We start from the raw sequence: 72,089 nt of genomic DNA, 5'->3' as shown, positions 1-72,089 counted from the left end.
TGCTCATGGGAATATTCACTTCAAATATTCTAGTTTGAGACCCCCAAAGTAATGGCATTCCCTCGTCTTGCTTATTTTAAGCATACACACTTTTGTTAATAAAATTTATGGTTTTTTTCTTGTGGAAATAAAAAGCTAATTTTAGGATTATTCATAAACATTATCTTTAATAGATTACATATCATAAATTATAACAAACCAAAATATAAAATTTTGACCACTTGTACTGTGATATTTCTCCTCAATCTCCATAAATTTTCACTATATGAAATGTTCTAGAAAAAGTAATAGGAAAAATAAAAAAAATATGACTCATTTGATAATAATTTCAAGATTAATTACAAACCTTAAATTTCATAGGCTATATATTTGAATGTGTAGTGAACTAAAACTTAAATTTTTTACTGCATCTACTTCACTATTTCTCCTCAAAATTCCATTCTTTAAAGCTTCCCAGAAAGAAACTTAAAGCTTCCCGGCTACTTGACAGATAGTGCACCATAAGGGTACTCTCGTGCTTAATCCAATGATGTTTTCTGGTTTTATAGGTACAGGACCTCCCCTAATGAGGTAGCTCTGATAAACAGGACAATGGTCCTTGTCATGACCCTGACCTTTACACTTTAGGCACAAAACTTCTACGCGCACCTCGGGCTATGCCTCCTTTCCCTTCTTCAAGCTCTGCAATTCCATGTGCAAGCTTGCCAGCTACGATTGAATTTGTTGTACCCCTATATTCGTATCTTGCACTGGCGAAGCTTCTAATCTCATAGCAATCTCCACTTCTTCTTCTTGCATACCTATTTTCTACTGTGGCAATGGCACTCTTATATGCGATAAGAGCAAAGCAATATACCAGTCTCTATGATAAGCATCTATAATTTTCATATTATCCTGTAGAATCAAACATTTTAATCTTTGATCAAGGCCCCAAGCAGACTCATTTACCTTTTGTTGAATCTCCTTGAACTCGGTTACAGACTGAGCCTGGGATTTGGGTTTCTTGAATTCACTATTCAACGCTTGTTGGATCTATAGCATAGTCACAACGGGATTATCTATGCAGAACTTGATGTACCAACTTAGTGCTTTGTTTTGCAACGTTGTGACTAGTTGTGCTTTCTTCCTATTTTCGTCAATGATTTGTTGTGCCATCCATACAACATCTGTGACAAATTAGAATTATTTGAGGTCATCATTTCCCACACCCTTAAACACTGTCAACTTCATTATATTAGCCATATTAAATGATGGAGGTTGGGGTGGAGTCGAAGGTGGGGATGGAGTTGAAGATGGAGGTGTAGGCGTAGGTGTGTGAGGCGGAGGTGGATGTAGAGGTAGGGTGGATGGATGAGGTATTCCTGTGATACCCTAACTTACAAGCTGTAGCGCACTTCGTGGTGTTCTCAGAATATTACCTTCTTTTTCGCTATTGGGATATCCTAATAGCAGACTCTATTCAGAGCCTGATTCTTCATTTCTTCTGAATTCTCTTCCACTTTGCATATTCCCAAACATCAATTTAAAGGAAAAACCCACTTTTCACATAGTAGCATCTTAATCCAAGTCTTCAGAGATTTCAGGTACTTACCTCTTGGTCCTTTGAAGAACCTACTCTCTGCTTCGTTGTAGCTTACCAATGTATCTATCGTTAATTCAGTGATGAATCCTCCTATAATACGATCGATCAAGTGGTCGAAGACCCACACAATTTTATTTTCTCAAGTCTCCAAGCGCTTCACTAGTTTAGGGTTCCACATAATAGGTTGGTTGATCTTCCATGTACTCTAACTATCCCCTAATTTGGACAGCCACTCATGCAATTCACAAGGGAAAGAGAAGAAAATATTTCGTGTTCGTCTATATATAGGTATCTATCCATCCACTCTTCTTTCAATAAGCGTTGACTTTGTTTTCTTGAGCTTCAAATGCATGCAGTTTGTGATCAATCCACTTCTCAATTTCTTTCTTAGTGGGGAACCACTTATAAAACATCCCTTTAGCAAGATCCTAGTCCCGACAACAAAACCACGTGTTGGATTGATGGGGCATGAACCAGGTTCAATGTTAGTTGCGCCAACCAACAAAACCCTAATTGTTGGCCCTTTTGGCAACAACCCATGTAGCGCATGCTATGGTCTCACTCGAAGTAGTATTGGGGGATGACAAAACCAGGTTTCTGCAGCCAAAGGTCAATGTGATAGGTTCTTGTGGCTCCTAGGGATTAGTTCTATCTTCTTGCACCCTAACCCTTCAAGAATAGATTATGGCAGTAAATTCACTTTAACAACTTCCAAATCTTAACGAAGGACTTTAATCATTCATAACACGTATAAACAGTACCGATCTACCACTTTTGCACACCAGATAAGCATTAATTTAGATAAATTGCATTACAAAGAAAACATACACAAACTTTTAGAAGTAATAAATATTACACAAATATGCAAGACTTGGCTCAAAATTGTCTTCTATTTATATCCTTGCTTTTATGATACCATGGTTTGCAAACCATGGGCAGGTCTCAAAACCTTTCTATCACCTACCCATTAAGGGAATAAAGCCCCTTTGAATCTGAATAGCTTCACACTTTGCTTCCACATTTCGCAGAGACTTTACATCTTTACAAAAAGAAATTACAAAATTTATCAAAATTTACTTGAGGGACCCCTTCCCAAAAAATACATCAAGGAGGTCAAAACAAGTGTTTATTGTAAATCCAAGAAACAAAAGGAAATTGGTCACCAACTATTATAGGATTCTTTGTTCCTTTATACAAGACAATCCATCGAGTTTGTAAACCAGTTAGAACTTAAATCTTTGATGATGAAAAGAGGTGGTAATGCTAGGAAATGATCTCATCCAACTATTCAAAGCTCAATGAAACTTGATTCAAGATTAATCATTATGAAACCAATTCTTGTTTGTCTCTTGTAGATAAGAAACCAATTGTACAACAAAACTATAAACTATGTAATTTATAACAACAGGGAAAATGGACTAGAGAAAACTTGAAATTGCATCAGTAACTGCTACAATTGATAACAATTTTCTTAAATAACTTACAATGAATAATTTTTCAAAAACCCTCCTAATTAACCATGCAAGAAACCATTAATATCTAGCTTCTAGAATTGTTAATGTTAGAAACTAATCAAATGCAAAGCATAATACCAATAGAAATACAGGAGGGCACTAAAGCTCCAAGGTTGGGCCCAAACCAAGGATTCTCAAAGTTCTCAAAGGAGAATCAAGATAAGAATTGGAATAAATAATTTCTTCCATTAACTGAAAATATGTTCTTACATTACAAGACCGCAAAACTTGCTTGAGAATACAAAAGCCTAACGTTTTGATTTCTACATCTTCTTTTCTTCTCTATCCCCTCTACAATAACTTGAGCCTCTTATCTATAAATAATGTGGGGAACATCCTCCTTGAGAGAATGGTTGCATTTCCCTCCTAAATTTCCTAAAAAATGGGATCTTATTCTTGGTCCAACTCACAACAATAGGAGGGGCATTAAATGCCCTGAGCCAACCAAGTTTGTGTCTTCTTGTTGCAAGAAACAAGTCCCTAAATCTCTCCAGTGGCTAGATCTCTTGGAACCTTCTCAATATATTTGAAAATCCTACACAATAAACATGTTAAGGCACATAAAATATGAAAACCACACTAAAATGTTATAGAAACCCATTAAGATAGTAAAATATGCCATTAAGTGCAAAATGTGGGTTCAAACATAGTTTATGTGCTTAGGAGTGGATTTACAGGCCTTATAATTTACCTATTTTGGAGACCCATCATAGGGTTTTATCTCCAAGTTTAAAGTTGCTATGTGAATCCTTTGCTTATCATCCATCATATTATGCAATTCAAAGTTTCACTTTATTTGGCTTACCCAAGTAAAGACTTATGCTCCATCAAGCATATTTAAATCAACCTTGGGAAAGTTCACTCCCTTTGGAAATCATCCATAAGTAACTTCATTATTGGAGTTAAATCCTCCTAAAAAATTCTTGTTATTAGAAATTTGTTCAACGTGAAAACTGCCTTTATTTTCATGAGTGCCTTCAATCACATTATCAATTTTAGGGAGCCTCTCATCTAGGGATTCTATGATCAAGTTTAAGGAGCCTTCCAATTATTCCCTATTTTCATCCATGTTCTATTCCAATTGATTCAACTTTTCATCCATTTTTTTCCATATCCCTTTTAGTTGATCCTTGCATATGTGATCATTCTACCTTTTTTAGCATAATATCAACTATTTCCTTAACTTGAAACTCTAACTTGGATACTTGGTATTGTGTGTCTTCTATTTGTTTATGAGTCATGTTTTAGCTCTTTAGAGGTTTAGATTGTGAAGTAATCATTGGATCTTTCTTTGGAGCCATGTGATAAAATAATAATGCTACTCTTCTTTGTAAAAATTTATGGTGAACCCACTAGAAAAGGTTACTAGGTATTATCTATATTCTATATACAAGTACTATTTGATGTGGTACCACTTGAAGGGGTACTAATAGCGACTATGTTATGCTCTTAACCTGCAAAATGATACCCAAATACAGAATATGGCGGAGAAAAGATACCCAGAACACAGAATAGCAATGATTTTATTATTCAGAGAGTAATGTTCACTTGCCTCTTCGATGGGGCAACCTCCAATAGAGCAAAGCTCGATTAGAAAATAAGACATGATGCTCCTCGCAGGGAGTCTCTATCCTTTATATATGACTCATACATGCAATACCACTGACCAATATCGTGGTTTTATTAATACCATCTATCTAATACTACGGCCCATTTGCAACTAACTGTGGTTACGTCATTAATTGCGGATTAACCACTTACAATTATTAATATGGGCTTTATTGACTCTTGACTATGGCGTGATCCCATTACATAAATAAGGGGGTTAGGGTGGGACCCTAACATGCCCTCCCCCTTAAGACTAGCCTTGTCCTCAAGGCTGAAGCTGTGGAAACTGCTGAAGAATAGTGGTTGGTTCCCAAGTTGCATCTTCCGGAGAGGTGTCTTTCCATTTGACGAGGACTTCCTTAATCATGTGGCCGCGCAGATGCTTGTCTCGTGTGTCTAGGACCTGTTCAGGTTGAAGCCAGATGGACCCTTCTTCGTCCAATTCAGGTAGACTGGTCTGAATTCTGCAATTCTTCCCAATCACTTTCTTGAGGCATGAGACATGGAAAACTGGATGGATTTTTGCAGTAGGTGGCAAGGCCAACTTGTAAGCCACTTCTCCAATGCGCTGAAGTACTTGATATGGTCCGTAGAATTTGGGAGATAGTTTCTGACACCCCTTGTCTTTGAGTGATGTTTGCTTATATGGTTGTAGCTGTAAAAAGACCTGATCCCCTTCTTGAAATTGGCGCTCGGAGCGATGCTGGTCTACTTGTTGCTTCATGCGGTTCTGAGCTTGATGAAGATTCTCTTGAAGATGGGCGAGCATGGTTGTGCGGTGTTGTAGGAGTTGATCCACTGCTTGTACTTTTGAGCACCCCTTGAGATACAAAGTAGGTGAAGGTAGGAGTTGACCATATACTGCTTCATAGGGAGTCATTTTGGTGGTGGCATGATAGTTGGTGTTATACCACCATTCAGCCAGAGGTAACCATTGTACCCAAAGGTGTTGCTTTTCTAAAGTGAAACACCTAAGGTAGGTTTCTAGACATTTGTTGATGGCTTCGGTTTGACCATCTGTTTGCGGATGATAGGAAGTACTGAGTTTTAGTTGAGTGCCTTGTATCCTGAAGAGTTCCTGCCAAAAATTACTGGTGAAGATCGCGTCGCGGTCGGACACAATAGAAGCGGGCATGCCATGCAATTTGAAGATCTGATCCATGAAGGATTGAGTGACCAAAGTTGGTGTAAATGGGTGGGGTAGGGCACAAAAATGAGCATACTTCGACAGTCGGTCCACAACCACCATGATGACTGACTTTTTCCCTGACTTTGGAAGACCTGTAATGAAATCCATAGAAACCTCCGTCCAAATTGATGCCGGAATGGGCAATGGTTGTAATGTGCTTGGTGTGTTGACGGTTTCCCCTTTGTGGCGTTGACAGACATCGCATTCTGCTACGAAAGTAAGGATGTCCTTTTTCATGCCTGTCCAAAAAAATGATCTTCTGGTGCGAGCATACATCTTCTGAAAGCTCGAATGTCCTGCAATGGGAGATGACTGCAATTCTGCCAAAATGCGACTTTTGAGGGTGGATGTTGGTGATATTACGACTCGGTCCTTGTAGTTAAGAATATCATCCTGCCACGAGTAGCCCTTGGCGGAATTTGGATCTATCTGTAATTGAGAAATGAGTTGGGAGAGCCCGGGGTGTGAAAACCATTCCCTGCGAGCCTCTTCAATCCATTCTGGAATGGGGAGGGAAATTGCTAGCAGAGTACTTTCCTCCTCAAATTGGCGAGATAATGCATCTGCTACACTATTGTCTTTCCCTTTCTTGTAAATGATCTCATAATCATATCCCAGCATTTTGGCGAGCCATTTATTTTGTTGTGGGGAGGATAGGCGTTGCTCCAAAAAATATTTAAGACTGTGATGATCTGTGCGGATTTCGAAACGTCGCCCTAATAAGTAAGGTCGCCAGGTCTCGACTGCATGTAAGATGGCCATCATTTCCTTCTCATAGGTAGATTGGCCTAGATTCCTCCCACTTAGTTGTTGGCTTGTGAAGACCAACGGTCGCCCTTCCTGCATTAAGACCGCCCCAATACCTGTACCCGAAGCATCACATTCAATGACAAAAGATTTGGTGAAGTCAGGTCGTGCTAAGACTGGAGTGGAACACATGGCATTTTTTAGAGCTGTAAAGGCTTGTTGTGCTTCCTCATTCCAGAAGAATGAATTTTTCTTTAGGAGTTGGGTGAGGGGCTTTGCTATGCGACCATAGTTGCGGACAAATTTACGATAATAGCCTGTGAGACCCAAAAATCCTCTCAAGCTCTTCAAGGTCTTAGGTTGAGGCCATTCCCGCCTTTCCTGGATCTTTTTGGGGTCCACCTTGACACCATCACGCCCCACAATGTGGCCCAAATACTCTACTTCTGCCATGCCAAATGAACACTTGGACATCTTGACAAATAATTTATGCTTGCGAAGCAGTTGCAAGAGTAGATCTACATGTTGAAGATGTGTGGCCCAAGTGCAACCATAGATGAGGATGTCATCGAAGAAGACAAGGACAAATTTCCTGAGATATGGTTTGAGAAGTGGTTCATAAGGCTCTGAAAAGTAGAGGGGGCATTACAAAGACCAAATGGCATGACCAGGAATTCATAATGGCTTTCATGAGTTCTGAAAGCAGTCTTGGGAATGTCGACTTCCTTCATGCGAATTTGGTGGTATCCTGAGCGAAGATCCAGCTTAGTGAAGAATTGAGCCCCATTGAGTTCATCCAGCAAATCATCAACCACCAGGATGGGAAATTTATCTTTGACTGTCAACTTATTGAGGGCCCTGAAGTCGAGACACATCCGCCACTCCCCATCTTTCTTGAGCACCATGACCATTGGGGATGAATAAGGACTAATGCTGGGACGAATGACACCTGCTTCCAAAAGTTCCTTGATTATTTTTTCTATTTCATTCTTTTGGGTGAACGGATATCTGTATGGGCGAACATTTGGGGGTTGGGCCCCTGGAACCAAGGTGATGCTATGATCATGTTCCCCTCGCGAGGGTGGAAGCTCATGAGGCTTGTCAAAGACCGACAGATGGTTATTTAAAATCTGTTGCATCTCAGGATGAATTGGCAGAGGCTTGGTTTCGACTGCATGGATGGCATTAAATTGAGCTACAACTCCATGATTGCCCTTTTTTAACAATTTTTCCATCCTATGCGAGCTGATGATAGAGGGGGCTCCCGCCTGGAGTCCACGGAGGGTATGTGTGTAGTTTTTCTACTTAAAACTCATATATAACTCCTGGAAATACATTGTGATTGGCCCAAGAGTGCGGAGCCATTCAGCGCCGAGGATAATGTCGCAACCCCCCCATGTGTATTGCAAACATGTGGGTTTCCAACTGATAATCCCCCATTTGAAGTTTGACATTTTCACAGTGGCCTTCACATTTTATTGTGCCTCCATCCGCAATTTGAACTCGGAAGTTAGAAACTGCTCGTACAAAACAATGCACTGCTTCTGTGACTTTTTGATGGATGAAATTATGTGTACTTCCACTATCAATCAAGACTACTACTGGGCGATGTTTAATAAAACCTCTGATTTTGAGAGTTTGAGGGGAAGAAATCCCTGCCAAAGCATGCAACGAAATAACTGGTTCGTCAGAGAAATTGTCCTATTGGTTGTCTTCTTCTAGCGGCTCATGTTCCTCAAGTGGTGGATCTTCCTCTGTTGAGTTGTAGTCAGTGGCATCAATTTGAAAAAATTTGGGCTTGAATTTATGACCTGGGGAGTATTTTTCATCACAGTAGTAACATAGTCCTTGCTTTCTTCTATCGGCCATTTCCGCAGGGGACACCTTTTGGACCTTAAGTCTTTGAGTCGTGTTGTGAGCCTGTGGGGGGCGACCTTTAGCAGAGAAATTTGGGCAACTGTATTGGCTTGCTAATGCATGTTCCACGTTATGAGCTACCTTGCAAGCCTCCGTCCATGTGGGAGGGTGGTGCAGTAGGACTTGAGCTTTGATGGCTTCTTTAAGACCGCTGATAAAACATTCTGTGTATAACACATCTGAGAGACCCCAAGTGCGGAAGGCTAAGGCTTCAAAAGCTGTAATATATTCATCCACTGTACCAGTTTGTCGGAGCTTAGTAAGACGACCCAAAAAAGATGATTCCTAGTCAAAGCGGTCTTGAAGGGCTTTGGTGAATTTGGTCCAAGTCCTAAAAGGCCCAGTGCAACGTTGATGCCATTCCCACCATTGCCACCTTTCATTGTCCAAGTACATGCTCCCCAACATAAGCTGAGTCCCATCATCTAAGATGTGATTCAGTTTGAAATACTGCTCCATTTGTGCTATCCATGCCGACGGGTGAGAACTGTCAAATTTATGCATATCCAACTTGGGAGGTCACTGACTGGGTTGTTGGTGGGTGTGCCAGACGTGAGGAGAGTGGCTAGACTCACCCTCATTATGTCCATTGCCATTATACTCATCCTCGTGGGCTTGCTCCTTGCCCTTCAGGATTATTTTCTTGACCATGCTACATAGTCCGCTAAGCTGAATGTGGAGGGTTTGCACTGATTCTTCAAGTTTGTCCATCCTTTCATTGGCCATCGCTTGAGCTCTAGTTTCTACCATACACCAACCTGATTTTTTGAACATTGGGACTGCCTAAAAAAAATTCCACTAAGAAGTGAATGGTACCACCATGCTCAGCTCGTCGTCCTGATTCTGATGGTGGATCTGAGAGATCTGAATGGTGGATCTGATAGCTCTGGGCGGTGGAACAGACTGCTTCTGCGGATCTAATGGATCTAATAGATCGGAATGGCTGATCTGTGAACTCGAGACTGAAGGACTGATGTCTGCTGCTGCTGCACCCCTTTGCACAAGCGGATCTGGAAGAGATGATGTGATCCCCCGATAGAAAAGGGAAATATGGTCTTGAGGAGTGTCAGGTGCTACAGATCGCAATATACATAAGGATCTAGCAGTAGTACTCAACCCAATGTTTCAGGGCTCTAACTAAGGAGGATCGACCATACCCTTAGCCGTACAACCCGACTACCCTATCGTATGGGCGAGTAATCTCTCCGAGTGCTGTTCTCGGTGTATTGTAGCACAAGAGGGCTGATGGTTTATCTATGGCGAGGTTTCAAGGGAGACTAGGGGGCTTCCGATATACCCAGAGGGTACGTGGAAGACAGTCCGTGCGCGGTTCTGTCTAATGCGCTACTACTCGAAGGGAAACCCATAGGGGTTAGAAGGGAGTCCAACAGACGTGACCACCTCTTGTATTTCCTACGTGCATGCCTCCCCAAATCTGTAGGTTTATGCTTTCAATGATAGATCCCGTGGTTTAAAGACACCGGAACACGTCTCTAGCCAAAAAAAAAATTTGCTAAGAAATGGAGATCCCACCGGCCCTGGAAAGTGCTCTGATACCATTTGTTATGCTCTTAACCTGCAAAATGATACCCAAATACAGAATATGCGAAGAAAAGATACCAAGAACACAGAATAGCAATGATTTTATTATTAAGAGAGTAATGTTCACTTGCCTCTTCGAGGGGGCAACCTCCAATAGAGCAGAGCTCGATTACAAAATAAGACACGATGCTCCTCGCAGGGAGTCTCTATCCTTTATATATGACTCATACATGTAATACCACGGACCAATACCACGGGTTTTATTAATACCATCTATCTAATACTACGGCCCATTTGCAACTAACTGTGGTTCCGTCATTAATTGTGGATTAACCACTTACAATTATTACTATGGGCTTTATTGACTCTTGACTATGACGTGATCCCATTACATAAATAAGGGGGTTAGGGTGGGACCCTAACAGACTATATGGATTTACAACAAGATGAAACAATGTGTATTTCCTATGTATTCTACCTCTATCATAAATTTCACATTGAACGACAAATCATTGTGTTATTTTAAGATGCCAAAACATGTATTTTATTTTTATTATATTTTAAATGATCTTGTCAACCCTAGAAAAATATCTCAAAATCACCTCAACTTCCATAAATATATCTCATAAATCATAGTAAGTCAAAAACTAAAAAAAAAATCCACATGTAATTTTCTATGTCTCTTTAGGTTATTGCAAATTTTTGAGACTGGAACTTCACCAATACGATTCTATATCAAAAATTCCAAGATGGCCATTTTAAAATTAATTTTAGGATGATGCCCTCATGAAGAACAAACTGCAAACTCTATAGGATTTTACAGGAAGAAACAAAAAGTGGAGAATAGGGTTATGCATCTTTCGTGTTCACATATATTGGCCACTATATTCATTTTCCATACCACAAATTATGGGCTCTAGCCAAAGCTTAGTAGTTTGTGCTTGGCCTGTGAGGAAAGCGTCACGTTTTTCTCTCAAACATTGGAGCATTTAGATATTGTTGTTTATGACAATGGGGATTGCACACCATTTGAGAACATGTGATGGTTGGGATATGGTCGACACAAACCCAGTGTGGAAAACAACATCATCGCACAGTCTTTGGCTCACTTGTGGGCCATGACTGGAGGGGTCTCGTTCTTGTATTAACGTTTTCACTCAAAATTCATAGTTGCAGAGTCAATGGAGATCAAAAATTAATGTTACATTTAATAGGTATTCTGAGCCCCCTATATACTGACAATTTTTTGCATAACATATGTCTCTGCCCATTAGGGGGTCACCTAAGCTAACAACCGCCATCTTTGTGGGGTCTTCATGCTTACAGTGGTCAGCATATAAGAGTATTTTTCCCTCTAACAAGGCTTATTTTTCTCTGCTTTTTGAATTTTCATTGAATAAACCTTTTCATAATTTTATTAAAAATATCATTAGGGCTTCTTCTCCTTTCTATATCCAAAGATTAGAAAAGGTCATTTCTTTAAAATAGAAAATGGAGCAAAAATGGGGACTTCCTATTCTACTTCAATGTTTGCAATTTATAGGGAAAATATTTCAAGATACAAACTTGATACAAGATTACAATGTCACAAAAAACTCATTTATCATCCTTTTCACTATGTTGCAGAGCCCTTGGTTTATGGACATTTATGATTGGGGTTGCATTTCCCAAAAATGTCTATAACAGTCATGGACTAGGTGTGTCTCCCCCCCCGCCCCCTAGTGTTGTTCCAACCTCTAAAAGAACAAGGTCAACTGATTACATCTTCTCCCAGAAGTTCTCCATGAAAAACTACTCAGAACTGGTCAAAACTGGACCATCTCACCTACTCCATGGTCAAAGTGCGCTGCATCCCACCTAAATACACACGAGAGATGTGATGCATACTGAAAATCCCTTCTATGGGGTGCGATGGGCGAGAGTGGACAAATGGCAAGGTCAGTCTGCAAGGTGGAGGATCATGGAATCTTCCAGAAACTTCTCTTGTGACACTTGCCTCTCTGCATTCACCCAGGGATGAGTAAGAGATCATCAATCTTCAAGTGGAATCAAGAACTATCAGAGAGAGGACACTAATCAAATCTCAAAAGCTGACTCACCCCCCTTACAAACATCTATATATGGATCCCTAATCCCAGAGATCCAGAGGCTGGAATTTTGTATCTTGTAAGGAAGTGTTGCTGGTTTCTTGCTGTAACATCATAGTGTTGGGTGATCTAAGCTTTTCATGAGGTGAAGAAGGGCTTTCTTGCTGAGAGGATGATGTTGGGTCAGAACAATTGGTTGTAATCCTCTTTTCTATTCTTGATTATTAATAAAGCTATTCAAGTTTTCATCCACATTCTTGTATGATTGATGATATATGCATTTGTGTGGTCAATATATATCTGGTCCTATATTGTTTATGATAGTAGATCTATGTTCTTGGATAGTGTTATGTTGCTTCGATTCTACAGGTGCTCTTCGAAGCTGGGTAGACGAGGAAGCGAGTGGCAAAGATCTATCAGAAGGGAGAGGAATCAAGCAAGGAACCAAGAGCAAGACAGAGGTTGGTCTCCTTCTTTCCCCTCTTATCTACTTCTCATAAAGGAAAACGAAAGTGGTTTTAGTTTGTTTGTTTCTAAGGTAGCTACGAGCCTTAGTGGGACTAGCAGCTCTGCATAGACACTACTTTTCCTGATAACAAAATGGCAACTCCATTGGGGAGCGAATAGATTGTTTGTTTGTCTACATTTTTTTGCTTTATAAACTTACAGACGGAGCCTGAAGTCAAGCTAGCTAGCCTTCGAACTACATTCGCTATGCAAGTGCAAAGTAGATCAATGCTGCTTCAGTCTATCTCCGAGTTTTGTTTATGAATTGAACAATCGATTTACAAGCTCTCTAATTGCCCTTGTGGTGGCTCTAGTAACCTCCTTAGATCTACCCCTGTGATTTATTTACTGATTACCACTTGCTCAGCCTAAATCCCTAAACTGAGCTGCAAATTGTGACTCGGAACCCAGTTGAAGTCTCGTCCCTAGACCATCGCACTGTCTCTTATTTGGAATCTAGATGCATCGCACTTCCCGAGTGTAGTAGGTGCGTTGCATCTCACTTTCCCTGTGTTATAGGTGCGCTGATCAGACAAGACCTCTTCTTCTCTTGGATTTTTGTTTCTGTGTTCACTCTTTTCAGCTCTATTCAGGAGTTTTTCTGTCTGTAGTCAGTATACCTCTGTTGAAACCCCCTTCCTTGCCATTATTCCGCCTCCATTGTGCAATGAACTGTAAATGTTTTTATGTATTGTGATCCATTTTCAGTTCTCTTTTACAAAGAAGTAGCGTAGTTGATCTGTCGTTTCTTGATTTGGAAGTGTTGCAAGTGTCGTTTTTAGTCATAGAAGAGAATCTAATTGTTCTTGATAGTCGATTACATTGTTACTCTTGTATTTGTTTTGAATTAGTAGTTTCTCAAGTGTTAAAAGCAAGTTTTCAATTCCGAATCGCAAAGTGTCGTCATTGTCTTCATTTGTCTCGAAAAGAAACTTGTTAGTAATGTCGCTTTGAAAAATAATTCAGATTTGCGCTTAGCTTTCTTTTTATCATTCACACATTAAGAAGGCTAAAAACAAATGCATGCATGTGCATTTGCATTTAGACTGTTTGCTGGCTTGATTTAGGACAGTGCATATAGTGTGTGCTCTCTGCTCTATGTTGAAATAATATTGTTTCTCTTTCCTTAGTAGCTAGGATTTTCATTGCAAAAAAGAAGATTAAACGATTGTTTATCATCTTAGATTGCATTTTAGGAATTTTACATCTACATCACGCGATGAACCTGAAAGGAAAATTTCTTAAGCCAGATCAACTGTAAAATAAATTTAATGAATCTAAAAATGCTTTGGAACCTAACGCACAACATTTAGAAGTCTAGGCTAGAGATGTATTCCGACGTCGTAAAGCCTGGTAACTATGTTTTCATTGTTGGTTGGGTGATTCCTCCACTTTGAGATGATAAGTGCCAGTACGGACTTGTGCTCCCACGTACTGTCGAGTATATATTGGGAGACCACAATAGGATTTATCCTGTATCCATAGGAAGTCATGTTTGCCACCTTATCGATCGCAATGCACTGAACACAACATTCAGGAAGATTGACTGTCGTACCGTAAGAAGTATTCTGCAGTTTTGCGATTGGTTTGGTAATCCCTCTGTCTAGATTTACAGAGTAGTCTCTTTCATTCCTTTTGAGACACCTTAAAGGAAAAGGTCCATCTGAGCACTTGTCACTTCAGGCTCATTAAAAATCGAAGGCGACTTGAGTCATCTTTTGTTCTTTCTCGACTCTTAAAAATTGAAAAAAAAGTTGTGTCAAAGCGTCTAAAATTCATTTAATTCGGAAACATATTTCCCCTTGATTTTTAGTTTATCAAGTAATCCGCAATCGTGGAAAAAAGTCAATTGAAACCCCGTCGTTCGCGGAGGCTTACGAGTCAACTGTCTTTGTCTCCAGAATCAAAACTGTTACGGACAAAGCGAACTCGTTTAACCGGTTCCAAATCCGTTGGTAAAGTTAGAACAAGTGTTCCAACACCATCGGAGACCCCGATTACTCCAAACATTTCTGGTATCCCTGCATTTACAAAAGAAGTTCCGCAACCACCAAAGGACAGTAGAACTGATCCTAGTGTGAAGGTAAACACTTGTATTACTAAACCAACTCCATCTACAACTGATTCGGAAGGTGTTATTCTCCAAACATCTGTCACTGCAGATTCTATACCTTCTTTGGCACCAGAAATATTTTACGGACTTGACGGTCTACCTCTTCCACCTGGTCTGATTGCTATAGAAGAGATTGTGGAGGATCCTCCATCTATTACTCCATCGTAATTTGGAGTCGGGATCACTCTATATCCTTCTTCGTCAGAAATTAGTCTACAGTTATCGAAAGCTCCTGTAGAATTGCTAGGGAATCTTCTGGATAGACTAGAAATGTCTGAACAACCATCGACATCTAGGACTATGTCATCTGAGAAAGTAACAGCAGAACTTCTTGCTGTCACTCCAACAATGTTCACCGGCATACCATCTATCCCAACTAGCTCTCAATTTCTAGATGGAGCCCACTCAAGGGCTATTTCGACAGTATGGTTGTTATAGACATTTTTGTGCCTTACAACTCCAAGCATGAAATGTCCATAAACTAAGGGCTCCTAAGTCCCTAAAAGTGTTGTTCTAACCCCTAAAGGAACAAGGTCAACAGATTACAGCTTCTCCCAGAAGTTCTCCACCTGAAACTGCTCAGAATAAGTCAAAACAGGATCATTTCAACTGCTCTACTGGCTAGGTGCGTTGCATTGCACCTAAATACACTAGCTAGGTGCGTTGCAATGCACCTAAATACACTGTGAGGGTGCGTTGGGTGAGAAATGACAAATGGCAGTGTCATTCCGCAAGGTGGAAAGGCAATGGAAGCTTTCAGAATCTTCTCCTATGACACTTGCCTCACTGAATTCGACCAAGGATGAGTAAGAGGCCTTCAGTCTCCAAGTGGAAGCAAGAAGTGACAGAGAGAAGACACTATTCAAATCACAAGCTGACTCATCCTCCTTACACATATCTATATATGGATCCCTCAACCCAGAGATCCAGAGGCTGGAATTTTGCACATTGTAAGGAATTGCTGTTGGTTTTGAGACAAACATCAGAGTATTGGGTGATCTATGCTTTGTTGGAGGTGAAGAGGGGCTTCTTTGCTGGGAGGTTGATGCTGGGTCAGGAACCATCGGTTGTAACTCCTCCTGGATCTATTCTTGTTTATCAATAAAAACTATTTGAGTTTTTCCTCCATGCTTTTGTATCATTGATGCTTGTTACATTTGTATGGTTAACTTAAATCTGATCCTAAGTTGTTTATGAATATAGATCCATGTCTTTATATAGTGTTCCTCTTCTGTGATATTACAGGTACTTGGTGAAGTTGGGCAAGTAAGGGAGCAGGTAGCTGGAGGCTGTCAAAGAAGAGAGGGATTGGATCAAAGGATTAGCGCAAGACACAGGTTGGTTCTTTCTATTCCTCTCTATCTATAGTTCATAAAGGAAATACAAAAGTAGTTTTTCTCTGTTTGTTTCTAAGGCAGCTGTCACACCTTAGTGGGATAGAGCAGTTCTAAATAGACACTTTTCCCGGTAACAAAATGGCGACTCCACTGTGGATGTCTAATTAGTTTGTTTGTGTATCATTCTTTGTTGTTTGTTTCATAAACTTATAAGTAGCATTCGAACTGCATTTGCCATAACAAATGCAATGTAGACATCTGCTGCTTCAATCCATTAATTGGATCTGTTTATGATTTGAACAGCTGATTCACAAACTATCTGATTGCCCTTATGATAGCTCTTAGACCCTCCTTAGATCTACCCCTGATCGTGCATTACTGATTGCTTTTACTCGGCCGAAAACCAAAGACTGAACTGCAAACTGTGACCCAGAACCCGGACAGATTCTCGTTTCTGGCCCAGCGCAGGTACTGTTAAGAGATCCTGAATTTCAGCGCACTTCCCGAAAGGGAAACCTGCGCTGCAGTGCAGTTTCTCTGTGTTACAGGTGCGCTGATCAGACTAGCCCTGTGCAGCTGTGGTTCTTGTGCTTCATTTTCTCCAGTTCTATCTCTGAATTTTGCTGCCTGTGATCAGTATATGTGTCTGTTTAAAACCCCTTTTCCTTGTTGTTATTCCGCCTCCTTTGTACAAAAGAACTGTAGATGTTTTTGTGTGTTTGTTGAGTCGTTTACAGTTTTCCATTGCAAAAGTAGAATAGTCGTACTGTCGTCCTTTGATTTGGATCTGTCGCAAGTGTCGATTTCGATCATAGGAGAAAGTTTGATTGCTGTTGATGGTCAATTATACTGTTACTATTGCTTTGGTTTGAATTTTTGATTTTCTAGTGTCAAATACAAGTGTTCATTTCAAAATCGCAAGGTGTCGTAATCGTCTCTATCTTTTGATTTCGAAAAGAAGCTTGTTTGTATTTGTCGCTTGAAAAAATTCAGATTTGTACATCAACTTTCTTTTTAGCATCAATACTAAGAAAGTCGAAAACAAATACATGCATGTGCATTTGCATATTGACAGTCTGTTTGGCTTAATTTAGGAAAGTGCATTTACAGTGTGCTCTTTGCTCTTTGTGAAAAGATTGTGTCTTTCTTTTCCTCTAGTAGCTAGGATTTTCATTGCACAAAAGAGATAAAAGTTTGTTTATCATCTTTAGATTGCATTTTAGGAATTACATCTACATCTCGTGGTGAACCCAAAAAGAAAACTTCATAAGCAAGATCAACTTAAAATAAATTCAATGAATCTAATAATGCTTTGGAACTTAACGCACAACATTTAGAGGTCTAGGCTAGAGACGTATTCCGGCGTCGTAAAGCCTGGTAACTGTTGTCCTCACTGATGGTTGGGTGATTCCTCCACTTTGAGATGATAAGTGCCAGTACGGACTTGTGCTCCCACGTATCGTCGAGTATATTTTGGGAGACCCCTATAGGCTTAAATCCTTTATCCATAGGAAGCCGTGTCTGCCGCCCTATCGATCGCAATGCACTGAACACAGCATTCGGGAAGATTGACTTCCGTACTATACAAAGTATTCTACAGTTTTGCGATTGGTTTGGTACTCCCTCTACCTAGATCTCCAGAGCAGTCCCTTTCGTTCCTTTTCAGACTCCTTAACGGAAAAGGTCCATTTGAGCACTTGTCACTTCAGGCTTATTAAAAATCGAAGGAGACTAGAGTCATCTTTTTTTTTTTCTCGACTCTTAAAAACTGAAAAAACAAGTTGTGTCAAAGCGTATAAAAATTTATTTTAAACGGAATATTCATTACCCTTTCCTACGTTCATCTTGGGTTGAGAAAATGAAGTCTACCAACCAAGGAATTCCCCTTGGAGGAAATCCTAGTCCCTTCTCCTCTTGGGGAGATGTTGGTGCGCCCCATATGGCCACATTGTCGCTTCCAGGACTGACAATTGGTTTGCCTGTATGGCTCTTCTCAACCTCTGTCGTTCAGAACACCACTATTCCTGAACAATCGAATCAGCAATTAGACGAGTCCAGAGTTGCCCACAAACCTTCTACTTCCTCTAATTCTTCCTCTGCTCCTTCCTCTTCGCTTGATGGGGCTAGTAAAGAAAAAAGTCAAGTTCCTAAGGAGAAGAAGGAAAAGAAGAAGAAAGAGAAGAAGAAGAAGGAGCCAAAGGCGAATGGGGGAAAACGAGTGTCGTCTAACGAAAATCCACACACTGCACCAACCAGGCCTAAATCGCCATGTGTCATTTGCAAAGGAGACCACTTTCACAGAGATTGTCCTTGCATCCCTCGGATCTTAAGGGACTGGTCTCCTCGTTTGCACAACCCAGTGTTGTCAACCTCTGATGATCATGTTGAAAGCACACCATCAACTAGTGAAAGTGAAGCCCCAGGACAAAAAAGGAAATGTAGATTTCCTTGTAAACTGTGCGAAGGCGATCATGCCGTCCACCGTTGTCCCTTCTTAGACGAAGCTAAAAGAGTTTTGGATGATCGTCTGGTTTCACCATTACGACTTCCTCCTGGATATAAAAAACTCTTGCCGAGTCCGTCACTAGTTGAAAATCTGGCTGGCCCGCTCAGGTGGTCGGCTGAAGCACCTATCATTGAAGATAAACCATCTGGATCCATACCAGACGAAATTCAAAAGGTCGAGGCCGCAGTTGACCCGGTCTTGCCTTCAAAGGTTTCATCTTCAGATGATACAGTCACTGAAGAGAACAAGGATGACACCGTCCAAATTCTCTTCATAAACACAGACTCCGACGAACAAGGGGGCAATTTACCCGTTCCTTTACCGCAGGAAGGAAGTTCGTCAGAGCCGTACCCGGCCGTCTATTTGGTCCCACCTCCAAGCAACCTAGTTGTCTCCTTCGACTGGAATCAACTAGGCAGACCCCGTTTACCATCAAGCGTGCCATTCCGAATTATCGTTCAAATATATAGAATGGTTATGGCTGGTACCATCATAGATGAGGGGGCTTCTGTGAGTATCCTTTCCTCAACTGCTTGGAAAGCGCTTGGTTCACCATTGCTTTTGCCTGAGATGAGAAATCTGACAGGCTTTGATAAAGGAACCAGTCGACCGTTAGGGATCCTTTCCGATGTGCCCATAACATTGAGAAGGAAAACAGTTCACATGAACGTAATGGTAGTTCAAGGACCCTTGGATTACAATCTACTCCTTGGATGAGACTATATTATTGCATGGGAGCAATTGTCTCCTCACTCTTTAGAGTAATGTGTTTTCTGCACGAAGGAAGAGTGGTCAAGCTCGTGGACCAGCTTTCATTTCCCGGATCATACAGAGAAAATAGTCATATACCATCTCTGAATGGTCTTTTCAAGCAAGAAATGTCTCAATATCCAGTCCGTCCTCCCGATGAGCGCGAGTAATTCAGAGGGATATGACTGAAACCCAGGGGGCATGCACCCTGGTCTGCTTCGGCAGGAAAACTTCGGGTATAGGGTAGGTTTCCGCGGGAGAATATGACTAGTCTGTACCCCGTCCGTGAGTGGAAAAGAGGGTTATTCTAGAAAAAGATTCTCTTGTCAAAGTTATGTGAGTGGAGTAGCCTCCTTCACTCACCTTTGTCTATTTCGGTAAACATCGCCGAAGAAGTGTTTTGTTTGCGCTGTGTATAAAGCAATCTTTGGGTAACCTGTAAGAGGTAGGCCTCTCTCGGTAAAACAATGTTTTATCGGAAAGAAGTAGGGATAACCTTGAAACTCTATTTTATACCTGGGGGCATGCAAACCTTTTGGAGTGCAAGCAAAGAGTGATCATTTATCTGTTTTTTGGATTGGTCGTTTCCTAACTTACATAAAGAAAGGATGTGGGGCAAAACTCTAAAAGTTGTCGTTTTATATGAGACATTCTTATCACACGACTGGATTAATCGAGCAGTTTTAGCACATAGTTCAAGCTCGTTAAAAAATAAACATAAGACATGAGCAAATGTTTCCACCAACGTTTAAGCTCATTAAAAAATGAATTGTTCCCCGATAAATAACCACCATGAATGTAGTACTTCAGCCATTAAAGCCTTGGTCGTGTTTGCACTGTCACCTCCACTTTTTCATTGGCCGATCATTCACCTCCACTTGATTGTTTACCCATTTTGAGGAACAGCTGCGAAGAGTGATTTCACTAGCCATCCTTGTGACACTGTCGTGATTGAAAATTCCAAACTTTACCTAGAATCAGCTGCTACCCGTTTTATCACTCGTTCCTCAAAAGACGAGTCTTCTTTAAGCTCTTTTCAACTGACTCGTAAAATATGAAAAGATTGCCGAGTCCTTGGCCTTCCAGCTCATTAAAGGGACAGGAAGTGCTATCCCTCCTCTAGATTTTAATCTTTTTGGACCTGAGGGATTATTGCACAAAAAGATCGAGCGCTTGTCTGGTTCGGCTCGTTAAAACTATCGAAAATTCATCCCTTCTGTATTGTTTTATACTTTTTCGGACTTAAGGGATTAGATGACGAAAAATGAATTTTGGAGTTACCTTTACGTACCTTTTCAGACTCTCTAAAATTGAAAAGGACCGAGTTATCTTTTTTGTTAAACTCGTTAAAAAGATTAATAGCGACAAACTTGTCTTTAGACGAGAACGAGTTTCACTATCGCTAGGCTCGTTAAAACATAGCGATGGGTTTGCCCGAAGGGAAAATTATAGAACAATCATATGTTATCCTCCTCAAGCTTGACAAAAATAAAGAGGTACTGATCAGCAATGACTGGGGAAAAATTGGGAAGAAAACTCAAAGAATCTTTATTGGTAGCAAGTCGCTCTTGAACATGACACTTCCACTCCGTGTCCGATTCGGGTTGGGTTGTTTCATTCACCGGTCACATCGCCATGGTCACACTATACCATCCACATTTGGGGTTAATGCTACCAATCCATCACATCAGTGTCGCCGACATGTTCAAGAGAAGTCATCCAGAGAAGCCACCTGTGTCTCACCCACTACCATACATTATACTCCATTCTTTCATGACCGCCACCCTGAACCGTATATCATCAGATCGTTTTCACCTCCATCAAAATCATTTGCTCCATTCCGTGTCATTGATGCGGGATTCATTAAGGCCCTCCTTTTACGGATCACTTCTTGTCGACATCAGCTCATTATCCAAGAACTTGGTCTAGGAACACCCCATTTAGTACTTTGAAGCTTGCATGCCTTAATGGCAAGTTTCTCACTTCCGGCGACAGGTTTACATCAATGGCCTTCTACCGAAAGATTTTGCGTGGTGTTCGACGCCAAGTCCTTTATTCACACCACGTGAATTGTACTGTAGTACCTTGAGGGTCATTATCATTATCAGTGATTCCTCTCGCGCTTGTTAGCAGTTTACATCATTGACTGGTAATCAAGCGATGTCTTTCCATGTTCGACTTCAAAACATTTCTCACATGGATCGACTTGTACTTCGAGTGAAGATCGGACGAGATTGAAGACCCTGGATCTAGTTTCATCCATCCGGGCTGCGATATATATTCAGGGAAATAAAGACATTAAATGTACAAGCACTGCAGCACAGATAATCATCCTACCAAAAGGATGATGGCTCTATCAGAATCATCAGTCTACACTCAGACGATTGTTTGTCCTATGTACATGAAAATGAATTTATAAAGTTGAGCATGGGAATGCCCGCCTCAGCTAGATCATGAAAAACAGTATGAAGATAATGTATTGTATTGTATCTTATTACAGGTCTCCTCCCAGCATTGAAAGAACTTCGGATCCTCATAATAAAGCATTTCACCTGACACCAAAAGGTTAACAGCCTCATACTTTAGGGGCAACTGCTATAGACATTTTTGTGCCTTACAACTCCAAGCATGAAATGTCCATAAACCAAGGGCTCCTAAGTCCCTAAAAGTGTTGTTCTAACCCCTAAAGGAACAAGGTCAACAGATTACAACTTCTCTTAGAAGTTCTCCACCTGAAACTGCTCAGAATAATTCAAAACAGGATCATTTCAGCTGCTCCACTGGCTAGGTGCGTTGCATTGCACCTAAATACACTGGCTAGGTGCGTTGTAATGCACCTAAATACACTTTGAGGGTGCGTTGGGCGAGAAATGACAAATGGCAATGTCATTCCGCAAGGTGGAAAGACAATGGAAGCTTCCAGAATCTTCTCCTATGACACTTGCCTCACTGAATTCGACCAAGGATGAGTAAGAGGCCTTCAGTCTCCAAGTGGAAGCAAGAACTGACAGAGAGAAGACACTAATCAAATCACAAGCTAACTCATCCTCCTTACACATATCTATATATGGATCCCTCATCCCAGAGATCCAGAGGCTGGAATTTTGCACATTGTAAGGAATTGCTGTTGGTTTTGAGACAAACATCAGAGTATTGGGTGATCTATGCTTTGTTGGAGGTGAAGAGGGGCTTCTTTGCTGGGAGGTTGATGCTGGGTTAGGAACCATCAGTTGTAACTCCTCCTGGATCTATTCTTGTTTATCAATAAAAACTATTTGAGTTTTTCCTCCATGCTTTTGTATCATTGATGCTTGTTACATTTGTATGGTTAACTTAAATATGATCCTAAGTTGTTTATGAATATAGATCCATGTCTTTGTATAGTGTTCCTCTTCTGTGATCTTACAGGTACTTGGTGAAGCTGGGCAAGTAAGGGAGCAGGTAGCTGGAGGCTGTCAAAGAAGAGAGGGATTGGATCAAAGGATTAGCGCAAGACACAGGTTGGTTCTTTTTATTCCTCTCTATCTATAGTTCATAAAGGAAATACAAAAGTAGTTTTTCTCTGTTTGTTTCTAAGGCAGGTTTCACACCTTAGTGGGATAGAGCAGTTCTAAATAGACACTTTTCCTGGTAACAATGGTCCGTTCCCGTTTGTTCATCCAGAATAATATCCGGGAACTCTTATGTTGAGCCTCAGCAAATTGATCCTTCACGGTGTCAATTTGGGCAGTCCAGTCCTCAAGGACAAACAATTCCTTTGAGTACCGGATTACCGTCGTATGGGGGGCAATATACCCTTTCATTGTCTGCTCCGGGAGGACAACCATACGAGAGTTCACAACAAAATTCAGGTTATGCTGGAATTACATCTAGCGGTTGGGTGCCAATACTGCCTCAACAACCAAGAGTTGTATATTCGATGCAACAATGTTTACCTATGTCAAATATACCAACTACGCTGGCTATTGTGATGGCGTCGCAAGTACAAGCATTTCCTGTTGTATGCCAACCTCAGGTTTCTCAGGTTGTAATGCAACAGCCTCTTGTCCCTGTGACTCAACCACAATCGCCAACTAGTGGAATGACACAGGCCCAAACGGGTACAATTACCCCTCATCTTGGTCAAATGGCCAGTATTGGACAACAACACATGGCTTCACAAACATGGATGGTGCAATACCAACAACCGCAATTCCAACAAGCATACCAAGGATCTGAGCAACAAATCTTTGCGAATAATGGGCAACCGTATATTAAAAACGGTCAAAATCAACCATTCTACAATGGTTATGCCCATCAATCTTACCAAAGTTACCAACATCAAATGCATTATGCTGGTATGCAAAGACCAACTGCTTAGGAAATTCCATCCTATCCTGGGTATGCTTCGCCAAACCTAAATCAACAGTTACCCTTCGTGGCAACTTTAGAGTTACCAGATCTAAATCGGCTAACGAACGATCCAATTGCTTACACCCCTTGGTGGCCAGCAATTCCGCATAAACTTCCGTCAGATATTCCTAAATTTAATGGAAATTTGGGTGAAGACCTGTCGAATCATGTGATGACATTTCATCTATGGTGTTCATCAAACACCCTAAATGATGATTCGATTAGGCTTCGCCTTTTTCAGAGGATGTTAACTGGTCCGACAGCAAAATGGTATATTGAATTACCTAGAGCTTCGTTTGACAACTTCAGTGCCCTAGCCACAACCTTTTTAACCCATTTTCAGTTACCCATAAGTTATGAAACGGGAACAGAACTTCTTACCAATTTCAAGCAAACAACGACCACTCACATATCCGACCATATTCATGAGTGGCGACGTCATCGTAGAATGGTAAAAACGTATGTTCCTAATCAGCTTTTAGCTGAATGGTTTATTAAGTCATTATTACCTTCCATTACAGAAGATGTGGCAAAAGGAGGAGTCGTCACTGAAGATCAATTTATTGCTCGTGCGCAATATTTAGACTTGATTTATACTCAGTCTGGCAAGCTCTACGATAAAATCCCTGACGCTCCCAGACCGGAATTTTCCGTTCCTCCTCCTCCTAAATCGAACAATGAGTCTCATGTCGCTGATGGCATGATTGGTATGACAGACACGAAATCAACAAAGGCTACATCTAAAAAGGCCCGTAAGATTTTTAGTCAAAATGCAAAAGAAGAATTTCTCGCCTCGGAAGTAAATGTCGTCTCAACTAATAAAGGCAAAGAAACCAAGCAACCAGGAGGCAAGAAGAAAAATAAAGGGAAGAAGAAGAAATAGGAGGAATCATCACCAGAAAAATCTTCTGTAAACCCTTCTGGAAATAGGAAACCAAATCATCCATGCTTTATATGCGATGAGGATCATTTGACATCAGATTGTCCATATAAAGCTGAGCTTAGAAAATTCTTCATGAATACAAAAACCTCGGCAGTATTAACTGATCCGATTCCGAATCCAGGAACAAATATGGTTGCTAGTGATAATGCTTCTTGATCCCAAGTACTTATGCTGTCCATTTCGAAGCACCAAAATGATGCTTTGATATCGACAAGGAATAAAGACTACGAGAATCCATAGTTGTCAAACAACAAGGCTAATGATCAACCTAGTAGTTCGACAACGACTTCGACCGAAGTTGTGCCACCCATCATTCCTGAGCTAACGATAAAGCCGCCAAAGGGAGTAGTACACAAATTGACATTTAATCCTCGTGCCAGAGCAGCACAACATTATAATATAGTAGGGGACTTGGCCCAATCGCCGTCCGCTATGTCGACACTTGAGGTACCGCAAAATTGCCTCTCCCAAAAGCAAGCTTTATTATCAGCAATAGGTGGGATTGACCCAATGGATTCCAATCTTGTGGCCTTTGATCATAAAGGATATGACCCTCAGTTACCAACTCAACTAGCTTTCCTTATTCAGGTGAAATCCCTCAACAAAACTATTCATCGAATAATTATTGATGAGGGGGCATCTACATGTATTATGTCGATGAGTTGCTGGAAAAATTTAGGCTCACCACCCTTGTCACGATCGTCAATGATGTTAAAAGCATTTGATGGACCCAATGGATTCCAATCTTGTGGCCTTTGATCATAAAGGATATGACCCTCAGTTACCATCTCAACTAGCTTTCCTTATTCAGGTGAAATCCCTCAACAAAACTATTCATCGAACAATTATTGATGAGGGGGAATCTACATGTATTATGTCGATGAGTTGCTGGAAAAATTTAGGCTCACCACCCTTGTCACAATTGTCAACGATGTTAAAAGCATTTGATGGATGATCATACACTCCATACGGGATTTTAAGTAGCTTGCAAGTTGAACTAGGGGGAAAAACAGTAGAAATTGATCTTGAAGTAATCGACGGAAACCTCGATTACAACATCCTACTGGGAAGGCCCTGGATATATGCATGGCCGCAGTTGTGTTGACCTACTTCAGGAAAATTGCATTCCCCTTCCAAGGAGGAATTACAATCGTCGACCAACAAACATTTCTCCCCAACAGTTCACAAGTTACGGAAAGAATTCCAATGATCCATGGAAGCAATCATTCGCTTCAAAATATTGGAGTAGGCCTCCTAAAATACCCTACCTTAATGGGTACTTTTTCCCTACCGCCTCCGATTAATCTGGTGGAAGTGGCCACAATGGAAACCTACAATATGAAATCTTCTATATCTATTGGATTTGGAAGATTCCTAAACATTTTGACAGCATGGATCATCGCCATTTTAGAAATATTGTAGCAATCAATTTTCCTGGCCTCAGGAGCAGACCCAAATCAACGCTCATTGAGTGTTTGGATAAATAGGTCTAAGGAATATGGTACCTCTTCAGATCCTTGGTCGCATGTACATTCTACAGACAAAGGAATCATTCAGTCAATGATGATAGGAGAGGCACCATGGGAAAATCACCGCATCATTTCCGTATTTTGGATTACCACGAAGATTATTCCAGCAACCTTAATCATCCTTCAGTTTTTTATTTTATATCAAATAATGTAAATATGGTGGATATCGAGGATGGTTCTTATCTCGTGTCGACCTCATTAAAAAATGAAACAAGCAGTCATGAGGATAGTTCTTTTAATGTGTCAACCTCATTAAAAAATGAAACGACTCCCTTTCCAAATCCAGTCTTCGATTACGATCTCGTAAAATCAAAGTCGAGTCTTTCGAAGATCTCGAAGGTAAACCTTCATTCCAACCACCGAGATGAATGTAATGACGCTTGGGGGGCATGCACCTCGATTTGCATTATTATGCTGGGGGCATGCAAACTTATCACGAGCAGTGTTACCGCAGGGTTCAAGCTCGTTAAAAAATAAACCCGCATCGAGCAGTTTTAACGTGAAATTCAAGATCGTTAAAAAATAAACATAAGCAATGAGCAAATGTTCCCCCAAAGTTTAAGCTCATTAAAAAATGAACCAATTTCCGGTAAATAACCATCGTGAATGTATTATCATCGGCCTTTGAAGCCTTGGTCGTGTTCTCATCATCACCTCCACTCTGTATTGGCCGATCATTCACCTCCATTTGATTGTTTACCCTTTTTGAGGAATAGCTGCGAAGAGTGATCCTGTTAGCCATCCTTGTGACACTAACATGATTGGAAAATTCCAAACCTTACCTGGAATCAGCTGCTACCTGAATTTATCACCCGTTCCTCGAAAAACGAGTCTCCTTTAAGCTCTTTTCATCTGACTCGTAAAATATGAAAATATTGCCGAGCAATTGGCCTCTCCAGCTCGTTAAAGTGACCGGAAGTGCTATCCCTCCTTTAGATTTTAATCTTTTTGGACTTGAGGGATTATTACACAAAAAGATCGAGCGCTTGTTTTTTTCGGCTTGTTAAAAGTACCGAAAATTCATCCCTTTTGTATTGTTTTACACTTTTTCAGACTCAAGGGATTATATAACGAAAAAGGATTATTGGAGTTTTCTTTACGTCCCTTTTTCAGACTCTCTAAAATTGAAAAGGACTGAGTTATCTTTGTCGTTAAACTCGTTAAAACCGAATAGCGACAAACTTGTCCATACAGACAAGAACGAGTTTCACTATCGCTAGGCTCGTTAAAACATAGCGATGGGTTTGCTCGAAGGGAAAGTTATAGAACAAGCATATGTTATCCTCCTCAAGCTTGAAAAAAATAAAGAGGTACTGATTAGCATTGACTGGGGAAAAATTGGGAAGAAAACTTGAAGAAACTTTATTGGTAGCAAGTCACTCTTGAACATGACACTTTCACTCCACATCCAAGTTGGGTTGGATTGTTCCGTTCACTGGTCATATCACCATGGGTCCATCACACCATCCATATTTGGGGTTAACACTACCAATCCATCATGTCAATGTCGTTGATATGTTCAAGAGAAGTCGCTCAGAGAATTCACCTGTGTCTCATCCACTGCAATACATTTACGCTCCATTCTTTCATGACCGCCACCCTGAACCTTATATCACCGGATCATTTTCACCTCCATTAAAATCATTTGCTCCATTCCGTGTCATTGATGTTGGATTCACTAAGGCCCTCCTATTACAGATTGCTTCTTGTCGACATCAGCTCATTATCCAAGAAGTCGATCTAGGAACAACCCTTTCAGTACTTTGAAGCTTGCATGCCTCAATGGCAAGTTTCTCACTTCCGGCGACAGGTTTACATCAATGGCCTTCAACCGAAATATTTTGCGTGGTGTTCGACGCCAAGTCCCTTTATTCACACCACGTGAATTGTACTGTAGTACCTTGAGGGTCATCATCATTATCGGTGATTCCTCTCGCGCCTGTTAACAGCTTATATCATTGGCTGGTAATCAGGCGATGTCTTTCCATGTTCGACTCCAGAACATCTCTCACATGGATCGACTTGTACTTTGAGTGAAGATCGAATGAGATTGAAGACCCTGGATCTAGTTTCATCCATCCGGGCTACGATATTTATTCAGGAAAATAAAGACATCAAATGTACATCATTACTGCACAGATAATCATCCAATCCAAAGGATGATAGCTCTACCAGAATCATCGGTCTGCACACAGACGATTGTCTATCTTATGTACATGAAAATGAATTTATAAAGCTGAGCATGGGAATGCCTGCCTCAGCTAGATCATGAAAATATTATGAAGATAATGTATTGTATTGTATCTTATTACAGGTCGCCTTCCAGCTCAAAAAAACTTCAGATCCTCATGATAAAGCATTTCACCCGACATCAAAAAAGATTAACGACCTCATGCTTTAGGGGGCAACTGTTATAGAAATTTTTGGGCACTACAACTCCAATCATAAATGTCCATAAACCAAGGGCTCTTAAGTCCCTAAAAGTGTTGTTCCAACCTCTAAAAGAACAAGGTCAACTGATTACATCTTCTCCCAGAAGTTCTCCATGAAAAACTACTCAGAACTGGTCAAAACTGGACCATCTCACCTGCTCCATGGTCAAAGTGCGCTGAATCCCACCTAAATACACACAGGAGGTGCAATGCATACTGAAAAACCCTTCTATGGGGTGCGATGGGCGAGAGTGGACAAATGGTAGGGCCAGTCTGCAAGGTGGAGGGTCATGGAATCTTCCAGAAACTTCTCCTGTAACACTTGCCTCTTTGCATTTGCCCAGGGATGAGTAAGAGATCATCAATCTCCAAGTGGAATCAAGAACTATCAGAGAGAGGACACTAATCAAATCTCAAAAGCTGACTCGCCCCCCTTGCAAACATCTATATATGGATCCCTCATCCCAGAGATCCAGAGGTTGGAATTTTGTATCTTGTAAGGAAGTGCTGCCGGTTTCTTGGTGTAACATCATAGTGTTAGGTGATCTAAGCTTTTCATGAGGTGAAGAAGGGCTTTCTTGCTGAGAGGATGATGTTGGGTCAGAACAATTGGTTGTAATCCTCTTTGTTATTATTGATTATTAATAAAGCTATTCAAGTTTTCCCCCACATTCTTGTATGATTGATGATATATGCATTTGTGTGGTCAATATATATCTGGTCATATATTGTTTATGATAGTAGATCTATGTTCTTGGATAGTGTTATGCTGCTTTGATTCTATAGGTGCTCTTCGAAGCTAGGTAGATGAGGAAGCGAGTGGCAAAAATCTATCAGAAGGGAGAGGAATCAAGCAAGGAATCAAGTGCAAGACGGAGGTTGGTATCCTTCTTTCCCCTCTTATATACTTCTCATAAAGGAAAACGAAAGTGGTTTTAGTTTGTTTGTTTCTAAGGTAGCTACCAGCCTTAGTGGGACTAGCAGCTCTGCATAGACACTAGATTTCCTGATAACAATGACCTCCCAAAGGATCATCAGGAACCTTCACGGAAGCAATACAGGGGAAGGTTAAGAACAATACATAACAAAATAAAAATATTCCAATACCATATATTGTGGACCAAATGGAATAGGCTCCATCCATGAATGTCAATATCCCTCAAGTATCCTCCTTATTCACAACACTGGAAGTGAAATCCATTATATGTAGGTTTAATGGCTTCTAGATGAAACCAGAAGCTTTACACCAATGGTTGTTCTCCTCATGGAAACCTGATTGTGATATTTAACTTTCCTTAAATGGTTTTTTGGCAATCCAATTTGACACTAAAAGAGAGCTAGACTTTGTACTAAATGAAGGGTCATGGTTGTGGGGCAGAGTTAAACTATCAATTACTCCATGGTTCCATGGTTTTGATGCGAAATCCTTTGTTAGGCTTACAAATATTCCCCTTCCATTCTGCCACCATCAAGTCCTTGAAGACACTGGGAACAAACTAGGCATATTTAAAAAAATGGACCTAGAAAGAACAAAAAAAGGAATATTTACCTTTGCTAGGATTTGCATGGAGATAGACCTTAGAAAAGGACTACCTGTTATAGACATTTTTGTGCCTTACAGCTCTAAGCATGAAATGTCCATAAACCAAGGGATCCTAAGTCCCTAAAAGTGTTGTTCCGGCCCCTAAAGGAACAAGGTCAACAAATTACAGCTTCTCCCAGAAGTTCTCCACCAGAAACTGCTCATAATCAGTCAAATCAAAATCATTTCAGCTGCTCCACTAGCTAGCTGCATTGCATAGCACCCAAGTACACTAGCTAGGTGCATTGCAACGCACCTAAATGCACTACCAGGGTGCGTTGAGCGGGAAATGACAAATGGCAGTGTCATTCCGCGAGGTGGACAGACAATGGAAGCTTCCATAATCTTCCCCAATGACACTTGCCTCACTGAATTCGACCAACGATGAGTAAGAGGCTCTCAGTCTCCAAGTGGAAGCAAGAACTGACAGAGAGAAGCCACTAGTCAGATCATAAGCTGACTCATCCTCTTTTCATACATCTATATATGGATCCCTCATCCCAGAGATCGGAGGCTAGAATTTTGTACATTGCAGAGAATTGTTGTTGGTTTTGAGATAGATATCAGAGTATTGGGTGATTTATGCTTTGTTGGAGGTGAAGAGGGGATTCCTTTTCTAGGAGGTTGATGCTGGATCAGGAATCATCGGTTGTAACTCCTCCTGGATCTTCTTGTTATATCAATAAAACTATTTGAGTTTCCCCTACATGCTTGTGTATCATTGATGTTTGTTACATTTGTATGTTTAGCTTAAATCTGATCCTGAGCTATTTATGAATATAAATCCATGTCTTTGTGTAGTTTTCTTCTTCTATGATCTTACAGGAACTTGGTGAAGCTGGGCAAGTAAGGGAGCAGGTAGCTGGAAGCTGTCAAAGAGGAGAGAAATTGGATCAAAGGACTAGCGCAAGACACAGGTTGGTTCATCCTATTCCTCTTCGTTTATAGTTCATAAAGAAGAATACAAAAGTAGTTTTTTCCTGTTTGTTTCTAAGGTACTGTCACACCTTAGTGGGATAGGGTCATTCTGAGTAGACACTTTTCCCATTAACAAAATGGCGACTCCGCTGGGGATCGTGTCTAGTTAGTTTGTTTGTGTTTCTCTTGTTGTTTGTTTCATAAACATAAGAAGTAGCAATCGAACTGCATTTGCCATTAACAAATGCAAAGTAGACATCTGCTACTTCAATCCATTCATTGGATTTGTTTATGATTTGAACAGCTGATTCACAAATGATCTGATTACCCTTTGTGATAGCTCTTAGACCTCCTTTAAATCCACCCTTTTGATTGTACATTACTGATTGTTTTTACTCGGCCAAAAACCATAGATTAAACTACAAACCGTGACCCAGAACCTGGATAGAATTCTCGTTTCTGCCCCAGCGCAGGCTTTGTGAAGAGATTCTGCATTTCAATGTAGTTCCCGAGAGGGCTACCTGCGCTGCAATCCAGTTTCTCTGTGTAACAGGTGCGCTGATTAGCCTAGCCCTGTGCAGCTGAGGTTCTTTGCTTCATTTTTTCAGTTTTGTCTCTAATTTTTGCAGCCTGTGATCAGTGTGTGTGTCTGTTTAAAAAACCCCTTTTCTTTGCCTTAATTCCGCCTCCTTTGTACAAAAAGGCTGTAGATGTTCTTTGTGTGTTTGTTACATCATTTACAGTTTTCCATTGAAAAGTAGGATAGTCATACTGTCGTCCTTTGATTTAGATCTGTCGTAAGTGTCGATTTTGATCTTAGGAGAAAGTCTATTTGCTGTTGACAGTTGATTATGCTTTTACTTTTGCCTTTGGTTTGAATTTGTGACTTTCTAGTGTCGAAACGAGTGTTTATTTCAAAATCATAAAGTGTCGTAATCATCTCTACCTTTTGATTTCGAAAAGAGGCTTGTTTGTATTGCACACTTGAAAGCAAATTCAAATTTGTACATCAACTTTATTTTTAGGCATCAATATTAAGAAAGTGAAAACAAATACATGCATATGTGCATTTTCATATTGATAGTCTGCTTGGCTTGATTTAGGAAAAGTGCATTTACAGTGTGCTCTTTGCTCTTTGAGAAAAGATTGTGTCTTTCTTTTCCCCCTGTAGCTAGGATTTTCATTGCTGAAAAGAGATAAAAGTTTGCTTATCATATTTAGATTGCATTTTAGGAATTACATCTACATCTCGTGGTGATCCCAAAAGGAAAACTTCTAAGAAAGATCAACTTAAAATAAATCGAATGAATCTAACAACGCTTTGGAACTTAACGCACAACATTTAGAGGTCTAGGCTAGAGACGTATTCCGGCGTCGTAAATCCTGGTAACTGTTGTCCTCACTGATGGTTGGGTGATTCCTCCACTTTGAGACGATAAGTGCCAGTAAGGACTTGTGATCCCACGTACCGTCGAGTATATATTGGGAGACCCCTATAGGCTTAAAACCTTTTATCCATAGGAAGTCGTGTCGGCCGCCCTACTAATCGCAATGCACCGAACACAGCATTCGGGAAGATTGACTGCCGTACCGTAAAAAGTATTCTGCAGTTTTGCGATTGGTTTGGTACTCCCTCTACCTAGATCTCTAGAGCAGTCCCTTTCATTCCTTTTCAGACTCCTTAACGGAAAAGGTCCATCTGAGCACTTGTCACTTCAGGCTCATTAAAAATCAAAGGAGACTAGAGTCATCTTTTGTTGTTTTCTCGACTCTTAAAAATTGAAAAAACAAGTTGTGTCAAAGCGTCTAAAAATTTATTTTAAACGGAATATTCATACCCTTTTCCTACGTTGATCTTAGGTTGAGAAAATGGAATCTACCAACCAAGGAATTCCCCTTGGTGGAAATCCTAGTCCCTTCTCCTCTTGGGGAGATGTTGGTGCACCCCATATGGCCACATTGTCGCTTCCAGGACTGACAATTGGCTTGCCAGTATGGCTCTTCTCAACCAATGTCGTTCAGAACACCACTACTCCTGAACAATTGAATCAGCAATTAGACGAGTCCAGAGTTGCCCACCAACCTTCTACTTCCTCTAATTCTTCCTCTCCTCCTTCCTCTTTGATTGATGGGGCTGGCAAAGCCAAAAGTCAAGTTCCTAAGGAGAAGAAGGAGAAGAAGAAGAAGGAGCCAAAGGCGAATGGAGGAAAACGAGTGTCGTCTAACGAAAATCCACACACTGCACCGACCAGGCCTAAATCGCCATGCGTCATTTGCAAAGGAGACCACTTTCACAGAGATTGTCCCTGCATCCCTCGGATACTAAGGGACTGGTCTCCTCGTTTGCACAATCCGGTGTCGTCAACCTCTGATGATCATGTCGAAAGCACACCGTCAACTAGAGAAAGTGAAGCCCCAGGACAAAAAGGGAAAGCTAGATTTCCTTGTAAACTGTGCGAAGGCAATCATGTCGTCCACCGTTGTCCCTTCTTAGACGAAGCGAAAAGAGTTTTGGATGATCGTCCGGTTTCGCCGTTACGACTTCCTCCTGGATATAAAAAACTCTTGCCGAGTCCGTCGCTAGTTGAGAATCCAGCTGGCCCGCTCAAGTGGTCGGCTGAAGCACCTACCATTGAAGATAAACCATCTGAATCCATACCAGACGAAAGTCAAAAGGTCGAGGCGGCAGTTGACCCGGTCTTGCCTTCAGAGGTTTTATCTTCGGATGATACAATCACTGAAGAGAACAAGGATGACACCGTCCAAATTCTCTTCATCAACACAGACTCCGACGAACATGGGGGCAATCTACCCATTCCCTTACCGCAGGAGGGAATTTCGTCAGAGCCATACCCGGTCGTCTACTCGGTCCCACCTCCAAGCAACCTAGTTGTCTCCTTCGACTGGAATCAACTAGGCAGACCCCGTTTACCAACAAGCATACCATTCTGAATTATCGTTCAAATATATATAATGGTCATGGCTGGTACCATCATAGATGAGGGGGCTTCTGTGAGTATCCTTTCCTCTACTGCTTGGAAAGCGTTTGGTTCGCCATCGCTTTTGCCTGAGATGAGAAATCTGACAGGCTTTGATAAAGGAACCAGTCGACCTTTAGGGATCCTTCCCAATGTGCCCATAACATTGAGAAGGAAGACAGTTCAAATGAACGTAATGGTTGTTCAAGGACCCTTGGATTATAATCTACTCCTTGGACGAGACTATATTTATTGCATGGCAGCCATCGTCTCCTCACTCTTTAGAGTAATGTGTTTTCCGCACGAAGGAAGAGTGGTCAAGCTCGTGGACCAGCTTTCATTTCCCGGATCACGCATAGCAAATAGTCATATACCAGCCCTAAATGGTCTCTTCACGCAAGAAATGTCTCAATCTCCAGTCTGTCCTCCCGATGAGCGCGAGTAATTCGAAGGGATATGACTGAAACCCAGGAGGCATGCATCCTGGTCTGCTTCGACAGGAAAACTTTGGGTATAGCGTAGGTTTCCGTGGGAGAATATGACTAGTCTGTACCCCGTCCGTGATTGGAAAAGGGGTTATTCTAGAATAAGATTCTTTTGTCAAAGTTATGTGAGTTGGCAGGCATCGTCGCTCACCTTTGTTTATCTCGGTAGACACCGCCGAAGAAGTGTTTTGTTTGCACCGCGAATCGAGCAATCTTTGGGTGACCTGTAAGAGGTAGGCCTCTCCCGGTAAAACAAATGTTTTGTTGGACTAAAGAAGGGGTAACCTTAAAACCATACTTTATACCTGGGGGCATGAAAACCTTTTGGAGTGCAAGCGTGGGGCGGCTATTTATTTTTTAAATTTTTAGGACCTCTAACCCTTTAAACTCGTAGGATTAGTCGTCACCTAACTTGCATAAAGAAAGGATGTGGGGCAAAAATCTAAAAGTTGTCGTTTTATATGAGACATTCTTATCATATGACTGGATTAATCGAGCAGTTTTAGCACATAGTTCAAGCTCGTTAAAAAATAAACATAAGACATGAGCAAATGTTTCCACCCGCGTTTAAGCTCGTTAAAAAATGAACTATTCCCCGGTAAATAACCACCGTGAATGTAGTACTTCAGCCATTAAAGCCTTGGTCATGTTTGCACCGTCACCTCCACTTTTTCATTGGCCGATCATTCACCTCCATTTCATTGTTTACCCATTTTGAGGAACAGCTGCGAAGAGTGATTTCACTAGCCATCCTTGTGACACTGCCGTGATTGGAAAATTCCAAACCTTACCTGGAATCAGTTGCTACCCATTTTATCACTCGTTCCTCAAAAGACGAGTCTTCTTTAAGCTCTTTTCAACTGACTCGTAAAATATGAAAATATTGTCGAGTTTTTTCCTTCCAGCTCGTTAAAGCGACCGGAAGTGCTATCCCTCCTCTAGATTTTAATCTTTTTGGACCTGAGGGATTATTGCACAAAAAGATCGAGCGCTTGTTTTGTTCGGCTCGTTAAAACTATCGAAAATTCATCCCTTCTGTATTGTTTTATACTTTTTCGGACTTAAGGGATTAGATGACGAAAAAGGAATTTTGGAGTTACCTTTACGTACCTTTTCAGACTCTCTAAAAATGAAAAGGACCGAGTTATCTTTGTCGTTAAACTCGTTAAAAATATTAATAGCGACAAACTTGTCATTAGACGAGAACGAGTTTCACTATCGCTAGGCTCGTTAAAACATAGCGATGGGTTTGCCTGAAGGGAAAATTATAGAACAAGCATATGTTATCCTCCTCAAGCTTGACAAAAATAAAGAGGTATTGGTCAGCAATGACTGGGGAAAATTGGGAAGAAACTCAAAGAATCTTTATTGTTAGCAAGTCGCTCTTGAACATGACACTTCCACTCCATGCTTGAGTCGGGTTGGGTTGTTTCATTCACCAGTCACATCACCATGGTCACGCCATACCATCCACATTTGGGGTAAATGCTACCAATCCATCACATAAGTGTCGCCGACATGTTCAAGAGAAGTCATCCAGAGAAGTCACCCGTGTCCCATCCACTACCATACATTATACTTCATTCTTTCATGACCGCCATCCTGAACCATATATCATCAGATCGTTTTCACCTCCATCAAAATCATTTGCTCTGTTCCGTGTCATTGATGTGGGATTCATTGAGGCCCTCCTTTGACGGATCGCTTCTTGTTGACATCAGCTCATTATCCAAGAAGTTGATCTAGGAACACCCCCTTCAGTACTTTGAAGCTTGCATTCCTCAATGACAAGTTTCTCACTTTCGGCGACAGGTATACATCAATGACCTTCGACCGAAAGATTTTGCGTGGTGTTCGACACCAAGTCCTTTATTCACACCACGTGAATTGTACTACAGTACCTTGAGGGTCATCATCATTATCGGTGATTCCTCTCGCGCTTGTTAACAGTTTACATCATCGACTGTTAATCAAGCGATGTCTTTCCATGTTCGACTTCAAAACATTTCTCACATGGATTGACTTGTACTTCGAGTGAAGATCAGACGAGATTGAAGACCCCGGATCTAGTTTCGTCCATCTGGGCTGTGATATATATTCAGGAAAATAAAGACATTGAAATGTACAGCATTGCAGCACAGATAATCATCCTACCAAAAGGATGATGGCTCTATCAGAATCATCAGTCTACCATCAGACGATTGTCTGTCTTATGTACATGAAAATGAATTTATAAAGCTGAGCATGGGAATGCCCACCTCAGCTAGATCATGAAAACAGTATGAAGATAATGTATTGTATTGTATCTTATTACAGGTCTCCTCCCAGCATAGAAAGAACTTCGGATCCTCCTAATAAAGCATTTCACCCGATAAACGGCCTCATACTTTAGGGGGCAACTGTTATAGACATTTTTGTGCCTTACAGCTCTAAGCATGAAATGTCCATAAACCAAGGGATCCTAAGTCCCTAAAAGTGTTGTTCCGGCCCCTAAAGGAACAAGGTCAACAAATTACAGCTTCTCCCAGAAGTTCTCCACCAAAAACTGCTCAGAATCAGTCAAATCAGGATCATTTCAGCTGCTCCACTAGCTAGCTGCGTTGCATAGCACCCAAGTACACTAGCTAGGTGCGTTGCAACGCACCTAAATTCACTACCAGGGTGCGTTGAGCGGGAAATGACAAATGGCAGTGTCATTCCGCGAGGTGGACAGACAATGGAAGCTTCCAGAATCTTCCCCAATGACACTTGCCTCACTGAGTTCGACCAAGGATGAGTAAGAGGCTCTCAGTCTCCAAGTGGAAGCAAGAACTGACAGAGAGAAGCCACTAGTCAGATCATATGCTGACTCATCCTCTTTGCATACATCTATATATGGATCCCTCATCCCAGAGATCCGGAGGCTGGAATTTTGTACATTGCAGAGAATTGTTGTTGGTTTTGAGATAGATATCAGAGTATTGGGTGATTTATGCTTTGTTGGAGGTGAAGAGGGGATTCCTTTGCTGGGAGGTTGATGCTGGATCAGGAATCATCGGTTGTAACTCCTCCTGGATCTTCTTGTTATATCAATAAAACTATTTGATTTTCTCCTACATGCTTGTGTATCATTGATGTTTGTTACATTTGTATGTTTAGCTTAAATCTGATCCTGAGCTATTTATGAATATAAATCCATGTCTTTGTGTAGTTTTCTTCTTCTGTGATCTTACAGGAACTTGGTGAAGCTGGGCAAGTAAGGGAGCAGGTAGCTGGAAGCTATCAAAGAGGAGAAAAATTGGATCAAAGGACTAGCGCAAGACATAGGTTGGTTCATCCTATTCCTCTTCGTTTATAGTTCATAAAGAAGAATACAAAAGTAGTTTTTTCCTGTCTGTTTCTAAGGTACTGTCACACCTTAGTGGGATAGAGTCGTTCTGAGTAGACACTTTTCCCGTTAACACTACCGTATCACATTATGCTAAATAATAAGAGTTTCAAGTGGTCACAAATTCTAAATAATGAGAACACAACCTTCAGATGTCGTGTATTCTTCCAAATAGGTCATCTTCATAATTCATGCCCAATGGCGACAAAGATCCCAAAAGGAAAAAAGAAGCAACCAAATAGACCAAAAGGATGGAAGTTTAGTGATCCAACTCTTTTGTAGTTAGAGGGGGAAGATAATAAAGAGATGAAGCCTAAACAAACTGAAGATAAAATGGAGGGGGAGATTGCATTTCAGGATGGTTTTGCATCCCCACCCATTAGGGGAATTTTGAGATCTAAAATGGGACTCCTAAGGAAATTATAAAATAATAGTGAAAATAATAAATAAGATTAGATTACAGCATCAAATTTTAGAGGGAAAAAAGAAAAAAATATTATTTTTTCAACTCGTATTTTCAACTTATCTCCTAATGGGTTTACTCAAATTTCGAGCGGCAACACCCATTGGATGCAAAATTCATTTCCTCATCCAAGGAGTACCCATGTTTCATACTTTTTATGGACCTTACTACATAAAAATGAGAAATACATTAAAAAACTACAACCGAAATAAACTTTATAAGAACCAATAGAATTCAAGGTGATGATGTCAACCATGGGGGATGATTCGCCATTTTTGGACTAAAAAAGTAAAAATATTAAAAAATAATAAGATAAGAAAACTACTTTTTCAACCCATATTTTCAACTTATCTCCTTAATGGTTTACTCAAATTTCAAGTGGGGTACTCATTGGATGGAAAATTTGATTCCTCATCTAAGGAGTACCCATGTTGCATACTTTCGATGGAACCCATGTTGTATTTCTCATTTTTTGTGTAGCGGGGTCCATCAAAAGTATGAAAAATGGGTATTTCTTGGATGAGGAATTAAATTTTGCATCCAACAAGTACCCCTGCTTGAAATTTGAGTAAACCCTTAGGGAGATAAGTTGAAAATACGAGTTGAAAAAGTAGTTTTATTATTTTATTATTTTTTAAGCTTTTTTACTTTTTTACTAAAAAAATGGTGAATAATACCCCATGGTTGACATCATCACCTTGAATTCTGTTGATTCTTATAAAGTTTATTTTGGTCGTACATTTTTCTTAAGAGGCCCATTTTAGACCTCAAAATTCCCCTAATGTCAGACAGGTCCGGAATTAGAAGAACAACAACCATCGAAAACTATAGGTGGTACAAAACAAGTTGATTCCTTAGAGGGTTCAGACTCAGATAAATACCCCCCTCTTCTGGAAGGGGGACATGACCTTGATTTGGTTCAGGTTGACCCAAATTCAGATAGGTAGTAACGGCTTCAAAGAAGGGAAAAAAAAAAAATCATCCCTAATTGTCAACTATAATTTTCCTTCTACTTTTGTTTCATTCTCTTTTCATTTCATGCTCATATTCTCATGGGAATATTCACTTCAAATATTCTAGTTTGGGACCCCCAAAGTAATGACATGCACTCGTCTTGCTTATTTTAAGCATACACACTTTTATTAATAAAAATTATGGTTTTTTTCTTGTGGAAATAAAAAGCTAATTTTAGGATTATTCATAAACATTATCTTTAATAGATTACATATCATAAATTATAACAAACCAAAATATAAAATTTTGACCACTTGTACTGTGATATTTCTCCTCAATCTCCATAAATTTTCACTATATAAAATGTCCTAGTAAAAGTAATAGGAAAAGTAAAAAAATATGACTCATTTGATAATAATTTAAAGATTAATTACAAACCTTAAATTTCATAGGCTATATATTTTAATGTGTTAGTGACCTAAAACTTAAATTTTTTACTGCATCTACTTCACGATTTCTCCTCAAAATTTCATTCTTTAAATCTTCCTAGAAAAAAAGTTATAATGAAATTTCCATGATGTCTTGATTGAAGGATAAAATCCCTAAGATCATAGCTCTAATACTAAATGTTATTATCCAAACACCTTGAAAATGTTAAAAAATCAATGAATACAATCCACTTCGAGGGGAAAACACCATTTTGATATTAATCGAATGTATAAGACATGATATGATGATCCTAAAACTAGGTCTCCTTGATATATGTATAGATGAGACAAAGGGTACAATTGAAGGTTTTATCCAATCTACTAATACTACAATAAACTAATAATGAATGTTTATTAGGCCTTAACATAGAGCCCTAAGGTCTTAACAAATGCATTGACTGTTGTTATGTACTTGACCTGCGAAAAACCAGAATACCAGAAATATGAAACAATATAGCATGAAACAAAAAAATATTACATGAATTGTGTAACAACCCTAGTGAAAATTCCATGTAATAACAATTAATACATGAAAAATAATAACCACAGTTGATGGGAAATTTATTCCAAGATGAATGTTGGGCAAAAACATAGTGATGGGGATCACTTGTGGTTAATTAATGGCTCAACAAATTGGAAAAGGTAATGGCAAAGGTTTTAGAAAGGCAAAATGGAATTTTGGCACATTTATTTATGAAAAAAAATGGAAATTAGGATAAAAGAGAGGTGAAAGGTCACAGATTGCATGTGAGGAGGAAAATGAAGAAAATGGAGGCCTCATTAATAAAAATTCTTCTAAGGATAAGTTCACATACTTTTGCCAGTTCAGTTTTGGAGCTCTCTCTCTATTCTCTCTCTCTCATACTCTTGGACACTTAGAGTTTCGTGTAGCACTCTTGGAGAGTGTGGCATATTTGGAGTTTTAAAGCAAGAAGGCAAAGGAAGAGTAGAAAAGTGCAAGAGGACATCAATATCAGCAGGTACAGTGGGTTTCTCAGGCAGGTACCGAGTTGCATGTAGGTTTTCATCACTAATTTTGGCATGCATGGCATATGAATGTGGTTTATTGGTCATGATTTGTCATTGGCATGGAGGATTTCCTGGATTGATAGCGGATTTACCTAGCCTTTCCATTTCTTGGATAGCCATGGTGTTGTGGGTTTGTTTCTTTGTCTTTTGGTTGGTTCTCATGTTTACTTTAGCTTGGGTTGAGTTACTAGTTCCTAGAAGCCTTGGTTGGACAAACTCTTTGGAAGCCTTGTAATAGCTTGGGTTGAGTTACTAGTATTGCAAGTCTTGGTTGGAAACACACTCTGGAATCCCTTGCTAGGTTGATTTACTAGTCCTTGAAGCCTTGGTTGGAAAAATGCTCTAGAAGACTGGTGGCAGCTATGGGTTGAGTTACTAGTCCTAGAAGCCTTGGTTGGAACAAACACTCTGGAGCCCTGGAAGGATTGGGTATAAACTAATATAATGATGGTTTTTTATGTCTAACCATGAGGTGGAATCAATGTTTGATGGTTTTTGTGGTTTGGCCTCTAGAATCCCTAGATGATTTTGATAAATGTGCTTTATGAGATCCCACATTCATGCTTGGAATATGGTACAAGGGTGAATGGATGAAGAGATATTTGGCTCAGCCATGTCTACGGTCAGGTGGTTCACGTAAGTCCTGAACTGGGTTTGCCTTTGCATCATTAATATGACATTATTTCTTCTTTTTAATTCATCAATATTATACTGGTTTATATGTGGATTATATGACTATTTTTTCCTTGGTATTTATGTTGCTATTATGTTGTTTATGAACATGTCTTATGATAGTGGCTATGTATGGCTCTCATCATGTTTCTACCTGTAAATGAATCAACAATGTATCTATCGCATAATGGATGAAACTACAGCTAATGTGTTGAGGCATCAATGCTTCTTAGTGATTCTCATATGAGTATGAGACCCCTATGCCTAGATTTGTTGTTTAAGCCAGTAGATTACATAATTGTGACATGTTTGACAAAATGAATCTCATGGATAGTAGGGGTCCATTCAATTCCTTATTCAAGTAATTGAATTTATATCATTATTTTGTTGTTATGTTTCAGTTCGGAAAGTGTCATTAAATTCTAGGCAGTGACCTGGGCTCTAAGCCTGAAAAGTGGCACAAATCTTGGAGTCACAAGCACAAGTTTGAGGGGAAATATCCCAAGACGCATGCATACCCATGATGTGGGAGTGTCTAGAGCCTCCTAGACACATGCTTGCCCATATCAAGGGAGTGTCCGGAGGCTTATTCTTCCTTGGCCACAAAATATGAAATCCTTTTTTGACCACATCCCACCTCGTGACATGCTTAGCATTAAGCCTCGTGTTTAACCATTTGCCACATGGATCGCCCATCATTCTGCTATAGTGATCACCAATAAGTTGGAGTGATCACTGATGTGATTTTGTACCATGAAATGACTACCAAATTTATGCAACCTGTGAGTCAGGTTATCCTCAATTACCCATAAGAATTTTGAGATCCTCGACTGATGAGAAATAATGGTATATGAAATTAAGATATAGTTGTTATGCTTCCCTCCTCCATCAACTCTCCTTGAACCAAATTGACGCCTTTGTTGGCTTGATTTTCTGCCAAAGTTTTGTTCTCTCTCTTGATATGATACAACTCCAAAATTTCAAATTTATCCATGATCAATTGGATTCTTTGTAGAGTTGGTCATGTATTTGGGTCTTTGCAATGATTCAATTTGATACATTTTTTAATTGTAATGAGAGAGTCTAAAGATACATATATGATGATGATCTTACCAGTATTGACTTGTCCATTTTTATATGTTGAAAGTGGTTTATGATTTGCATGCATTTTTATTACATATCATGGTTTTGATTTACTGCTCATGATGAATGTTGTCAAATTAACTTAAATTTTAGATATTTTCTTCACTTATTTTAATTATATATGATGATCATGTTACAATAATTATCTTGTTATTTTATATATATTGGATGTCGTAGATTCTATTTTGATGGAGATTTAATAAGTATAATGATGTTGTTAATTTGTATGGATGCTTGTTTCCCTAAAAATTATTTATATATGTTATCCTATAAAATATCTCAAATGCATTCATATGATGTATAATCATATATATTATTTAAGAGACGTGATATATTTAACTAATTAAATTGAAATAAAACATATTAACTTTACTATATGCAAAACAATAATCACTTCTTGGAAACAAACAAAGAAGCAACAACGGAAGCCAAATTGGAAGCCACACTAGAAGAAAAAATTGAAGCCAAATCAGAAACCAAATTGGACGTATATTTGGTGCTAAACTTGGCACTACACTTGGTGCTAAACCTGGAACTCAATCTAGGGCTAATCCTGGTGTTATTGGAAGAAAAAAAAGAAGCAACATTGGAAGCAAAATTGGAAGCCACACTAGAAGCAAAACGGCACCAAAAATTGGAAGCCACACTAGAAGAAAAACTGGAAGCAAAATTGGAATCCACACTAGAAGAAAAACTAGAAGCCACACTAAAAGCAAAATTGGAAACAAAATTGGAAGAGAAATTAGAAGCCACACTAGAATCAAAATTGGATGTACAATTTGAAGCCACACTAGAAGAAAAAATGGAAGCAAAATTGGAAGCCACACTAGAAGCAAAACTCGAAGCAAAACGCGAAGCAAAATTGGATGTTAAACTAGAAAATAAACTATGAGCCAAATTGGAAGCAATTCCTTACATTATTTCTGACATTAAAATGGCACTATTATAGGTGCCATTTATGGCATTATTCCTTGTACTACATACATCGTTATTCTCGGCATAAATTCTGGCACGACTCTAGGAAAATTGTGGGGCATTATTTCAGGAATTATTTATGGCACTATTTTTCCATTGCTATTTTCGGTGTTATTTCCGATGTTGTTTCTAACACAATTTATGGCACAAAATTTGGCACTAGTATAGTACAAACATACTTGGTAGTGCCCATTTTTTCACCAAGAAAGGTGTCCAATTCATGAACTGAAAAACACTAAATTATGGCACAATTTTAGGCGTTATTTCCCTATTCTGTTGTAGTGAATTTTCTTATTCTTGTTTTGTATGTTGATGATTTAATATTGAAAGGTGATGAGTAGTTGATCTGCTCTTATAAAGAGGATCTTGCAAGGGAATTTTAGATGAAAGATATGGGCTTAATGCATTACTTCCTCAGGCTAGAAGTATGCCAAGGTGATGGTGAATTGTTTGTGTATCAAGGGAAGAATTCCTATGAAATAATTCAAATATTTCACGTGGAGAATTGTAAGCCTATGGACACACCTATAGCTACAAACTGGAGGAAGGAGAATGCCACTTCAGGTAAATAGGTTGATGCTACCATTTATAGGCAGATTGTGGGGCCTTTGATGCATCTTGTGAATACAAGACCCGACATGTGTTATGCAGTAAACCAACTCAGTCAATGTATAGTGAGGCCTACCAAGTTGTATTGGAAGGAAACAAATCATGTGTTATGGTACCTCAAGGACACTACAGAGTATAGATTATGGTACGTGAGGGTCGAGGAAGTGAAGCTCCAAGGCTTCACTAATGTATAGATTGGGTAGGGATTTCGTCAAACAAGAAAATTATCGTTGGTGCTATTTTCAATGTTGGGTCTACAACTATTTCCCAGTACAAAAAGAAGTAGAGGTATGTGGTGCTCAACTCAGCAGAGGCTAAATACATGGCTACAATTCAACCAGCATGTGAGGCCATATGGATGAGGAAAATACTTGTGGCTACTTTTAGCCAAGATATGGATCCGACATTGATATATTTTGATAATCATAGTTTCATTAATCTCTCTAAGAATCTGGTATTTCATGACAAGTCCAAGCACATTGATACCTGGTATCATCACTTATGGGACTTTGTGTAAAGGAGAGTTGTGTTTCTACAATACATTCCAACTGAGGAGCAATATTCTGACATATTGACAAAGGCATTGTCAAGAGGTAAATTCGAATTCCATAGATGCAGGATAGGGGTGGTGAAAAATCCCTTTCTTGCTAAGAGGGAGTGTTAGAAAGTGTAGTAAGAAAGGCTCAATTTGACTTTAGCCTTAGTAGAATTGAGTAAATCGAATTTCCACATTAGCGGGACAACTTGGAGGCAGTTAACTAGTTTGACATGGCTCTTGTCACTTAGCTAGATCAAAAAATTCGATTTAGTGGGATTAAAGTTCAATCATGCATGTGTTGATTGCTAAATTTTAGCAATATAGTTCAGTTATTTTCAGTTGTACTCTGTTAACAAACCTTTAACAATTAATAGAGTCAGTTTAAGGTAAGTTGTGTAGTGAAACAACAGTTTAACTCAGAGATTTGACAGTTAACTGATCAATTACCCCAAACTAGCCCAAACATGAATGGAATTAGAATTTCATAGTTGGAATGGAGGAGACATGGTTAGTGTAACATTAATTGTATATTAGTTGAGTGTACAGTTTTCATATGCAATCAGAAGATCAATTCCTTGGGAATTATGCAAGGAAATAGGAACTTCCCTATTGTTTAGGGGCTCAAATTAGCTCATATTTACGCAAGGAAATAGGATGTTGGAGGAGTTATAAAGGGCCTAAGTGTTGGCCTAAGGTACTCATTTAGCAAAGAGAACATTTTTTTCTTTGTAGGTGGTGCTAAGATTTGGAGCATGCAATTGTAATAGTTTATATATTCAACTGATTAATGCAAAATATCGGAAGGGGGTTTTCCTAGTTTTTTTCCCTTCTAAATCACTAAGTAGTTATGGTTTTGGTTGTTTCATGTCTATGCATGTTGTTCTAAACTGTGATATCCATTCCACGGATTAGTAGTGTAGAATTTGTGTCTCCTAATTTCAGTTTGATTTCTTGAGCAATTGAAATTTCTATCAAATTTCTACACATATAGAAAGAAGGAGAGTTTGGAGGAATACTCTGAACTAAGGTACCGACATAAGATCGAACTTAAGGAAGGCTTCTTGGAAGAGGATCTAAATCTGACCTAAAATATTTTGGCATATCTTCTAACTCAACTTTTTCTCCAGGCGAACCTAACTGAAAAAATTACCCTATCGTAGAATGGAACACTTTTTAACAAATCACAAGGGAAACCTTACCCTTCAATATCTTTCTCCATATAAGATCCCCCTGGTGGAGGACTTGTCTCCATTTTGTTAGATTGAACTAGTTCAAAATAACTAGTAGAGTCTTACATATGCCTTCGAGGTGAAGGCTCGGCACTCCCAAGTGAAAGCCCATGAAGCCTCCTAAACTCGTGAATGGGCCAATAAGCCACCTTTTACGAATAAAAATATATGAATGGCAAAGTATCCTAAGGATATCTATGATAAAAAATAACTCACTATAAAAGTCCTAAAGATACATAAATGCAAATGGCCTTCAAGTATTTCTACTCCATGTGATTAGGACTAGACCACAAAATACAAGAAAGTGGATAATGGGCCTTCCAAAGGTAAGATTTGGATGATGAGGGCCCAAGTCTTATAGAGAAGGTAACATAAACATTTATGCTAACCCCCCAAAAATAGCCTTTTCTAGTACAAGTACCCTAGTTTTGTGGGGCACCCTCAAAAATTATTATGATAGTGATACAATGTCTATCTCAAGTATGACAGGTATTTCCCCCCATTGTCACCTAGGTTGTAACAGCCCTGGTTAAAAATTCAGGTAAAAAATATAAGATCATGGTCATGGGAAACGTATTCCAAGTTGAATGGTGGGAAAAACATCCTAGTGGGTGTTCATTTCGGTTATTATGGCTAAAGGAAATTGGCAAAGGCTTCAGAAAGGAAAAGTGGCATTAATTAGCATTTTATTTATGAAAATAATGGAAATTAGGAGAAAAGGAAGATGAAAGGTCACGGGGTTCATGTGAGGAGGAAATTGAAGGAAAATAATGGAAAATTGAATAAAATAGAGGCCTCATTAATAAAAAGGCTTCTGAGGATTAGTTCATGGCAATTTGGATCAGTTCAATTTTGGAGCTCTCATTTTTGTCTCTCTCTCTCTCTCTATCTCTCTCTCATACTGTTGGACACTTAAAGTTTTCTTGGAGAACACTTGGAGGAGTGTGGCATAATTGGAATTTGGAGCAAGAAGGAAAAGGAAAATTAGGAAAGCACAAGATGACATTCGGATCAACAACCTCAGTGGATTTTGCTTGTAGGTACTGAGTTAAATGTATGATTTCCTTGCTAGTTTTGGCATGCATGGCATATACATGTGGTTATTTGGTTATGATCTGTCATTGGCAAGGAGAATTACCTGGGTTGACAGTGGATTTGCTTAGGATTTCCATTTCCTAGCTAGCCATGGTGTTTTTGGTTTCACTTTTGTTTTCTAGTTAGTTTTCTTGTGCCTTTGGCTGTGGGTTGAGTTATTAGTTCTTGGAAGCCTTGGTTGGACAAATGCTCTGGAAGCCCTGTAACATCTTGGGTTGAGTTACTAGTCTTGGAAGCCTTGGTTAAACAAACACTCTGGAAGCCCTTGGTGGGTTGAGTTACTAGTCCTGGAAGCCCTAGTTGTCAAATTCTCTGGAAGCCCAACAGTAGCTATGGGTTGAGTTACTACTCCTGGAAGCCCAACGGCAATTGTGGGTTGAGTTACTAGTCCTAGAAACCCTGGTTGGAACAAATGCTCTGGAGCCCTCAACATCTTGGATAGAGATAAATCTGGTGATGATTAGTGATGTTGGACTGTGAGGTGTAATCATTAGTTGAGGTTTGAGCTGGTTTGGCCTCATGAAGGCTTGGATGGTTTTGATTTACTTTTTTTAATGAGATCCCACATTCATGCCTGGAATATGGCATGAGGGTGACTTGTTGAAAGAAAGATTTGGTTCAACATATTCTATGGTTGGGTTGTTCCTGGAAGTCCTATACTTGGTTAGCTTAAGAAATCATCAATAAGAGCTCTTTCTCATTGGTATTTTATGGGTAAATATACTTGTTTAAATGTGGCTTATATGGTTGTTATATCCTTGATATTTCTATTGGTTATATGTTGGTTATGACAAAGTTTTATGACAGTGAAAATGTATCCCTCTCATCCTGTTTTGGTTAATCACAAAATTTAAAATGAATATATGTCTTAATAGCTGGTAATGCAGTCATTGTGATGAGGCAACAATCCTTATTAGTAATTATCAGATAAGTGTGAGACCCCTATGCTCAAATTATGTTGTTTAAACCTATAGAATGCATATTTGTGGCATGTTTGACGAAATTTCTATCATGGCTAGTAGGGGTCCAGTCAAGTCCTCATTCAAGTATTTGCATTTGTATCATTTTTTTGATGTTACTTATAAATTCTCAAAGTTTCATGGAGTTCTGGGCAATGGCCTAAGACCTGGCCCTAAAAAAGGGGAAAAGAATCTAGAGTCATTAGCACATAACTACCTGGAAAAGTCCCCAGTCGCAGGCATGCCTTGTTGTGAGAGTGATTGGAGGTTCCCATTTGCATTAATTCTCATTATAAGGGAGTGAGTGAGACTTTAATGCAGAAAAATGTCAGTTTGTCTCAAGGGTTGGTCACCTAGGTGGGTTGGATAGCTCTTGGGATTCTGTTGCAGGTGTGTAAGATCAGGTTGTTTATGTTCCGTCGGTTCCACTTCCTTAACTGATACATAGGGAGTTGAATCATATCATAGTAACTCTTCATCACATGTTTACCCTGGTTGGCCAGTTACTTAGCTAGATGTGGGAGGAGGGTGTTACAAAGTGGTATCAGAGCATCGTTCAACACTTGGACTGGATGGGCGGAATGTGGTTTTCATGCATGCAGGTATGTTGTATATGTGCTTGTTATGTATGCATGGTAGTGGTCATTGTTACAGTTGTGTTTCGATGTAGGAGTTGATGATGTTGTTGTTGGGATGCTTTAGTCATGAATGAAGGTCAGTTGTATATGCATTTGTTGTTCATGTCAATTTATATATGTTGTTATGCATGCATTGTCATGGTTATAGTTATGTGTGTATAGTAGGTCAAACATGCATTGTGAGGTCATTGTATGCAATTAAGTCATCATGATGTTATTGGTATGTTATGATGCTAATGTGTTGGTTGAGATAGAGTAGGAGATGAAAATCACTAGAGCGATATTGTAGCACTATACTTCGGGGTAAGAGTAGATCGTCATATAGGTCTGTATACTTGGCATGCAAGTATGTGGTTAATGGTTGTTATAAGAATTACGGTTACTTATATTCTTTCCATTCTATTGTTATGGTTACATGCATGATAAATGCTATTTCATTAGTGTATTCATATGTATATGTGTCAGATAGTCATGAATGATAGTAATTTGTGGTTGTATGCATTGTTGTTGTTGTTATATGAGATTTAGCTTCATGATTATGTTATATGTTGTTGATAAGTATGTTATATGTTAAATTTTTTATTGTTTTATATATATATATATATATATATATATATATATATATATATATATATATATATATATATATATATATATATATATATATATCAGTCTTTCGGATTAATCACATCGTTGAGATTGGATCGATGTTTCAAACCAGCTAATGTGGTTCATCTTCAGGACAATGTGAGAAATCAGTAGATCTAAGGGAATAAATATCAAGGATGCATCACTACTTAGAGTTAGTCGTTGGAAATTAGCTGTAGGAAATTAGCTGTTAGCTAATTTGTTAAATTGTTTAATAATCGAGTTGTTATGTAATAAATAAATATTATGTTTAGATATTAAAAATTGATAATATAAATTTAGCTGGAAAGTAGTTGTTGTGTGATAAATAAATATTATATCTTGAGATTATAGATGGAATAATAATTTTAATATTATATTAAATATTATAATAATATTGTTAGTTAGGGTTTGACCCATAATATTAGAAACTAGCTATTTTGAAGAAATCATAAGTTAAATCATCTATAACTAATTGATTAAATAATTTAATATTATTAGTTGTAATAATATTAAATCTAATCAATAATGTGTTGTTTTGAAAAATGTGCAACAAGAAATGTTAAATTTAGAAAGTGCTAAAAGTAGCATGTCTAAAATAGTAGTTTGGCCGATGAGCATTTTGGCCACCTTGGGTGAGAGGTGAAACTGCTAAAAATAGAAACTTCTAAAAATAGAATTTATGGGTCCCTTGCTATTTTTAGCAGTCCATGGTCTAACTATAAGAAGTAAAAACGAATTTGGTCTTACCAGCAGTTTAAAATATTAATTAATTAATCTCCATGAGTTAATTAGTTATGGAAAATTAAACTTGAAGTCCTTGTGAGATCATGCAATTATTTTCTCTCTTGATTTAGGAATTTATCCCTTGATTAAAGGAGATAAGGTTCAGTTAGGATCAGTTGACTTAGTTGAACTTAGTCAAGTCCAGTTAGATTAATTTAACAAGTTGTTAAATTAATGAGATATAGTTTTTTGATGCTTGCATGCATGTGACAACTATTATTTTCAGATAACTGAATATTCTCTCATGAATAATTGATGCATGGCAATTCGAACAAAGACCCAGTTGAGATCAGATGAGGGACAGTGTACTATCAGATGCTAGGATATTTCTAGTAAGTATTCCTTGCATGAGGAAGGAATCTATTTTCTTCTATGACTACGTAGTTGGACCCGAGGTGACAATAGGTATGATTAGGCCAATTTACAACCTATACATTGAGGCCTAGGTAGTGCATGATTTTCATCATCAATGTACAGAGAGAGCAGGATAGCTTTTGAGGTGATTCTTTTTGTACGTTGTTGAGGATTTCCACTTGATTGATAATACAGTGTTGGGGTTTTATGCTGGTGCTTTCCCCAGTGACATATTCTGTGTTATGTGTGAATGATTCCTTCTTATCAATTATATGTGTTCATGCTTCATGTTTCTCATGGCTAAATATCTTCCGCAAAGTTTATGGTAGATGTAGATCTAGTATTATGCTTTAGTACATTGCATATATCAGTTGGATCTGCAGGTGAAATTTATACATGATATCAGTGAGCTAGCTAATTTGTAGAGAAAATTCTACATCGTATCAAAGGACAGGTGATCAAGGAAGAATAGTATACAAGAAGGAATTCAAAGTTTATTATTCAGGATATAGATCTCAAGTTCTTATCACATCTATTTCACCAATGGCGTTCTATGGTTTGAGGCTTGAGTATGCCCTTAATGGCAGCACAAACTATATAGCTTGGAAGGATCACATTGAGGCAGTATTGGAAGATAACAGCCTTAAGGACTTCATTGATCAAGAAGTCCCTAAGCCTACTGATGCTACTCAACTGGCAGAATGGAAGAAGTGTGTGGCTAGAGCTAGGAGAATTCTCTTGGAGGGAGTGCGAGATCACATTGTCTCAAGCCTCCATGGGAAGGAGACTCCGTTTGCAATGTGGAAAACATTGAAAGATTTATATCAGAATAGCAGTGATCAGAGCAAGATAGCACTAAAGGACAAACTTCGAAAGATCAAGTATGAAAAGGATGAGACGATCTCTATGTATCTGACCAAGCTCATCACATGCAGGGATGAGCTTGCAAGTGTAGGGGTTGTGACAGCTGATGATGATATGGTGAGTCTAGCACTCCTTGGCCTTCCTAAGAGCTAGCATAGCTACCAGGACTCAGTTAATGGAAGGGAGAAACTGCCAGATTGGGAACGACTATGGTTAGATTTGATGCAGGAGGAGATCAGACGGAGCACCAGAGATGGTTCTTCATCCATGGAGGATGAGGATAATTGTGCCTTAGCTAGTAAGGCAAAGAAGGGGAAGGAGAAGGTTTCTCTTTCCAAATCTAGTTCTTCCAATGGTGGGAAGAAGGTTGACAAATCGAAAGTGAGATGCTTTCGTTGTCATGAGGTGGGCCATTATGCTGCAAATTGTCGACAGAGGAAATCCAAGAAGGGATTCGGGGAAGGATCTCAAGGAGAGGCACTTGCTTCACAATTCGAGTTGGATTTCAAACTCTTCGCATGCATGGTTTCATCCATGGTGGGAAATGGTTGGTTTCTTGACAGTGGAGCTTCTTTCCACATGACCAGCAACAAGAGTTTGTTCAGTACTTTGGAGGAGAAATATCTTCAAATACTCATTGCATTGGGTAATGATGAACAGTATAGTGTCTCAAGTGTAGGCACGATTATTTTTCAGAGGGAGCATGGAGCTCGCCTTACCTTGACCGATGTCAAGTATGTACTAGGACTGAAGAGAAACTTGTTTTCGATCGCGATGCTGGAAGACAGAGGCTATGATGTAGTCTTCAGTAAGGGAAAGGTTTTCCTTAGACACATCATCACTAGACATGTGAAGCAGATTGGTTCACGGGTCAAGAATATGTATGCTCTTAAGGTTCAAGATGCATGCAAAGCCTTGAGCAGCAAGGCAATTGTTGGAGACTTGGTGGTTGAGAGGGAGGGTATATTACCTCTCAACATGCAGCACCAGAAGAAGTCTCAGACGATTCTAGAGGAGCCATGATTGGTGCAGAAGCTTCAGGAGGTTGTGGAGCAGCCACAATAGGGGAAGTTGAGTGGAGATCGAGTAGAGACATCTACTCATGCAGAGACCTCCAGTAGGGGGAAACTTTGAGCCAAGTGGGCAGATGGATCACATGCAGCCATACCTCCAAGTAGGAGATGGGGCGATATAGAGTGATCGTCCCAAGGAGGAGGGGTAGGATCCTTGAGGTACCCAACCTCTTGGATGAGACCTTGCTATGGGAGCCCCGATGTGGAGTAGAAGAAACTGACTGATTGGGTAGAGACAGATGTAGATGGAGTGGCAGAGAGAGCTACAGTGCAGGGAATCCCAGGGCAGCGCATAGCATGCAGGCTGTAGCAATGCGAGAGGCACAAGTGTGTTGCACAGTGCTAGGTGGCACAGAGAGGTGTGCAATGGTGCGAGATGCACGTAGATGTTGCAGTAGCACAGATGTCAGAGAGGGAGCACTTGTCAACAGCAGGTAGAGCTTCAGCATCAGAGTATGTTTCTAGCCCAATAGAGAGTTCAGTTGGGAGTTTTTTTGTTTCAAGAGTTTCAGGAACAATCGAACCGGGTAGATGTGTTGCATGCAGAACATTCTAGAGGTACAGGATCAAGTTTGAGAGGAAGCCTTTCTTGTTGAGAGGGAGTTTTGAAAAATGTGCAACAAGAAATGCTAAATTTAGAAAGTGCTAAAAATAGATCTATGAAAAATAGCATGTATAAAAATAGTAATTTGGCCAATGAGAATTTTGGCCACCTTGGGTGAGAGGTGAAACTTCTAAAAATAGCATTTGTGGGTCCCTTCCTATTTTTAGCAGTCGCTGGTCTAACTATAGGAAGTAAAAACGAATTTGGTCTTACCAGCAATTTAAAATATTAATTAATTAATCTCCATGAGTTAATTAGCTATGTAAAATTAAACTTGAAGTACTTGTGAGGTCATGCAATTATTTTCTCTCTTGATTTAGGAATTTATCCCTTGATTAAAGGAAATAAGGTTCAATTCTATATTGAGAGGATCAGTTGACTTAGTTTAACTTAGTTAAGTCCAGTTAGGTTAATTTAACAAGTTGTTAAATTAATGAGATATAGTTTTTTGATGCTTGCATGCATGTGACAACTATTATTTTCAGATAACTGAGTATTCTCTCATGAATAACTGATGCATGCCAGTTCGGACAAAGACCCAGTTGAGATCAGATGAGGCACTGTGTACTATCAGATGCTAGGATATTTCTAGTAAGTATTCCTTACATGAGGAAGGAATCTATTTTCTTCTATGACTACATAGTTGGACCTGAGGTGACAGCAGGTATGATTAGGCCAATTTACAACCTATATATTGAGGCCTAGGTAGTCCATGATTTTCATCATCAGAGTACAAAGAGAGCAGGATAGCTTTTGAGGTTATTCTTTTTGTATGTTGTTAAGGATTTCCACTTGATTGATAATACAATGTTGGGGTTTTATGCTGGTGCTTTCCTCAGTGATATATTTTGTGTTATGTGTGATTGATTCCTTCTTATCAGTTATATGTGTTCATGCTTGATGTTTCTCATGGTTGATTATCTTCCGCAAAGTTTTTGGTAGATTTAGATCTAGTATTATGCTTTAGTACATTGCATATATTAGTTGGATCTGTAGGTGAAATTTCTACATGATATCAGTGAGCTAGTTGATTTGTAGAGAAAATTCTACATGTTGATGGTATTCTTATTATTATTATGATTATAGAGATTTATTTGTTTAGAACTATTATTGTAAATTTTAAATAAATATATTAATTTCTATAATAATAAAATATAATTATTTTAATCTATTATTTTAATATCTATAAAGATAAAAAGACTATAATTGGAATTTTGTAATTTGCTAAATAATGTATTGATGGTATTGATATTAAAATATATAATTTAGAATTATTATTATAATATTTTGTATTCAATTATAATTCAAAGAATGGTATTTTTATTAGTTTAAATTCAATATATTAATTATTTTGAAAAAATAAAAACAGTATATGGAAGGAGGAAAACTACACTACCAAACAAAGAAAAATAATACTGGATCTAGGGGGATAAAGAAAAAAGGCGAGAAGGGAGACCCAGTATGAACGGAAAGGGGAGAAGACAGGGAAGGGAAGAAGGGTCAAGAGGAGAGAGTTGGAATCTAGCTTTTACTTAATTTCCAACCATCATCCCTATTGAGGTTTTTGACATGCCTATATATTTCAATTGCTTCTATGAGCTTCATGTGATGGACATGGTCAACCCTAGCAATACTTTGGATTCTTCAATGCAGACATGGTGTTTCAATTTCACAGAGTGTTCAGAAACGGCTGATGTGCGAGAGCGATTGTGTCTAATGTCAGTTGCATTCTCACCGATTCTTTGTTTAATACACCTACCTGTCTCTCCAATGTAGGGGATACCACAGGAGCAGCGAATGACGTAGACCCCTTTCATGTCTTTAGGGTCAATAGAGTCTTTAACGAATCTCAAGGAATTTTCAATGGTATGGAGAGGTTTGAAAGAAGAAGAGGCATTCATCTTTTTAAGGATATGGGCAATCTTATCCATGGTCCCTTGGATATATGGGAGATGAACCTTGGCGATAGGATCAACATGGACGGGTTTTTCTGTAGGCACTTTGCTGGCTTTGTGAAAGTCCTTGAGGCACTCGGTCCTGCTGTACCAATTATTTTGAAAAACTTCAAGAAGATGAGATTTCTCCTGATCAAGGTGGATATCATCAGAGATTCTTAGAGCATAGGTAGCAAGGGTGTTGAGAACCCCAAATTTCCGAGCAGGGAAGTGATGGGAACTGGCATGGAGATACTGTTTCGTGTGGGTCTTCTTTCGAGAAACTCGGTGATAGACGGAACCATCATCTCTCCTAGAAAGGAGAATTTCAAGACAGGGAAGGTGGCCATTCTCCTCAATTTCCATCCTGAACTTGATGGACTCTGACTGAGAGTTAAGGTGGTTAAGAAATGGATCAAGTTTCTCATGACCATGAGGCCAAATGACACAGGTGTCATCAACAAATATCTTCCATTTTTTAGGGTGAAATTGAGCGAAGGCTAAGACCTTGGTCTCAAAATCTTCCATAAACAAGTTAGCTACAATAGGGGAAAGAGGGGAACCCATCAATTCACAATGGAAATTGAGGAGAATGGCCACATTACCTTTCTTGACATTCTCCTTTATAGGAGAGATGATGGTTTTGTCTGTCACCAAGTTTTTTGAAAGAAGACCCACATGGAACAATATCTCCATGCCAGTTCCCATAACTTCTCTGCTCAAAAATTTGGGGTTCTCAGCACCCTTGCTACCCGCGCTCTAAGAATCTCTGATGATATCCACCTTGATCAGGATAAATCTCATCTTCTTGAAGTTTTTCAAAATAATGGGTACAGTAGGACCGAGTGCCTCAAGGCCTTTCACAAAGCCAGCAAAGTGCCTAGAGAAAAACCTGCCCATGTTGATCCTATCGCCAAGGTTCATCTCCCATATATCCAAGGGACCACGGATAGGATTGGCCATATCCTTAAAAAGATGAATGTCTCTTCTTCTTTCAAACCTCTCTAGACCATTAAAAATTCCTTGAGATCCATTAAAGACCCTATTGACCATAAAGACACGAAAGGGTTCTACCTCATTCCCTACTCCTGTGGTATCCCCTACATTGGAGAGACAGGGAGGTCTATTAAATAGAGAATCAGTGAGCATGTAGCTGACATTAGACATAACCGCTCTCGCACATCAGCCCTTGTCGAGCACTCTGTGAAATTGAAACACCATGTCTGCATTGAAGAATCCAAATTCATCGCTAGGGTTGACCATTTCCATCACAGGAAGCTCAAAGAAGCAATTGAAATAGAGAGGCATGCCGAAAACCTCAGTAGGGATGATGGCTGGAAATTAAGTAAAAGCTGGATTCCAGCTCTCTCCTCTTGACCCTTCTTCCCTTCCCTCTCCTCTCCCCTTTTCATTCATGTTGGGTCTCCCTTCTCGCCTTCTAGCTTTATCCCCCTGGATCCAATATTATTTTTATTTTTTTGGTAGTGTAGTTTTCCTCCTTCCATATACTGTTTTTATTTTTTCAAAATAATTAATATATTGAATTTAAAATAATAAAAATACCATTCTTTGAATTATAACTGAATATAAAATATTATAATAATAATTCTAAATTAATAATTTTAATATGAATACCATCAATACATTATTTAGCAAATCACCAACTTCCAATTATAGTCTTTTTATCCTTTTAGATATTAAAATAATAGATTAAAATAATTATATTTTATTATTATAGAAATTAATATATTTATTTAAAATTTTACAATAATAGTTCTAAACTAATAAATCTCTATAATCATAATAATAATAAGAATACCATCAACACATTATTGATTAGATTTAACATTATTACAACTAATAATATTAAATTATTTAATCAACTAGTTATAGATGATTTAACTTATGATTTCTTCATAACACCTAGTTTCTAATATTATGGGTCAAACCCTAACTAAAAATATTATTATAATATTTAATATAATATTAAAATTATTATTCCATCTATAATCTCGAGATATAATATTTATTTATCACACATCAACTATTTTCCATCTAAATTTATATTATCAAATTTTAATATCGAAACATAATATTTATTTATTACATCAACTAAATTATTAAACAATTTAACAAATTACCTAATAGCTAATTTCCAATGGTTAACTCTGAGTAGTGATGCATCCTTGCTATTTATTCCCTCAGATCTACTGATTTCTCACCTTGTCCTGAAGATGAACCACATTAGCTGGTTTGAAATTTCGATCCAAACTCAACGATGTGATTAATCCAAAAGACTGATATATACATTATGGAACACAAATGTCTTAGATCTAATGTTATATAATAGTTAAATTAATTATTAGGGTTATTGCATTAAGATCTTGACGTTACATGTATCATGATAAATTGGATTGGCCTATGTAGATGGTTATGGTTACGATATTCAGGTATGAGTCGACTTATTTGTGACATTGTGTTGTACTAATCTAGACTGACTATGCATATGTGATTGTTATGCATGAATGACAATTGTTTATGAACTTATGAGGTGAACATGTTAGCTAGTTATTGTTAGGGTATCATGACCTTATTTATGTTTAATTTGATGTGTTGTGAAGTTATATCATGCTAATCTAGATTGATTGTGCATATAAGATAGCCTCCCTAAGATACATTGAGGTATGAGTTTGCTTATGTCGCCTGTTTGGTGTTTGAGTGTTTGTTGTCTATTATTTCATCTAATTGATTTATCTAACATGATACTTTTATAATTGTTTGAATGTTTGATTAATTGCATAATATGAGTTTGTGTTTATAAGATTGCATGAAGGAATGGTCTTGTTTTAATATGGTTGTACTAATACATACATGTTGAGATAACTGATATGTACTTGAGTGTAATTAGGAGATAATAGTAGCATTATGTCTCATGATTGTTAGTTAATTATGACCCGATTGTTAGAGTTTGTAAAAATTGATTTCAAATTAATAGATATGTTGTCTTGACCTTTGAAACAGGTGATCGACATGTGTGAGTAGTTGCAAGGAAACATGCTTGGTATTAGCATGACAAGGTAATAGTTTATGTGTTTATATAACTAACAGTTAGGTGATGTGATAGTACATAGTAAGACACAATTACAAGAAGTTAAAAAGGTAGAATAAAGGAATTGGGGAAAACTACTTTGGCTATGTTTGGAAACTCTAATTCCAAACAAATGAGTGCCTTGCATACAAGAAGTCTTCTTAACCTTGATTTTGTTTGACATTATGTGGATATGTGTTATATTCCTAAACATGTATTTGACAAGTATAACTAGTTTCCAGTTATGGATGGATTCGTCAAGGAATTGGAGTCCCTTGAGAAATGGCATGGATGTCTTCAGTTGAAAGGCAACTTGCTTGGAACAACAAGGTAAGATAGATAGTATATTGTATATTTATTTATGTGTTGGCAGTTGTGTGTTTACAGAAATATGATGCATGGGATTGTATGGCAAAGGGACTACCATGAAATTCTAAAGAAGACTCAGGTTGAGCTTTCCTTTGGAAGCACTAGAAACCATGGGGATTGAATCATGGTGTTTTTTTCCAGTCTTGTGCTTTTGGTCTTTTGTGATTTGTTGTGCTTGATTTGTGGCTTTATTTATTTCTAGTGTATGTCCATACTACTTTGTTTACCGTGTCATATTGTTATTAGTTTTCATGGTTTTCTTCTTGTTTACATTTATTCTTTCCTCTTTTGTTTTTAGGGTCTTGGGAATTGGTTGGGAAAGAAGAAATTTAATGGAGCTTAGGGAGATCTAAATGAAACCTAGCAGGTAATGTAAGACCTGAATGAAGCTCGGTGCATGAGTAAGGGTAGTTGAAGGTAAGAATATGACAATCGGTTGGATTGGTTCGGTCCATTGGTGTAAATGGATAGTGGCAGTATAGTCATGAGAAAGGTAATTAGGAAAGGTAAGGTAAATAGATTTGAGTCATCACATGCGTTGGCTATGTTGGGAATTGTTGTTCTCAATGTTGTGCATGTTGTGCATGAATAAAGAGAGTTCTCTTACCCTTGACCTTATGATATCTGGTAATTATGTTGTGATCATGATTATGCTAATGTCTATATATGTATACACATATGTATGTATGTCATTTTCTGATAGGGTCATCAGAAATCATGATTGTTTAATGATAATGTTTATATGTATATATGTATGTATGTATGTCATTATCTAATATGATCATGATTGGTTTATGCTAATGATTATACATATTTACATATCTATGTATCTATGTCACTACCTGACTGGGTTGGTAGGGATCATTCTTGTGGAGAAATGATTTCTTATGTAGGTGAATGGCATGAAGAGGTTCCTGGTCTTATGAGGAATCAATTGGGAAGAGTAGCCCTGACAAATTTATGAGGTCATTGTCATGTGGATATGAGTTTATATTATGTGTTTATACTAAGCCTATGTTTACGTTATGGAAAAGTAATGTTGTGGGATACATCAACGGAATGAAAACACTATGAATCGTGGCATGCTAGGATAAGCATGGATGGCAGAGAGACACTGGAAGCAAGGTTGCTTGGTAGAGACAGTGGTTTTGGATGTGCAGTGCTATTGTTGCATATATGTTGGTATATTGTATATTCATTGATTGTATCTATAGTGTTGAGTGCTTGTTGTATATATGGTGTTGTGTATATATTACATCTACAGTGCCATGTACAGACTGTGCTATATACATAATGGATATGATGTGTTGTGTGCATGTTGTACTGTGCACATCATGGATATGCAGTGTTGTGTGCATAAGGTGTTGCACGCATGTTGGATATGTGGTGATGGGTACATATGGTGTTTTATGTTGTACATGTGGTGTTATTTACATATGGTGTTGTGTGCATGATTGTACATGTGGTGTTGTGTGCATGTGGTATTATGTACATATTGTACATGTGGTGTTGTGTGCAGGTGTTGTTGTGTACATGTCGTGCATGTGGTGATATACATGTGGTGTCGTGTACATGGCGTGCATGTGGTGTTGTGTACGTGTGGTATTGTGTACACATTGTACAGGTGGTGCAATGTACATGTGCCATTGTATACACATCGTGAAGGTGTTTCCCTGTACATGTGATGTTGTACACACATTGTGCAGGTGTTGATGTGTATAGATGGTACTATGTACATGTTGTACATATGATACTAATGTAGATGTGGTATTGTGTGCATGTTGTACATGTTGTGTTGTGGGAATGCAGTATTATGTATGTGCATTATGTACTTGTGGTATCGTGACGTGTGTATTCAATGTGTTGTACTTGGTGTACTACATGTATTGTGTTGTGTTGTACACCAGGTGTAGGTACATGTATTGTGTGGTGTTGTACATTGGGTATAGATGTATATGTTGTGTTGTACATCGGGTGTAGGCGTATGTATTGCGTGGTGTTGTACACCGTGTGTGGATGTATGTGTTTTAATGTACACTATGTGTATATGTACGTGGGTGAAGAAAATTCACTGGGTGTTTGTCGAGTGTGGCAACCAATCTGGTGTCAGTAAGGAAAGGACCAATTAAAGGATAAGTATCAGTATTTTATATCAGTTGTATAATGCATGTGATCTACGATTCTGGATTATGATGGTTACATGTGACTATGATTATTGCATGTGATTTATGATTCTGATTTACGATGGTTGCATTTTGAGCTAACTGGATGTGATATGTTTATACATGATGATTTGATCAAATAAATAGTTTGACTTGTTGTGAAAGGAAGTAAACATGATTGCAAATGTATCTTATTGACGAGCCATCAATGAGGTATGATTTTAATTTATTTCAATTTATTTTGAGTCTAATGGCATTTATGTGCTTGGTACAGGAAAACATGGAAATTCCCAAACTGGGTGGTTGGAACCGACTGCAAGAATTAGTAGCGTCAGTAAAAGGAATTGGAATGGGAAACAATATGTTGGTAAAGTACTTCAGGAGCAGGGCCATTGTGGTACATTGGTACCCAATAGTGTCCATTTATTTCTGTGAGAATGTTATGACCGATATGATGGTTTTGAGGTAGGGATATGCCTTGGTTTTTGGACCTTCCAAAGTGAGGAAACCTTTCCAGGGGATGGACTACCCAAGATGCGGTGCCAACAAAACTTGGAAGGTGTGTGATTGCATGGAAGGGGGTGATCAGATAGCCCAAGGGACTATGTAGTAGAGAAGAGAAGGTCGGGGATGGATTTGTTTTGTTCATTATAATTTCCAGATGGAACTAGATGCACATTAGGAGTGCACCCTGAAACAATGAGCTAGTAACTGTTAACTAAGAGGACAAGTGGTCCAGGATTGTAGTGCAAGATTGTAGCACTAGACATTGGATGTAGACTTTGACTTTCGCAGTGAATTCTGAACTTCCTGGGAAGGAGCTGAATCCCGGTACTACTTTTATGGTGGATGTGTGAGCCTCTAGATTCCCTTGTTACTGAGGCAAGCATCGTATCCTTTATTTGTGGTTAAGAAAATGTGCATATGTGTATATGTGTATATTATTCTAAATATTGTATCGAGTTGGATTTATAAAGCTTCATAGGCAATATAGTTATTTTTTGGTTGAAGAAAATGTGCATGAGTATATGTGGTTGTTATTGTAAATATCATAATGAGCTATGTTATAAAGCTCCAGTAAGTGGTATGTGTGTCACGCTTTCAGCAGTGGTCACTATAAAAATATTGCAATGAGCTATGTTATAAAGCTCCAGTAAGTGGTATGATTGTCATTTTTCAGTATTGGTCACTGTAAATATTACAACGAGTTATGTTATAAAGCACCAAGGTTAGTATGTTTTTATTTTAGCAGTCTAGTTGATTGCATGTGTCATTGAACACCGAGGACGGTGTTCCCACAAGGGGGAGGGTTATGTAGCATCCCTGGTTAAAAATCCATGTAAACATATATAATACCATGGTCATGGGACATGTATTCCAAGCTAAATGGTGGGAAAAACATCCTAGTGGGTGTTGATTTCAATTATTATGGCTAAAGGAAATTGGCAAATGCAATGGAAAAGGCTTTGGAAAGGAAAAGTGTCAATAATTGGCATTTTATTTATGAAAATAATGGAAACTAGGAGAAAAGGAAGGTGAAAGGTAACAAGTTGCATGTGAGGAGGAAATTGAAGAAAATAGAGGCCTCATTAATAAAAAGGCTTCTGAGGATCAATTCATGGCTTTTGGATCAGTTCAGTTTTGAAGCTCTCATTGTTCTCTCACTCGCACATACCATTGGACACTTATAATTTTCTTGGAGCACACTTGTAGGAGTGTGGAATCCTTGGGATATGGAGCAAGAAGGCAAAGGAAAAGCAGGAAGGTGCAAGAGGACATCGGGATCAGCAACTACAGTGTATTTTTCTTGTAGGTTCAGAGTTGCATGTATGATTTTCTTTCTAGTTTTGGTATGCATGGAATTTTCATGTGGTTATTTGGTTGTGATATATCATTGGAATGGAGGATCGCCTGAATTGACAATGTATTTTCTTAGCCTTTCCACTTCCTGGATAGCCATGGTGTTGTGGGCTTCACTTTTGTTTTCCTGTTGGTTTTCTTGTGCTTTTGGTTGTGGGTTGAGTTTTTATTTCCTGAAAGCCTTGGTTGGAAAAACACTTTGGAAGCCCTATAACAGCTTGGATTGAGTTATTAGTCCTGGAAGCCTTGGCTGGACAAATTCTCTAAAAGCCCTTGGTGGGTTGATTTACTATTCATGGAAGCCCTGGTTGGAAAAATGCTCTGGAAGCTCGATCGCAATTGTGGGTTGAGTTACTAGTCCTGGAAGCAATGGTTGGAAAAATGCTCTGGAGCACTAGAAAACTTGGGTAGAGACCAATCTCGTGATGGTTAGTAATGTTCAATCGTGAGGTGGAATCACTGGTTGAGGGTTGAGGTGGAATAGCCTTTGGAATCCCTGGATGGTTTTGATTAATTTTTTTTATGAGATTCTAAATTCAGGCTTGGAATATGGCACAGGGGTGGCTGGCTGAAGGAAAGATTTGGTTCAACCTAGTCTACGGTCAGGTGGTTCGTGGAATTCCCATACCTAGTCGACTTATGCAATCATCAATAAGAGCTCTTTCTCATCGGTATTTTATGGTTGAATATGTGTGTTTATATTTGGCTTATATGGTTGTCATAACTTTGATATTTTTGTTGGTTATATGTTGGTTATGAGTGAGTTTTATGACAATGAAAATGTATGGTTGTCATCATGTTTTGGTTAATCACGGAATGTACAATGAATATATGGTAATGAAATTATTTTTGTGAGGAAACAATCCTTTTTAGTGATTCTCAAATAAATGTGAGACCCCTATGCTCAGATATGTTGTTTAAACCTGTAGAATTCATATCTATGACATGTTTGACGAAATGTATGTCATGGCTAGTAGGGGTTCAGTCAAGTCATTGTTCAAGTATTTGCATGTGTATCATTGTTTTTTTGTTACTTATAAATTCTGGAAGTTTCATGGAGTTCTGGGAAGTGTCCTAACACCTAGACCTGAAAAAGTGGCACAAAATATGGAGTCGCTGGCACAAAACTACTTGGAAAAGTCCCAAGTCGCAAGCATGCCTTGTTGTGTGAGTAACTGGAGGTTTCTAGTCGCATGCATGTCTATGTCAAGGGAGAAACTAAGACTTTAATGCAGCAAAATTTTAGTTTGTATCAAGGGTTGGTCATGTTATCACTCCTTTGGATCTCCAAGGTTGAGAAAGAGTCCAACTGAGGTAACCACAAACCAATCTTTTGGCTTGGTAGCTAGCCCTACTAACTAGAGAGGGCTCTCTCCAAAGGATCGCAGCCAAGAGGGATGGATGGATTAGGGTTTTAGGCTAGGTATAAAGTAGCTCAGGGTTTGTTTGATTTTATTTAATTGGGGTAGTCACTGGATGAGTGAATTAGGTCAGAGAGTGAACTCGGTCAGGGCAAAAGAGAATCAGAATTGCATACATATGATGGGGCAAGGTAGGCAAGTTACTTTAACACTTTGTAGTATAGTGAAGAAGTGATTTATACTGGTGAAGTGCTAAAAAGAGCATGAAAACCATGAATTCTTTTTAAACTGAAGAAATGAAACAATTTATGATGATTTTCCCAAAACAGAGCATAGAAGATGAATTCTGCATATCACACTTTGAAAATTAAACATATTTGAAGTGAAATGGATCATGAAAGGTACAAAACATTCATACATATGTAACTGAATAAGAAACGATATCAAAATACCATGCCACGGGAATCCCACCAAAATAGTTGCAACTCATCCAATGTATTTCATGCCAAAGTCTGAAACACTAGTACAACATCCAATGGAGTCTAACCTGTAGAATGACAAAAAAATTACATGATATAGGCCTCAAACCAACTCATCCTAGCCTTAGGGGTCGAATCCATGAGAGGGTGATTAGTTAGAACAAAAACTGAACTGATAGCTAGAGTGTAGGGTGGTCAAAGTGACTCATCCTAACTTAAGTGAATTGATTTATTACATCTCATGGAGGCCATTTACTTAACGTACTTACCCTAGGTAACAGTAAAAACATGATAATTGCATCAATCATATCAATTACATCAGTAAAATATTGATTTCCCATAGGTAAAAATCAAATTTTAAGAAAAGTGAAAAACTAGGCCAACTGTCAAACGCGCAACGCCATCTTCAGACCCACTTTTCATTGCCTTCCCGGTGTCCAAATTGAGACTAGGATAGCTCATCGGAAATATTATCTTATCTAGTTTCCAAATCTGCCTTTATTTTCCAAAATGGAACTGATTTTTCCCTCCAAAAATTTATTCTCCCAAGACTATTCAAACGCTCAGTGCCAGAAGGAAGTGTGCAGTGCCAAAAGGAAGTGCCTCTTTGCCAAGTAAGTAGTGCTAGAAGCAAGTGCACATCGCCAATTTAAAATTGACTTTTGAGTGCCTTCCTAAAGTCCAATTGAGCCCATGATATCTCATTGGAAATATATTTCTCTTGGCTACACAATGGACCTATCAAGCACTATAAATAATCAAGTATAACCCCTCAAGGATCAATTCTCCCAAGGCTGGTAAAAAAGTGCATAAGGAGGGTGAAAAAACGAAGTGTGATCTTGCAGGAAATGTTTGGAGGTCTTCCTCAACTCCCAATTGAGCTCATGATAGCGCATTGGAAATCTCTTTTTGTTTAGTTATCATTTAACTCATAAAACAAGTAATTTGGACACTCCAACTAGGAAAACAATTGATTTTACCAAGGTCACTTCAGAAGTGTAGCAACTCTCTTGTAGAAACTGTATTTTTGACATTTATCCAAAGCCATAACACTTGTGTAAACACTGAAGGAGTATTTTCATCCTTGGACTATTATGTATAAAAATCTCTCTCACTTTTGTAAAATTCATCTATGTTTGGTTGGAAAAATACTTTGAATTAAAACTGGCCGTATGTGTGGCAAATGATTTGTCCCTTGGAATGACTTCTTGAAAAATTATGGAGACATTATGTTTATGAGTTGGAATGGCCTCATACTTGCTGAAATGACCTCTCTTAGGCCTCCTCTTCTCATATGTCTCTGATTCCATAGCCAACCCTAGCTCAGTGGGAGAGGAAATTAAGGTTTAGTGTAGGCAAAACGGGGGATTTGGGAAGTTTATAGGAATGAAGGGAAATAAAGGGGATAGATGGCTTCTAAATTCTTAGGAAAATTTTGGCAGGTAGGGAGGGATGTTAGGAAGTAAGGGAAACTAGAATTTTAAGGATTGAGTGAGGGGAAGGGGTCGAAAAGGGCGAAACGCAGGCCTAGTCTAGAAAAGTGTCAAAAGCGTAGAAATAGGCTAGGGTTTGTATAAAAATGATGATTTTGAGGGATAGGAGTGATGGGAAGTGTTTAGGTAGTTATATTACGGATAGGGGAAGCCGTAAGAGCATCATGATACAATTTTTATTGATGATTTAACCATGGAGGTCATGAAACCAAGAAAAATGTCCTCAAAACCCTAGGAGAGGGAAATGAGAGGAATGGGCATGGGAAAAGGTCAAGGGAGGTAGATGGAGTGTAGGTGAGTGAGGTTTTTTTACTAGGGCTATCATCAGTGAGTAAATTTTTGAATGAGGACCTAGGTGGAATGACAAAAAATTATGAGCGAGACCCTAATATGAATATGAAAAGAGGAGTTTTGATCACTGATGGCATTATGGAAATATTGACACGAACACTGGCCTTATTTGGGATGGTAGCTCCTTGGAGGTGTCAAGAACATCGTAGACCAAGTGCATAACCATGTGGGCAAATATGGTTAAAAACTTACAACGAAACTGAACACTGAAAACACACAACTACAAATTGTAAACTAGATGTTGAAGGATGCTTGTCCAACAATCCTATTGCACACTTATCCTACACTAATCTACTACAAAATCACTGAATCAAGTGATACTAAAGTGCCAAATCAACCAATCAAGAAGTTGTTGTAATGATGAGGTTGTTTGACGGTGCTTGAACTAGAACATAATTGGAAATTCTACCAGAAATATATACACATAATACCTCTGGCTCTATAAAAGGAAATCTGGTTTGTCATTCAAACTAAGAAAATATTCCATATATGCTATTATAAGATCATAAAAACCAGATTCTATCTGCTGCCCCAACTCATTAACATATGCTCTCGACTGGAGATTGTCACATCCCTGTTGTAAATCAAAACATCCATCAATCCAACCATCCAAGGGAAGCCTTACCTTTTCTTCTTTTGGAGGAGGGAGAGTTTCCAGGAACTGTTTAGGATCTTGGAAATCATATGATTAAATTTGAACATCCAATAGTTCAATTTCATTTTCTAATCTTTTAGCAACTAAACCAAGAAAATAATTTTTACTTTCAAGTGTGAGTCGGCCGGAATTCAAACAACGAAATACTGATGTTGAGAAATTCTTATCAATCTAAAATTCTACTAACTCATTCCTTCAAGTTAGTAATATTTCACCAGATAAAGGATTTTCCACATACCCTGTCATCGGTGATTACCATCAATGCTCTGAAATCTGGATTCTTTGGCAGTGAAGTCACTCTGAACTTTGAAGCTCGGGATCTTGAACAATGGAGTCAACAGGTGGATGATTCAATGATGTCTGACTGTTGTCCACCATCAACAACCCAACCTAAGTCGTTGTTGTTCTTTCCCGGGTAAGATAGAGCTTTCAGTCCCCGGAAACAGCATCAGTATCTTATCACTCCTCTAGATCTTCGAGGCTGAGGAAGAGTCCAACTGAGGTAACCACATACCAATCTTTTGACTTGGTAGCTATCCCTACCAGGTTGGAGAGGGCTCTCTCCAAAGGATCACAACCAAGAGGGTTGGATGGATTAGGGTTTTAGTCTAGGTATAAAGTAGCTCAGGGTTTGTTTGATTTGATTTGATTGGGGTAGTCACTGGATGAGTAAATTAGGTGAGAGAGTGAACTAGGTTAGGGCAAAAGAGAATCAGAATTGCAGACATCTGATGGGGCAAGGTAGGCAAGTTACTTTAACACTTTGTAGTATAGTGATGAAATGATTTAGACTAGTGAGGTGCTAAAAAGAGCATGAAAACCATGAATTCTTTTTAAATTGAAGAAATGAAAAAATTTATGATGATTTTCCCAAAACAGAGCATAAAATATGAATTTTTCTTATCACACCTTGAAAATCAAACATATTTAAAGTGAAATGTATCATGAAAGGTAAAAAACATTCATACATATGTAACTGAAGAAGAAACAATATCAAAATACCATGCCACAGGAATCCCACCAAAATAGTTGCAACTCATCCAATATATTTCATGCCAAAGTCTGAAACACTAGTACAACATCCAATAGAGTCCAACCTATAGAATGACTGAAAAATTACATGATATAGGCCTCAAACCAACTCATCCTAGCCTCAGGGGTCGAATCCATGAGAGGAGGAGCAGTTACAACAAAAACTAAACTGATAGCTAGAGTGTAGGGTGGTCAAAGTGACTCATCCCTAACTTAAGTGAACTAATTCATTACATCTCATGGAGGCCATTTACCTAATGTACTTACCCTAGGTAACAGTAAAAACATGATAATTACATAAATCATATCAATTACATCAGTAAAATATTGATTTCCCATAGGTAAAAATCAAATTTGGAGAAGAACAGTGAAAAACTAGGCCAACTATCAAATGCGTAGCACTAGCATTAAGTGTGCAGTGCCATCTTCAGACCCACTTTTGCCTACCTTCCCGGTGTCCAAATTGAGCATAGGATAGCTCAATGGAAATTGTATCATGTATAGCTTCCAAGTCTACCTTTATTTTCCAAAATGGACCTGATTTGACCCTTCAAAACTTCATTCTCACAAGACTGATCAAACGCGCAGTGCCAAAAGGAAGTGCCTCTTTGGCAAGTGTGTAGCGCCAAAAGAAAGTGCGTAGCTCCTACATAAAATTTCCTTTTGAGTGCCTTGCAGAAGTCAAAATTAAGCCCATGATAGCTATGTGGAAATATTTCTCTCTTGGCTACACAATGGACCTATACTTCACTGAAAATTATCAAGTATAGCCCCTCAAAAATCAATTCTCCCAAGACCAGTAAAAAAGTGCAGAAGGAGGGTGAAAAATGAAGTGTGATCTTGCAGGAAATTTTTGAAGGTCTTCCTCAACTCCAAATTGAGCTCATGATAGCTCATTGGAAATCAATTTCTATCTAGTTATCATTTTACTCATAAAGCAAGTAATTTGGACACTGCATCTAGGAAAACAATTGATTTTACCAAGGTCACTCCAAAAGTGCAGCAACTCTCTTGTAGCAATTGTATTTTTGAAACTTCTCCAAAACCATAACACATGTGTAAAAAATGAAGCATTTTTTTCATCCTTGGACTATTATGGATAAAAAACCTCTCTCACGTTTGTAAAATTCATCTTCGTTTGGTTGGAAACATACTTTGAAGTAAAACTGGCCCTATGTGTGGCAAATGATTTGTCCCTTGGAATGACTTCTCGAAAAATGATGGAGACATTATGTTTATGAGTTGGAATTACATCATACTTAATGAAATGACCTCTATTAGGCCTCCTCTTCTCAGATGTCTCTGATTCCATAGCCAACCCTAGCTCAGTGGGAGTGGAAACTAGGGTTTAGTGTAGGCAAAACAGGGGATTTGGGAAATTTATAGGTATGAAGGGAAATAAAGGGGATAGGGAGCTTCTAAATTCTTAGGATAATTTTGGGAGGTAGGGAGGGATGTTAGGGAGTAAGGGAAACTGGAATTTTAAGGATTGAGTGAGGGGAAGGGGTCCATAATTGGAAAAAACAGGCCTAATCTAGAAAAGTGTCAAAAGCGTAGAAATATGCTAGGGTTTGTATAAAAATGATTATTTTGAGGGATAGGAGTGATGGGAAGTGTTTAGGAAGGTATATTAAGGATAGGGAAAGGCGTAAGAGCATCAGGATACAATTTTTGTTGATGATTTCACCATGGAGGTCATGAAACCAAGAAAAATGTCCTAAAAACCCTAGGAGAGGGAAATGAGAGGAATGGGCATGGGAAAAGGTCAAGGGAGGTAGATGGAGTGTAGGTGAGTGATGTTTTTTACTAGGGATATCATCAATGAGTAAATTTTTGAATGAGGACCTAAGTGGAATGATAAAATTTCTGAGCGAGACCCTAATATGAATATGAAAAGAGGAGTTTTGATCATTGATGGCAGTATGCAAATACTGACACTACAAGTCACTTAGATAGGTTGGATGGCTCATGGGGATTTTGTTGCGGGTTAGAAGGTCAAGTTGTCTATGTTTTGTCGGTTCCACTTCCTTAACTTATACATAAGGAGTTGAATCATATCATAGTAACTCTTCGTCACATGTTTACCCTGGTTGGTTAATTACTTGGGTAGATGTAGGAGGAGGGTGTTACATAGGTGACACCTAGTAAAGGAAACTAGGGTTACCAATTCATAATTAGAATTTGACTGGGACAGTCATGGGTAGGTGCTCCAACAAGTAGGAGAGGGGCTATCTCTCTTTCCTTATTATTACAAGGCCTAGTTCTTAACTCCTATATGAGAGGAGATTCCTTGATAACCTATGTGATATTGGATTTTCTATCTTTATTCAACTTCTATGTTTTGTTTGAGTGGCCTTGGAGAGCTTACTATACCCACACACCTATTCCAAGGCCCTAAATATGACTAGTTGATGTTCTATGACAAAAGAAAAAGTCTACTTAATTTTATATTATGCCTTAATTTTATTTTCTATTGATTAGTTCAAAGGAAATGGAAGTGAAACTAATGATGTTCTGATATACATAAGTCAAATAAGAAAACTTAGCTACATGCACTTTGGCTCTCTTTCTTTGATGAAGAGGTGACTTCTAAAAAGGTTCTACAAGAATCTAATAAATAAAATATTTTTCTTTTCATTTAATAAACAAGCACTCACACATTCAAATTCTCTATCTAATGCAACTAACTCTAATGTAAAATAGTATGAAATGCAAGATGCTAAAGTGTATACATAATCCTTAAGGTGATCAACAACAAATGCAACAATTAGCAAAAAATGACAAGCAAACAAGAGCCAAAATTCACTCATGAAAATCACAACCCTTGAAGTAATAAGAATTCTTCAATAGACCAACAATGTTCCAAAGTTTAAAGCACCAAAAGACTCGTGTTCAAACCTTCAAGAAAATGCAATGAGAAAGAGCAAGATGAAAAGGAAAAATATAAGCATTTTTTTCATTTTCTCTTAAAATATGCAATCCAAAAATTCAAGAAAAATGAAAACAAGGACTTCAAAGCAAAATGAAACCTAAAAACTTCAACAAAGGAAATTTAAAGACCTTAATCCAAAGAAAACCAAGAACCTCAATGAAAGGAAAGTAAATACTTTCACAAAATAAAGAAAGAATGAGATCAAAAAGACTTCAAATATCAAAGGTTCAATAGTTTCAAAGGAATGACATTCAAGAACTTTAAAATGATGTTTTAGAACTAGCAAACATAAAGAACTCAAGTTATTTGAACCAAGGAGAGAGACCAATGCGCAAATCAACCTTTAGGAAAATAAGAATACAAATCAAAGAGAAGGGATATAATTCAAGTGCAAAGATTAAAATAAATGTTACCTTAGAGACTTGAAATAGTCCAGAACCTTGGACTAAATACCAAGAACCCTACTTCGCACCCAAAACTCTTGGAAATCAAGAATGCCTAGGTTGATACAAAATCAATCTCAAGTAAATATTGAAGAATGACAACAACAAATCTCAAACTAAAAAATTTCATCCTTAAATAAGCACCAAAGACCAAAAGAAAAATAACAAAACCCAAACAGACTCTCAGCAAGTGAAAAAATATTCACTTTTAGGAATATGTGTGATTGTCTAGAAAAACGTATGTGTACATATGTGAATTTTACAAAAAAAAATCATGGGTATGTGAGATGTCTTTAGACAACTAGTGTGTGACTCTACGTACTTGTTACCAATAAGAAGTGTGTATAAACAAAAAATTGAGAAAAAAAAAATCAAGCCCAAACAAGATAGAGCAAACCAGAAGATTAGGTTTAATAAGATACCAGGAGGCTGAAAAAACTTGAAGGACACTACCCGATCACCTAGATCAAGCTATAAAACCCTCAAGAAGAATACATACAAGTATTCTCCCTAGTGAAGTGGCTAATTTTGTTAGCAGGAAAATTCCCTTAGGCTAGGTTTGACAACCCTAACATCGCAAAACATAAAATTCAACAACAAGACACAAGCAATCATGCATACAACTTGAATTTAACAAGTAGGTATAGAGTGCATACCCATATGTCCTATGTTTGACGATGTTCCCTCAGGGTCCAAACACTAAATTCTCCTCCTAAAGTTGTAGAGCTGCAATATGAACAAGAAACTAGATGCAGATCACAACATTCAAATCATATATGAATATAATGAAACCATTCCATAAAAG

This window comes from Pinus tabuliformis, chromosome 7 (assembly GCF_031772625.1).
Source record: "Pinus tabuliformis cultivar Carrire ecotype Pingquan chromosome 7, CPIR1, whole genome shotgun sequence".
In the NCBI taxonomy this organism is placed as follows: Eukaryota; Viridiplantae; Streptophyta; class Pinopsida; order Pinales; family Pinaceae; genus Pinus; species Pinus tabuliformis.
This window is presented reverse-complemented; position numbering follows the sequence as displayed.